This window comes from Hesperophylax consimilis, chromosome 25 (assembly GCF_061612785.1).
Source record: "Hesperophylax consimilis isolate HC1 chromosome 25, BYU_Hcon_1.0, whole genome shotgun sequence".
Lineage (NCBI taxonomy): Eukaryota > Metazoa > Arthropoda > Insecta > Trichoptera > Limnephilidae > Hesperophylax > Hesperophylax consimilis.
Genome location: NC_142860.1, coordinates 21,381,531 through 21,453,619, shown reverse-complemented (window position 1 = coordinate 21,453,619; position 72,089 = coordinate 21,381,531). Strand labels below are relative to the sequence as shown.

The window sequence follows — 72,089 nt, the reverse complement described above, 5'->3', positions numbered from 1 at the left end:
TGTGTGAACACGCTCTTAATCACCTTACAAAAGCTATAATAAATAAATAAATCAGAGATTATAAAATAATACAATAATAAGATGTTATTTATGCCAATTATGAACTTTCCACTGATGATAGTGAATAATAAAGTGTAATTAAAATAGAAAATAAAACATTTTTTAACTTATTTCCACTTTTTTATTTTACAACTACCGGTTTCATCCTATTATGGACATCTTCAGGCTGGCAATTGAAATTCTTTTGTTACAGAATTTATACAAAATTAGGTACACAATGTAATAATATATAATTCCACCAAGTATAACAGTATAATAAATAAAGTAATAAAGTGTAACATTATAAAAGTATTTTCTTTAAAAAATAAATATATATCTATATATTTTTAGTTAAAATCTATGAAAAAGGAGGGGGGGGGGGGGGTGGATGAACGTAGGAATAGGATTAAGAGGCAGAGGATTTTTATTTATTTTTAGCATTGTTCTAAAGTAGCCTACGGAGTTCGGATTTGTGACATCTATGGTCAAAATAGATAAAGCATTGCAATTTGCAATAGCTCCGTGTTAAAATAAACGGCTGGCCAATAAAATGTTTTAAATAATTCTTCTGGGTCTTTTTAAGGAAGGGAAGGATAGGAAGTTCTGAAAAGGAAAATGTATGAGGGGTGGGTAGGAATCTGGGGATTAGTGTGTCCAGGAGTGACATACGTATGAATACATCCCTCCAACTGCGGTGCAAAGCGATGGGTCAAGATAGTCCGGCTGGAAAGGTCAAAAGGCCTCCCTCACCCAGTCTCTCTCGATCCGGCCCGCCACGCAGCAGGTGGGCAGACGTATCCGCCGCCAAGACCTGGACAAATCTCACCCCATGAACCATGAATGATATTGGCAGGAAAATTAAAACGGTTTTGACCCTAGGAACTTACTGAAGAGTTTGGATACTCCTGGTCAATATGATGGGTACTGAGAAAGGGGCGGCTACATGGTCTGGAGCCTAGGGCGGCCAAGACTGCAAATCCGCCTCTGAGGCTAGGTGATATATAGTACGGAATATAGATGAGTATATAAAATAAAGGCAGAAAATACTTTTTTTTTGTCTGAAAACACTCAAATAGTGAGCTCTGGCGTCATAAAATTTGCGCAGCTGAAATGAAAATGAAAGCTTGAAAACAATTTCTGGCCCAGTATTTTCATATTTCAACGTCGTCATTTAGATAAATAATAATAATAAAATAGTTTGTATAGCGCTGTTTGTGTGAGAAATCAACCACAAGGGAGGATAGATTAGATCTAATTTTTAATAGTTTACCAGAAAAAAAGATCAATATAATTTCGGCGAAACCGGTTCGTAATTATCTACAACTACACATGTTTCTATTATAAAACACACCCTTTTTATGCATGTATTCTTATTTTCAATGAATGTGTTATTTAAATAGGGTTAGACGGGGTGAGTTCGAGCAGGAGACCTACCTTTAAAAATCATCATTCAAATAACGCCTTAAATTTCGGCTGCGTTTAACCCCCTCCGCCCGATTAGCCCCGACTTAACCCCTTTTAATGTTAAGGGATGCTCAATTGTAAAATGGGTAGGCGGTACTTACAATTTCCACCCCATTGAGGTCTTTATTCGTGGATGGGGTCAGTTTAAAAATATATATTTTTTTAATTTCTTTTTTTTAATAACTATTTACCCATTGAGGTCTTCATTCGTGGATGGGGTCAGTTAAAAAGTAGTTTTTTTTAAATTTATTTATTTGCAATAACTATTTATTTCATAAGTAATATGTTAAGTATTCATTGATTTGATCGGATAGCAGAGATATTGTTATTCTACCGGTATTTTCGAGTCTGAATGACCAGTGTCATTGATAATAACAATAACATTTGTATTGAGCAATTTTGTGTTATTTCCCTTCTAATACATTTAATAAATTTAACTAATTTTTTCGCAGCAGATAGATTTTGGGAGACACACATATGTAACTTCCTAACATTTGTACTCTACTCTCTATTCGCAGTTCTTTATCGAACTCCTGTGAAGTTCTTTATCAAACCCCCGCTCTCAGTGAAGTAGCAGAAAATATAGCTGAACTCCCGGCTTGAGTGGAGTCGATATCGTGCCTTGAATGAGCTAGGCCGTCGATTGATGTAAATTGACTGGTACTCGAACCCACATCCTGCATTATATGGCACTACCACCCTTTGTGTACTGCACGAAACACGTGGACTTTTAATTTAGCACCATCGCCAACCACTGCGTTTTCATTTATATAGCAATATATATCACACATAGAAATGATTGAGAAAGTGCAACATTGTTTTCTACGATACCTAAATTTTCGGGACTATCGTCCTCATCTGAGTCATAAGGAGTCAGCTGCGTTATTCAGGATTTCACAGACGTACTATTTTTACAAAAGAATAGCTTCTATAATAGAATGCCCGGAACCACTTCAGAGAACCCATCAGACAAACCAGAAAAAACCAAACACTAAACATGACTCAAAACAAAACGCATTCATTCATCGCGCTTCACACATTTTTAACACTTCATACAGTGAATTCGACTTAGTTAACACAGTACCTCATCATTTTCAAGCCTAAAATCAATAATAACTTTCACACAATTAAACAAAATCGCTTTATCTTGAGTGTTATTTTTGATGTCTACATAAATTTTTAAATGTAAACCTAGGTGGTATTTCAGAAATGTTTTAGAATATCGCCTTTTCATCTTTTTATTTTTATTTTATTTTATCCTACCGGCTGCGCCAGTTTTTATATCTGCGTTACTATGCAGAATTCGGTACTGGGAACTCTTTTTTAAAAGTAAAAGGTTCTTTATTTTAATTGTATTTATTTACGTTACAATAAATTGGTCTGGATTTAGCTACACTGTTCATTACCCGAGGGTTGGTAATTCTTTGGTTCGAGAAGCTTGTTCCCTGTCAATATCTTCTGACAAGTACTTGTTACACTCTAGCGACATCTGACGGACTCTGGAGTAAGCTTTATGACTAGCGCCATCTATTGCTTAAATACTCAATCTTATCAAAGTTTTTAATTCATCAAAGTTTTTAATTTTAAATGCTGTTTAAAATTTTATTGGTCAATGACCATCTGTCAATAATAATAATAATAATATTGGACAATTTGTATGGCGCCGCTTTTGTGAGATATCACCTCAGGGGCGCTTTCTTAAATATGTTATATTTATTCGTGATAATAGTTATTTTTTTTTCATTTTGTCCATTTGAAATCCATGTCTTGTTTTAATTTTTTGTTATTTCACGAGGATTTAACTTTTTATAAATAATGATGCTCAAGTCATCCATTGTCCTTCCAACATCCACTTTATAACCCTTTCACTAGCGGTGTGGGCGATTATTCTAAGGCCGGAGTAATTTGTAATCAGCGGTCATTTATTTTACGCGTTTGAAGGGGTTAGAACAATATTATGAATTTGGGGAAATGCGTTTATAATGAGACTAGTCATTTTTCATGTCATGGGGCGTATTTGAACAGCAGTCCATTATATTGTTTATGTGTTTAATTTTTGTGTTTTGATGATGGCCTTACATACTTAGGTATGTATTGTATATGACCGGTCAGTGGCTAAGTTGACATCGCGTCTGGATCTCACCCAGACAATTTGGGAGGCGGGTATGGGTACCGCCGCCCAGGAAACCATTTATTGGATAACCAACACCCCTGCCATAGGTAACCCCAAGTGGTTCGGTACCTTTGGCGGTGACTTAGCAGGGGTGCCCGGGTTCATGGGTTGAGGTTTGTTTAGGTTTTGGCGGCGGATGCGTTTGCCTATCTTTTGAGAGACTGGTTAAGGGAGACCTTATGACCTTTCCTTTCCCTAAAAATACCCTCCACGTAGCGTTCCCAAAGATGACAAAGGCCCTGAGGTAAATGTTATTCTTTAGGACCTCCTGTGTGGAGCTAATCCAACAGAGCAGAGTCATTACAGAGATCAATCACATTATCGAGCAGAGTGGGATTCCTCCATCATTGCACAAGAAAAATTTTCCGCTTACCGTGATGGTAAAAGTTAATTCAAATTACATACTTATTTCTCCACGGAGGAAAATGATCCCGTTAAAAAAGTGAAATCATGCTAACTTCCTGATAAAATATTAGTCATTCAGAATATATATCGAAAACACGTGCTCTTTTCCGAATATATAACATTACGGAATGCAACAAAATCAGCATATCAATATCAGTATTTGTATATGACCCCAAAATCCGCCTTCCTCAATAAACATTCGCTTTTGACTGATACTTTGTTAGGAACTCTTCCATTCATTCGTTATAAGCCTGCAGTCCCATTTTTAACAGAAAAACGAATAATCTGACCAGATTTTTAATAAATGAGACAAGGAAATTTTTTTTGAATCACAATATATTATACTGTACAATATATATTTTGCCCTGAGGAAGTAACGTTTTTTCCGAAACCGGTCGGCTTTTATTAAAAAGATAAATATTATATTGGTTCAAAAAAAGATCCGTTGTTTCATTTATTTATAATGGATAACCACAAAGTTATATCCAATTTAAAAAGTATAGATTTTTATTGAATTAAAAGTGTTTCATATGAGTAAGTTTTTTTCCGTGTACAATTTCTTTTAACTTTGATTGAACCTGTTTTTATTTAGTTAAAAAAAATACTTTTTTATATCTATTATAAACCTTTTAACAACTTATTTCTATGACATTAAGGACACCTTAAAATATATCTAAAACTTATTCTTTATCGTATTTAGGCATAACCCAGGAAAATCAGCAAAGCTTTTAGCTTCTTTAACATCTGTCGGTAATTCATTAAAAATCTTAAATCCTTTAAAATAGAGATTATTTTAGGTTCCCGAAAAATTTGTTTTTGGAAGTCTAAAATTTCCACAGTTTCTCACTCATCAGATCATATTCATCGCAAAATCTCTTTTCGGTAAGTAAGAAATTGTGATGAAATAATTTTTTCATTACAAAGAAATATTATTTTGTGAATGCATCATAAGCTACAATAATTATTATGACCGTTATCGCAATCTTCTAAAGCAATTTGGCTATTGCGTCATCGCTTAAAAATTATTATTTGAAAATAACTCACCGTAAGATGTGTAGGTACCTACTTGTTTTCTTGGTGGAAAATGCATAATTGTCGATTCTGTTTTTCAATTTTGGATCATTTAATATTGTCTATCCATTTGTTTATCTCAATCTCTCCTAACACTTTTCTTCTTTTTATTGTTGTGTTAATTATAATTATTGATTAATTATTAATATTAATGCTAATTATGAGATAAAAAAGAATTTGGCATTCTCAGACTATAAAAATATTACCATTCGTTATTTCGGCTACTGGCATTATACCTAGCTCTCTCATTAAAAATGTAGGCGTATTAGATATATATCAAAAAAATTATATATAAAGATGCAAAAATCAGTCATTTTGAATACATGTAGGATAACGAAATATTTTTTAAATATTTATGTTGAGGGATCAGTAGGATTTATAGGTCCAATTAGAAGTTCTACCGAGCCGAACCCTCTGATATGAAAATATCTGGAGTCGGTGAATTAATTCCCCATTTGATCTCTGGTGATTTGACGTGTTGTTCTTGTATTGTTTTGTATTTATTATGCTTATATAATGCACTTGCATAATGTTGATTGACTAGATGATCATTTGTGGAAAAGTGTGTGGAAGGGTTTAGTTTTTCCTATGGGGAAGATATAACCCGGACATAAAATCGGAAAATGTTTTATTACTTTTTTTGTAACAAATAGAGATAGTGGGTCAAATTTATTAGAATGAATAATATATTTATTTCTAATTTCACGCCCGGCTGGGCTTTTACATGTTATTTTTTTAAAATTACAAATAGCATCTAAATAAGCAAAAGAAAATAACAAAACAAAATCAAAACAAGACCAAAAAAATAAATAAAAGCAAAATCAAAAAACTAAATCAAAAAGAAAATAGAAGACACAGTAAAAAACAACCACTAAAACAAAAACAAAGTAGAAAACGAAATGAAATCGAAATTCCACCATACAAGATGGAAAAAAATATCACTAGGAATACGCTGAGGATAGAGAGGCTTTTCAACAATAACTCTTGGGTTTTCCGAGCCCCAGATGCAACAATTTTGCTTGTTGACGAAGCCACCGAGGTGGAAATGGGCCTCATCACTCAAGATGATTTGCATTTGATTCACTCAAGTGAATTTTAATAATTTAAATGCGTTGTTGAAGCATGTATCGTTCCATTTTTATTAATCGCGTAGTTTCTACTTGTCAAATGTCAAAAAATGACAGCTTCAAAACTGACATCTACCGAAATAGCGGGCTATTCAAAATAACAAATCTTATTGGAAAACCCTGTATTACCATAAACTACAAATTAAAACACCGTATGTGCACCATCATCCCTTTTCTATATCTACTAAAGTGTATCAGCATAAATCTATTTAACAAAGAATCCATCAATCATATCATTAAAAAAAGACTGAGATAGCACTTTGGACATACTGAATCAAAACTTAATAAATAAATACAAAATCATTGGCTACGTCTCGCGCATGATGGCAATAAATAAAAAAAATGTAAGGCGGTTAACACATTAAGTACCCGCGTAGCAAAAGTTGGGGTATACGAGTTGATCACGTGATGCGGTCATTATTGCCCCGGACGACGATTGGCCGCCCGTAATGGGTTATTGCTCGGACGTCAAGGGGTCATTATGGCTGCATTATTCTATCTATTATATAAAAGTATGTAATGTAATAATGACTCGTATATTATTTATTTCATATTATATACCTGCACAAGGATGGTTTGTCATGGGTTTGGTAATGAATGCTTCGTCTGTTGGAATTCGTAATTTTTTTAACCCATTCTCAGTCTATTTCGATGTGAATAACGTTTATGTTTCTAGAAGCCCTTACAATATTTATAAGTGTCTGGAAACTCGTAGTACAAGCGGGAAATTGATGAATCTCCATCACATTTGTAATAGTTTTTGTGGTATAACTTTTTTTTTTAATTTGAGCATTCGTTTTCGATTAATCGATGTCAGGTCAATGTTAAATCCATTTTTTTTTACATTAACTCCACATAGGAGGTCCTGGGCCTATTCCATCTCTGGGGATGCTGTGTGGAGGGTCTTCTTGAGGATAGGAAGGTGTGAACATGGGTCTTGAAGAGACCCATGTTGTAGGAGGGTGGTTTTTTTACCGATTTAGGTCAAATTTTAAAAATATCGGTCGCTGGGGCCATATTATCAGTAGATTAATGTGTCGTGTTTGTTAGTGTTGCAGAATTACGATGACTAAGGTCATTAACATTAAAATGTTTATGATAGCCAACCTCCAATAAGAAAGGGTGCGAGAATAAGATGATGATATTGAAAAGAGCCCCTATTCTTAAGTCTTTTCCAGTTAGGCAAGTTAGTCAATATGGTCACCACGTCTTGACCAAGATACCACATGGCAGAACAGATGTTCAAGCACAGCATGACAAGAGGGATGGTGACAGTGAATGAAAATTTTTAAAACAGTGGATGTATTTGATCATTCTATAAATAACCTTAATTTTAACATTCTGAACATTTTGAGCATTCTATAAATAACCTTAATTTTAACATTCTCAACATTTTGATCATTCTATAAATAACCTTAATTTTAACATTCTCAACATTTGGATCATCCTATAAATAACCTTAATTTAAACATTCTCAACATTTTGATCATTCTATAAATAACCTTAATTTTAACATTCTCAACATTTGGATCATTCTATAAATAACCTTAATTTTAAAATTCTCAACATTTTGATCATTCTATAAATAATCTTAATTTTTACCTACCATCCAAAATGTTAAGAATGTTAAAATAATAAATCGTGTACTCTGTTTAATTTGTCCTACAATAATTTAAATGAAAATATGTCTTCCAGGGTTCTACCAGCGTTTTTGTAGGTTCACATTCCAATCTCCACTCAAACCACAAAATAAAAATAAACCCAAAGTAATCAATAGATTGTTTTTATCGATCAAAATATGATTGAAGGTTATTTGGCCAGTTACATTAAGAAACATAACAATTTGTGACCAGTACAATGAAACAATTACCTATTAACTTTAACAAATCACGTTAGACATTAAGGAACATCAAAAAAGCAATGACTTTTAAAGAAAAACGTTTTATGAAAAATGTCAAATGCGACAATTTTTGCCTGTAAATTTGCTGCGGTAGTTATTAGTCAACTCTGGCAACTAAAAGTGTGTATTTAACATAAAGATACTGCATACTAATATCGCGTCGAAACTTGTTTCCACTATTAGAACGCGATAAGCGGTGCACAAAGACTGGAATCGGTAGTTTTAGTTGGAGGTCAGTTGGAGGTCAAAAAGTGGAACCTATTTTATCACGTCATGTACCGAGGTACTCCGAGGGCTTAAATAATGGGGAGAGATTTAGGTGATTCACTCCCCCTCCCATCGAACCCAGTACCGCGTAGGAAAGAAGAGAATATGGTACTCGTAGATTACATTCCTGAAAAATACAACAATATTATTTGCATCATCTCCCATGGTAGGAAGAAATCCCAAAAAACTTTCTCTTATATTTCCCTCTAGTTCTATTTACAATTTATTAATTAAAAAAATAATATTTAGTATACTTGCGGCACGTTCCAGAGTCGAAGATACTCTCAGTATCGCCCTGGTGCAAGACCACCATTCAGAATTGAAAAGTTCCTCGAAATAGCTCCAACCATGTTTAGTGACCAGATCTGAATCGCCAGGAACTTCCCCATATCCTTCCCCTCTCCACTACCTTAAGCTTCACAACTTACCCCAATCGGGGATGCCATAGACTCACTGGTTCCAGACGATTAGAAGCAGTTGGGAAAAAGAGAAGAAAATAACATTTAATATTTAAAGATATTTAAAAAAAACTTATTTCTAAATGATAAATACCCACGCAAGAAATAACTTATAAAATGGAGGTACTCTTGTGTTTGTACAAGATTTTCCAATAAGATGTGTTATTTTGATATTCAATCGTAAAAGATCAATGGTTTCGTTGCTTGTGTGGCACGTAGCGCCGTCTTGTTAAAAATAAACGTTGTCCAGATTAATACCATCCAATACCGGCCATAAAAAATCATTAATCATCTCTCGACAGCGATCCATTCACCGTAACTGTTGCTCCAGCCTCATTTTCGAAAAAGTAATGTCCGATGACTCCGCCAGACCATAAACCGCACCAAACAGTTACACGTTGAGAATAGAGAAGCTTTTCAACAATCATTCTTGGGTTTTCCGAGCCCCAGATGCGACAATTTTGCTTGTTGACGAAGCCACCGAGGTGGAAATGGGCTTTATCACTCAAGATGATTTGCATTTGATTCACTCAAGTGAATTTTAATAATTCCAATGCGCTGTTGAAGCGTGTATCGTTCCATTTTTATTAATGACGTAGTTTCTACCTACTTGTCAAATGTAAAAAAATGACAGCTTCAAAAGTAACATCTACCGAAATAGCGGGCTATTCAAAATAACACCTCTTATTGGAAAACCCTGTATTTTATTCGGTTGAAAATTCCCATTGTAATTGGGTTTTTTAATAAACCAATTGCCGCCATTTTGGCCGTGGGACTCCATTACTCCATAATGGCTTCCGCTCAATAATGAATATATAAAGATGATTGCCCCATTGGCTGGCAGACAATGGCCACGCGTTATTATACGAAACCATAAAGAAAATCTAATTAAATGATAAGAATTATAATATGGCCACAGTGCCTACGCGTATATTCGGCGGCCATTTTGTTAAATTTGAAATTTTACAGGGACGGACTCAAAATGGCGCTTGGCGGCTGCTTAAAAACTTTTGGGAATATTTTTTTTATTTATTTGAAATAATATATATTGAAAAGTTGAAAAACCCAAGTTTCAAATTTCCACGATGGAAATGGTGTTGCGTGTTTCAAGTTGAAACTAGTTGCATTGACCTAGAAAGCCTGTATGAAAAGCTTTGCAATTTTCAGAACATTTATTTATTTATTTTGTAAGAAACAAACAGCTTTTACATAATTTTTTCCTTTCGATCAACATCAGCGTAACCAGTGTTGGTAGACTCTTACAAGGATGCACGGAGAAAACCGATTGTGTTAATAAAGTGGATAAAATATTAGTCATTCAGAATATATCGAGAACAAATGTTTTTCTTAATAAATATCATTACCGAATGCGACAATATCAGTATGTCAATATCAATATCAGTATTTGTATGAACACGTGTTCCGACGTCCTCATGAAACACTCGCTTTTACCTGATACTTAGAAACTCTGTCAATTCATTCGTTAAAGGCCTGTAGTCCCGTTTTTAACTGAAAACGAATAATTTGACCAGATTTTTAATAAATTAACAGTATTTTATTTCAGTAAGTTTTGTTTGTGCGACAGTGAAAGGTATCGTTCGTCATGAATCTTAGTGAATATTTTTTGAGGGAATAGGGAGAAAGAGATAGGTAAGAGGAAGGTTGGGTAGAACCATGTTATTCCAACACTATAATCGAACACGAATCTAAATAAATATTGAGAATTTATAAAAATCTCTCCAAATTATTGATAATCTGGTTAAAAACGTGATTGCAGATCGTTTCCTGATAAACTTTTTGTAAATTCCTCATATATCGGAACACATGTGTTCATGCACCTACTTTTGACTTGATATTATATAATGACAAAAAGCGAATATATTATGATGTTTACGAACACGTATTCCGACAAAGTGGTAATACAATCGTATTTTACTATAAGTTTATTAGGAAACCTATCAATTCATTCGTTAAGGACCTTCAATCTCGTTGATTTGAAATTTGAAGCGATTCTTAATATGCCTATATTAGAAATTCAATATCAGTGTTTTTTTCCGTGTGAAGAATCTTAAAAACTAAAAAATTTAAGAAAATAACTTTAAATAAAGTTTATCTATTAATACAGGATTTTCCAATAAGAGATGTTATTTTGATATTCAATTGTAAAAGATCAATGGTTTCGTTACTTGTGTGGCACGTAGCGCCATCTTGTTGAAAGTAAACGTTGTCCAGATCAATAACATCCAATTTAGGTCATGAAAAATCATTAATCATCTCTCGATAGCGATCCATTCACCGTAACTGTTGCTGCAGCCTCATTTTCGAAGAAGTAAGGTCCAATGACTCCGCCGGACCATAAACTGCACCAAACAGTCACACGTTGAAGATAAAGAGGCTTTTCAACAATAATTCTTGGGTTTTCCGATCCCCAGATGCGACAATTTTGCTTGTTGACGAAGCCACCGAGGTGGAAATGGGCCTCATCACTCAAGATGATTTGCATTTGATTCACTCCAGTGAATTTTAATAATTTCAATGCGTTGTTGAAGCGTGTATCGTTTCATTTTTATTAATGGCGTAGTTTCTACTTGACAAATGTCAAAAATGACAGCTTCGAAAGAAACATCTACCGAAATAGCGGGCTATTCAAAATAACACCTCTTATTGGAAAACCCTGTACAACGCAGGATGCAAATCATTTTTACTCAGCGTACTTACAGTATCTATCAGATAATAATATGAATAAGTATCTCCATTATTATTTTTCTCATCAACTATCAAGCTCCCTGTACGTAGGTATATAATTATAGGTATCTACTAACTCACATGCGAATAAAAAATAATTACAAATTAACTTTGCTGAGTACATCTCTGAGCGAGCCCATTATTTATGAGCTTCATTTAAATTACAAGCCATTTTACATTCCGTGTCCATTTTACATGAGTTTTTATCGGATCGCATTTCGGATAATGGTAGGTAATGCTCGCACAACGATTTATTTTCATCAGTTGAGGCCATTTAGTATGTAATTTCAGATTGTATCCTGTGATAACGTGGGATTGACACTTAATTCGATTAAAAATAATATTTTATTATACCAATTTCAGGAATATTTTATTACTTTATTTTTTTATTTTTTTTATTTTATTTATTTGGGAAAATCAACAGATTATTTACATATATAAGAATAAACTAAATAATAAAGATAAAATCCAATAACAGATTTTCACTTAAAATTATAATAATAATAAAAAATATTAAAACAAGAAACTAAGGGTTCTGTACCCGTGGCCTGAGAAATTTACAAAAAATACAAAATTGTAAATAATAAATAAAAAATAATAACAGATCTAGGAACACAAATAAATTAAAATTTAAAGTTAACTGATATACTAATATACTAATAACCAGCTAAATTTCAAAAATTTAAATTTAACTGATATACTAATAACCAACTAAAATTCAAAACAAAATGTATTGTAAAATTTCAACACAGCAGCAATCAATAAAAGCACTACACAATAGCAATAATTACAATATAATAAATGTATACCTACAACTAAATTGAACACATGAGTATAAATTGGAAGGTAAGTAACTGGAAAGGATTCAAAGCAATAACATGATAACTTCAAGTAGAATATTTAAAATTATTTAATGTTAGTTATTACATATCTTTTAAAGGTTCCTAAATTACTTGAGAATATGTCCATATCATTAAAATTCTTATTAAATATACTACAGGCTCTGTATATAAACGCATTTTGTCTTATATTAGTAGAACATTTATGGAGATGAAAAAGTGATTTTTCTCTAGTTCTAACGCTCGGGACTCTAAAATTAATTTCAGACAGAAGGGGAGAACAATCAATAAAGCCATTGATAATTTTATGGAGATATATTATATCTGCGGAGTCTCTTCTAGTTTTTAATGGCTTAAGTCCATAAAGGTCCATCGAGCTGTTTACGTCAAGGTTTGAATTTAGTTTGAAATTTAAATGATGGACAAATTTTCTTTGGATGGCTTCAATGCGATTTATGTAAATATTATATTGAGGATTCCATATGGGAGAAGCGAATTCAAGATGACTGCGAACATAAGAAAAATACAATATTTTAAGTGTTATGATATTATTAAATTCTTTTCCAATACGGAATAAGAATCCTAGCATTCTAAGGGCTTTCTTAACAATCATATCAATATGAGCCTCAAATGTAAGTTTACTGTCAAGTATAACACCTAGATCACGGATTTGTGTAACTTTTTTGAGTAGTTGGCCAGCTATATGATAATTATGGTCAAACTTAATTTTATTTCTAGTGAAGGTAATTACATAACATTTAGAAGTGTTCATGTTGAGACGATTGCGGATACAATAATCATTAAGCCTTTACAGATCTTCTTGTAGTTTAAAGCAGTCAATTATAGAATTAATAGGCAGGAATATTTTCATATCATCAGCGAAAAGTAGAACATTTGCATAATTAAAGCATTTTATAATGTCGTTGATGAAAATTGTAAACAGTAACGGTCCCAGGTGAGATCCTTGGGGCACACCTGAGGGTATATTTACAATATCAGAGATGAAGCCATTTATTGTTACTCCCTGAGTGCGCCCATTAAGATAGGAGACCAACCATCTATATAAATCCCCATGAATTCCCAAAGCTAGTAATTTGGACAAAAGAAGACTGTGGTCAATTTTATCAAACGCTTTTGAGAAGTCTGTATAGATTACGTCAACTTGGATTTGATCATCCATTGATTTAGTAATATTTTCAATGAAAATGGCAAGATTAGATACAACCGATCTTTTTTTCATAAAACCATGTTGGTTCACGAGTATTACAGACTCGATGCAGTTATATAGTTGTTCATGAACAATTTTTTCAAAAATTTTACTAAAGATTGGTAATTTAGATATTGGTCGATAGTTCTGGACATCATTTTTAGCCCCAGACTTAAAAACAGGTGTGATGAGAGCACTCTTCCAACGATCAGGAAAGATAACTTCTTTCAATGAGGATTGAAAGAGCAATAATAGGGGCTTCGAGATTACCTTGCTACACATTTTGATAAAGAAAGCCGGAATTTTATCACTACCCGCACCCAGTGAGCTAGAAATAGTATCGATTATTTTTTCTATTTTTTGTTTTGAAACTGATACCGAGGAGATATTAACTTGATTGTCAAAATGATAGTTGGTAGAGTGTACATCGAAAATAGTGTTGTAATTAAAGGTGGAGACGAAATGCTGTGAGAACAGGTTACATATTGCGAAAGGATTTTCAGCAGTCACTTCGCCCAGTTTCATAACATGAGGCAAACCAGAATTATTTCTTTTTCCTTTAACATAAGACCAAAAGTTTTTAGGGTCACGAGATATATTAAGTTCAGCGTTTGTTATAAATTGTTTAAGACATTCTCTAGACAATTTCTTTTGCCTTGATCGAAGGATACAGAATTCATGGTAGTCTAAAGGATTGGACCACCTTTTCCACATTTTAAACACTTTATATTTTTCCTTAGTCAGTTTTAGTAGGGCTGGACTAAACCAATAGGGATAAGAATTATTAATATGAACTTCCTTTGATGGGACGTTTAATCGAATGATTTCATATAAAATTGTATAAAAGCGGTCAATAGCAGTATTGGTTGATAGGTTTAAAAATTCTGCATCCCAATCAATACTACTAAGGACGTTATTTATTGTTTCATAGTTAGCTTTCCTAAAAAGATTGATTGTTCGTTTGTTGTCCACCATAGGAGTTTCCAGAGATATGTTAATGTCAACAAGAATGCTTCTATGATGTTTACATTCAGGGATGAGATACTGGTCAGTATTTGATACAATTACAGGGATCGAGCTAAAACAAGGTCTAGGTATGTATGATTATTATTTGGAAAGGTGCAGTACTGTGATAGATCAGTAAATGAAAGGGTGTCAGATAGTTTGGAAATAATTTCAGATTTAAAGCCATTCGTAATTTGCATACTATTACCATTACTTAAAGACCAGTTAATTTGAGGTAAGTTGAAATCACCCGATATGACAAAATGATCATCGTGATGTAGTCCTCGAAGTTCACATAATTTATCCATGAATTCATTTATATTTTGTGAGTGATTGACTCCTGGAGGTATGTAAACACAGCATAAATGAATTTTTATGAAATTATTAATCGTAACAGTCACCCAGATGTCTTCAGCATTCGTGTTAAAATCCTAAAACCTAAGCATCTTGCTACTTACCATTATTGGAATTAATTTAATTTCACGGGCGTTCTGTGACTTTTTTTAAAGCACATCTATTTTAATTTCGCTTCTATGGTTGAATATAAAAATGAATTAATCAATGAAATGGAATCTTGGATGTGGAAGTTAACCCACTTCACGACATCCGATCTTGCTGAAACTCGACAAATACACTCGTTGTAAATGACAATGCATTATATCAAATCACTGGCACTCACGCACACACAAATTACTCTGAAATTGGATTACATTATACATATATAATACAGTTGATTACGAAATATGCCTTAGTACCATCCAATTAGGATTTGGCTTAAGGCCCCGTAGTAAGCGTTCAAAAATTGTTTGAAAGGGATATATGTAAATACAAATGTTAGAGAGAGCGCTGATATAAAAAAAACGATAACAGTTAAGGCGATGCCATACGTAGTAATGCAAAATCATGTGTTTTTAGTTTGAAAATTTGGTCGTCTAGAAATATTTCAGATACCTTAATTAAATACTGCGAGTAGAATACATCTTGTCCTTTCAAATAATCGAGTATTTTTTAGATAAGTCTTTTTATAAGCCCAGAAAAAAATAATGTATAAGGCCTATGAATTTCCTACTTACGAACCCATTTTCAGTTATAATTTTATTGCTTTATGTGGCAAATTAAGTTATTTATAAAATGATCGAAAAAAAAATATTTATGCCTGAACATCCACAAAATAAAATAAAAGGCACTTTTTGGCAATGTTTTTTTCTTGCATAAATCAAAACAGGCGGATGGTGTTAAGCGTGAATTTAAACCTTATCGCCATCTACGTAAGGGTTATTATTGATAGCGGCTCAATTTAAAATATTACACGACGTAGTGCATCGCCTTAAGCGAAAATGGTGAAAATATTTAATAAAACACGATACACTGTGAATTCTTTTGTCTGTAACATATTAGATAACAGAAGAAAACGTGTTTTTAATGATTTTCGGAGCTTACTTTGCGATTTTTTTATATCCAGGGAATTTCATCTCATTAACGTTTCGGCATAACAATTGTATAGATATTATCTTCAAAAATAACTTTTTTTAAGTTTAAGGGAAACTTGATATATTTTATTTTATTTTAATTTTTTTAAAATTTTTATTCCAGATCTATTATATAAATATTATATATTATATAAATCGATAGAAATCGGGAATGCGGGGACTTAAGTACTAGCGGTGTTCACTCATTTTACTCAGTCTCTAGGGAGGAAGGCTCAATCCTCAGTAAAACTGAAGTAAAAAAATAATTATGTTCTTACACGTTAATAAAAATAGATGTTATATCCTCTTAATATTACCCTGAATGAAACAATCAAACGAAAAATGTAATCAGAAAAAGATTGAAATTTCATCCTAGACTTGTACCAAAGTCAATAGATGTCGCATATTAACAATTTAAAAAAATATATTTACCCAATACACTATCTAGATTGTAAGTTTTTTCAAATAGATCACGTTTAAAAATAGCAGCCAAAAAATATCGAATTTGATAGGGTCCAATTAGCTCAGTGGTAAGAACAAAGCCCCGACAAGGCGTAGGTCCTGCGCTCGGTTACTGTATACGATTTGTTTATATTATCTTCAATTATTTAATGTTACAATTAGAGGTTTTACTCAATTTATAATATTATTCATTTTCAATCACGAGTACACGAAAAGTGGATTACAAAAAGAACACTTAATCAGTCTGAATTGATTCACTTGAATAAAAAAAGTATAGGTAATTTGATTATACCAAAGATAGGTAATTTGGTCTTAAAAAAGTACAAATGATGAGGTTACTCTAATTTCGTCACAATTGTATCTCTTTAAAAGAAAATAAAATGTTTCGAACTCTCAATAAATTTAAGTTTTTGGGCTACCAATCATGGTAGATGGAGATGGGTTATTATTGAATTTTACAGTTAGACGGAGTTGGTTATTTACAAAACAAAAAATGATTACTTTAAAAAGTCCATCAGTCGTAACATTAGTAATCATCCGACAAATTGGCTCTAAAACGGAGGTAATAATCCGTTTAAAGGCTGGAAAATAGCACAAGAAGTTCCTAAGTAATGGCTAATGTTGTTCGTAAGGTTGCTACAGTAGGCTGTGTAGATATTGGAACATTAAAGCGTTTCTGTCTTTAAAATAAATTGTAAGAAAAACAAAATATATTAAAGACCTTGAAGATTTTGACCTAACCTAACCAAAAAAATATATTTTTTAACTAAATAGTCCAATAATCAGTGGTGGTTCGTAGATTTTTCACCCGGGGTTCAGAAATTAAAGGGATAATATTGTATATATATATATACCTAGTTCATCAAATACAAGCCCCTTTTTATGCGATATTTAATGTAAACTACACTATATTTCCACATTGTAAAATATCAGGAATACCTAACAAGAATACTGTGACAAATCTATAAATGCGTCTGCTTTTTAAATGAAAGCCGAAATCAAACTACAGAAAGTGCAATACAATATACTGCATAACTAGCGCCTTAAGACAATACGGCGTTTGCCGAAACCTTCGCAACTAAGGAATATAATGCTTTATCTGAAATTAAGATTTATTCTGAAAAGGGTTTGAATTTTGAATACGAAAACAAATTAAAAATATATTAAAATCTGATTTACTTGTAAATTTACAATTGCCGTTAAAAGCAAACAGTTGGAGAAATCCAGGAACAAGATAACAAAAAGATACCAACACTTACTGCTACCTACTGTAAAGTAAAATAACATTTAACTTCCATTTACTTTAAGGCGTGGAAGTTGGGCTCGGCCAATCTTGGCGAAACTACTTCGTCAAATTCCGGTGGAATCAAACATTCTCCTATCGCGGCGCACAAAGATTGTCTTATTTTAGCGTAGGTTATTGGAATTAACTGTCAGGGGGATTGTGTTGTGTTTTACGAAGTATTTTGTGCTGATTCTATAACGCACAATATGGGAATATCGGTATTTTTCGGACGTGTGGATTTTAAAGGGAGATTTTTAATGGCGTGGTATTTATAATGTGGTCATATTATTATTTTATCGCCTTTTTGATGAAGGTTCACTGCACAATCGCACTTTAGAGAAAACAGCCACTGCCAACAATTGAATTAGGGAGCTTCCTCTGGGCTGGGGTCCCTAAATACCCGGAGAGCCTACTTGATTCTGTGCAAAGGAGACCGGTCCGTCTGATCACAGGCGACGCAATGTTGACATGCTGAGTCTGTTCTACATGTATTTCAATGGAGCCTGATCGAAGGAGCAAGCAGCATTGCTCTCCTCCTGTGCACCGGTGTACGTACGTGATACTCGACGAATACGAGAGTAACTCCCCTTCACAGTTGACGTCAGCTTCAAGAGAACGGGTCGTTTCTCCGATTCGGCATCTGTTTTACCGACTTCATATAATCCGGCCCTCTTCAAACCCCGCATTACTTAATCCCTTCATATAGCCCCTACCTTAATCCATCTCACAATAAAGCCCAACCGGGTTTCGATATAGGTAGTACCTACCGCTATCTTTAAACCACACAGACAGAGGCATGAGGTGTAAGACAATTTAATAATAAATAAATAACCAACCGTTACTATGTTCCGTTTTTTTTTAAATGGAGTGACTATAAACATGTTAAATGTTTAGATACTAACAGTACCTATGTTTATAGATAAGTCCTTAGTTATATGAACCTAGAAACAAAGCTACGTAGATATACAAAATAACAGCGATAAATAAGTAACAATATTTTCATTTTAGTTTAGTTCTCCGTTACTCAGCCGCTTGAAGAACTGGAGTTTTTGACGTTCATCAAATAATCTATCTGACTGTACTGAGTAACTGAGAAGGTAGGTACTAGCTAGAAGTTGAAATGTGATGACGTGATTCCTTCTTACTTACTCCAGTGGCTTAGCGATAAACTTGCCGGTCCCCGCCCCGTACTCATGTATCATGATTGTATTAACCGCTATTGGTATCGTCGCTTTTTTAACGATTGTTTTTTTTAAGCCGATCCCCGTATGGAAACTAAATCAGGACCCGTATCGGGAAAAAACTAATGCATTAATTACGTCATTATTATTTTCAAACTTACGATTTCGTACAAATAGTTGCCATTAGAGAAGAAATAATATATTGGGACGATACTAAATTGTCAAAAATGGCAACAACTTGAACGTTATCGTAAATTACATGAAATCTTCTGTTATGCGCATTTGTCGTTGCCATCAACAAATCATTAAAAAATCACGCGAAAATCACAATACCAAACAGTAATACACGTTCACAATCAATAATAAATATGAGTTATAGTATTTTTTCAATATTTTAAAAATAAATTGAAATAAACATCAACATTTCCATCATAAACTGAAAAAATCTGTAAAAAAAATCCCTCAGGTCTACTTTGGAGATGCTGTGAAGAAGGTACAGGGGTCTTTTTTCACATTGTAATGAAAAAAAAGATGAAATTAATTAATGAATTATTAAGAACAACTAAAAACTTTAATTCTTTACAAGCCATTACACTATTATACGTAGGTATCTCTAGTAAGAAGTCTAATTGAATATAACTCAGTAGTTTGGTCTCCATCTTACAAAATTCACATTAGCAACATTGAGCGAATACAAAAAACATTTCTACGTTTTATAAATTTTAAATTAAATATCCCTGTCGAAGACTTAAAATACAATTTCTTTTTAAATACTCTAAAAATACATACATTAGAAGATAGACATAAAATAAACGATTTAACGTTCTTATTCAAAATACTTAACTCTAAATTCGACTGTTGTGAACTCCTGCAACTTATAAACATACATACACCCACAGTAACAACACGACAAAATACAATATTCTACAGCAGCACACATAAGCGTAAATACATTGCCCACTCTCCGATACAACGACTTCACACCATGGGAAATCATTACTTGGGTGATGTTGACATATTCAATACCAACTTGGCAAGTTTTGTGGATCATTTAAAACATTTATTTCAACAATACTCCTAAACACATCATGTAAACCTACAAATAGCTGTAATTTTCTGTTTTTGTTTCTTGTGTTTGTATGACTTGTTGCATAGCTTTTATCAAATGTAATTTTATTATTATTTTTATGTTTCAAAGTATCTGTCAAATTAAATATTACTACCAACCATGTAAAAGCCCTCTGGGCGTTAAATAAATAAAAACAAACGGAAAATGCAAGCCTTATTCTAGCAACGGGAAAACATAGAACCTCAGGTTTTTGACGATGTTTTTAAATGTATTGAAACATGGGTAGAATGTGTTTGTTCTCGCCGCCCAGCTTACAGTTACGCCAATGTATCATACCCAAAACTGTTAACACCTGCCGTAGTCATCTGAAAACCGCAAGTTGTCGTCCCGTTTAGATGAACCCAACTAGCACTTATTTTACATCGGCACAAGGTGGTTCGCCACTCTGTTATACCGACATACATAATGAGTTCATACTTAAGGCGATGCACTACGTAGCAATGCAAAATTATGTGTTTTTGGTTTCGAAAATTTGGTCGCCTAGAAATATTTCAGATGCTTTAATTAAATACTGCGTGTAGAATACATCTTGGCCTTTTTTAATAAGCCCAGAAAAAAATAATTTATAAGGCCTTTGAAAACTGCTTTAAAGTTCAAAATTTCCTACTTACGAACCCATTTTCTGTTACGTTTTTATTGTACAATGTGGAAAATTAAGTTATTTATAAAATGATTGGAAAACATTTAAATATTTATGCCTGAACATCCACAAAATAAAATAAAAGGCACTTTTTGATGTTTTTTTCTCGCCTAAATTAAAACAGCTGGATGGTGTTAAGCGGGAATTTAAGCCTTATCGCCATCTAAGTAAGGAGTGTTATTGATGGCGGCTCGATTCAAAATATCAAACGACGTAGTGCATCGCCTTAAAAATAATTTGGTAGGTGGTACCTACCACAATATTATTTTTGAAGAGACAAAATTGTGGGTCTGCGGAGGGTGGGATAGCAGGAAAATGGAATGTAAATTCACTGACAGGTAGAATTTAATTAACAATCAACCTAGCACCTACACGGAGAAAAATTATCCTGGAGAAAATAGTGACAGCATGCCAACTTTCTTATAAAATATTAGTCATTCAGAATATATAGAGAAAAGTATTATTTTCCTAATATCAGTATGTAAATATCAATATTTGTATGAACACGTGTTCCGCCGTCCTCATAAAACATTCGATTTTGACTGATACTTTGTAAGGAACTCTTTCAATTCATTCGTTCGTCTTCTTTGTGCATGTACTGGGTTTTTCAATTTTCTAAGTTATTTTGAGATTATTCCATAAGTTTCTATCTCTTTACACATTTCGCCAGCTATAAGTAGTAAATTACTGGCGCTATAAATAGCATATAATTTAAAATATATTATTTCTTTTTGAAAATACATATAAATGGTTTCCTCGTTATGTGACTTTTAACAACTACTGTCACTGAGCAATAAATGTTTATATTATAAATAACAAAACGTAAATACCCAGCCATAGTTCTGCGCTCCTGGTATTCTGTTCTTGTCGGCAGGTTCCTGTTTTATCATTTGTTTTCTTTAATATGTATAATTGTGACATTAGCTTCACCGCGGAAATAAACACAAAATGACCCTATGAATATTTCTGCGCTCCTGGGTATCTATTCCAGAGTCTCTACCACGAATTACTCGCTATGCGCCATCTACGAACTAAAATCTCTACGACTTTTGTCATAAGTTCTATATTTATACATTCTTGAGTGTCGCACGGTTGAAGAGATGACTGTGTTGGTAACCCTGTGAATATTGTCTATGTTTCTGATGTGTTTCTGGTTTCTATGGAGTTAATTTGAAATGTCAAAAACAAATCGTTGCCGCGTCGTTCTGTCAACGCTTTTATTTGCTACCGCACTTTTTCTGAAATAAATGGCGGTGGTGGATACATATCGAAATGCCAGAAAAATGGTTAAAACAACTTTGCAGAACTAAACGAATCCGATACCAACTTCGAAAAGCGCGCGGGAAACGATCTTTTTTTGTATAAGGCAATTCACCAGGATGCAATGAGATTTTGACAGTTTTGCCGATCTCTACTGCTTCGACCCACTCGTTGTTTAAGTGGAATGAATTTTGACGTATGGCGTGTAGGATGTACTTTCAGTGAGACTCAAGAATAACAAACTCTACCAGTGTATGTACTTTCGGCGGAAATTGCGAGCGATCGAGACTGGGGAATAGATACCCTGGTACTTTTTCCCTGTCGACAGGTTCAAGTTTTGACATTATTTATGTCTATATACGCAGACCCTTAAAAATTAGAGATAGTCTAAATTCTCTACAAATCAGTTCCGATTTTGAAAATTGCTGTTCAAATAATTTTCTGTTTATATCATAGGTAGGAACTTTATCACTTGTTTGAATTCTCCAAATTCGAGTTCTAGAATTCAATGAACAGTAGTTACAGACAGACTGAACAGACCAACAACCAAATAAGTATGTTAGTTACCAATTGAGTATATATAAAGAAATATATTACAAATTAAAAATTCATCATCATTTAGTATATATCCAATGCCAATTTTAGTGAGAGTAGCAGAAGTTGGGGACGTCCGAGGAAGACATGGCACGATCGAGTGAATCAGAAACTTGATTCGGGCCATGTAAAAGTCAGAATAATAGAAGAGTATGTAGGAATTCGAGTTCTAGAATTCAATGAACAGTAGTTACAGACAGACTGAACAGACCAACAACCAAATAAGTATGTTAGTTACCAATTGAGTATATATAAAGAAATATATTACAAATTAAAAATTCATCATCATTTAGTATATATCCAATGCCAATTTTAGTGAGAGTAGCAGAAGTTGGGGACGTCCGAGGAAGACATGGCACGATCGAGTGAATCAGAAACTTGATTCGGGCCATGTAAAAGTCAGAATAATAGAAGAGTATGTAGGAATTTGAATTAGGCAAGTGTGTACCAAGACCGAGTTGTTTAGCGGTCCATCCTCTCTGCATACACCTGCGGGAAACGGCATGATGGTTAGTTAGTTGGTTAGTTAATAGAAGCAAATATTCCGCACAGAGTTTTGGCCGCCGGGCGAAAAGTGCCGACGAGTTACATGGCTGGCCGAAGAATCAATCCTAGCAAAACGTCGAGTCGTTTCCGTGCAAGAGTGTCATCCCGTATTGCCATACTTGATTCGCAAGTAATAATATAGCTTTTTAACAATAGAAAATAATGTAGCTTTGTATAGTGCCCTCTATTTGATATCGTCAAAATAAAGCTTTAAACATTTTTGTCCAGCATTATTGTTACAAAATCAACATCCCCGAAGGATATTTTGCTATTTTCGAGCGTTTGAACTGCGTTGTATTAAAATTTAACTAATATTTCACTTTTAACCACACTGTATTATAATACATCACAGTTAAGTTAGTCACGATCATCATTGAGGCTAGAGATGTTATGTCACAGTTAGATCAGTGTTATTATTACCCAACTTGCCGATGTTACAAGTTACAGGTGATTACGCGGATGTTTGATGTTTTATCGCGCCGCGCTGTACTTAAGTGGATATTGCAGGCTTTATACCCCTCGTGGAAGAATTCAATGAGATGTTATAATATTGATGGCGGGTTCCAGATTGAAGATTATCTATATATTGCGCAAACTTTCATTTATTGTAAGATGATTCAAGAATCATAAACTAAAATGTATATCACAGGAAAAACTAAGATCTGTACCATGGTTAGCAAAGGTTAATGGAGCAAGCAACAAAAATATTGACTTACCGTGATTGTTTGTTCTAAAACAAAGCTTCTACTGGCCTTGAAAAGTCCAGAAAACCTGACTAATTTAGTCATTCAACAGAAATAATAAAGCGAGTTTTTAGATAAAAATGCTTATGATTTTGGGTGAATGACAAATTTGTTCAATTTTAAAAAGTAAGGGTTTACTTTGAGATGAAAAATTCCTTCTGTAAAATCTAAGAATTAGAATGTTTTTGTAAAGTTTTCTGCATATCCACAACATATTTTACCCATGTACTAATATTTGCTGCATTTGCTAGGTTTCCTGTATTAACACACTGTATGGGTTTATTTTTCCAACCAGCCCCTTGTATTGACATTCAGTGGGTTTGTTATTCCAGCCGCGCCCTTGTATTATATAGTGGGTTTGTTCTTGCGGCCAGTTCCTTGTATTAAAATGGAGTGGGTTTGTTCTTCCAGCCACCCCCTGTGTTATATAATGTCTTAGTTCTTTCAGCACTGTATGAACATCTTATGAGTTTGTTCTTCCAGCCAGCCCCTGCATTATATAATGACTTTGTTCTTCCAGCCCTGTATTAACATCCTATGAGTTTGTTCTTCCAGCTGGCCTCTAATGTTAACATTCAGTGTCTTCATTCTTCCAGCCCCATCAACACTGAGTTATTATTACTTTTTCAGCATGATTCCCTTGTACTAACAGTCAGAGAGTTTATTCTTCCAGCTTTCAACTTTCATCGTATTAACAATCAGTGTATATGACCTCATTAGTGATTAAAACACCTTAACGACTTTCTTCCATTGTTTTATTAATGACCGGGCCAGTTCGACCTTATGACGACAGAACAGACGGGAATTTTCAGACAGAACCACAACCACCATGATTCGGGTATGGTAGTCGAGTGAAAAAAAATTGTAATAATGTAAAAAAGTTCAATAAATTTAAAAAAAATGGGAATTAAAGTTTTAAAAATTAGAAATAAAATTGAGTGTCGTTGACCTTCGTCGACGTCTTTGGATTAATATTCTGTGTCCTTGTTCTTTGTTCCGTGCTTACCAGTAATTACATTCAGTGTCCTTGTTCTTCTAGCCAGTTCCCTACATTAAAATATTTGGAGTTTCTCTTGAAAATTCATTGAGTTTGTTCTTCCAGTCACTTGTCATGTACTAACATTAAGTGCGTATGTTATTCCAGCCAGTTTTCCAATGACGTGGCACATCAGCCACCCTTACCTACCAGTAATTACACATTGAGTGTCATCTTCCCTTGAACATTCAGTGGGTTTGTTCTTCCAGTTAGTTGTCTTTGTACTAACATTCAGTGTGTATATGTTCTTCCAGCCAGCTTTCCGTTGACGCGGCACATCTGCCACCCTTACCTACCAGTAATTACACTGAGTGTCATGTTCTCTTGAACATTTAATGGGTTTGTTCTTTCAGTCAGTTTTCTCTGTACTAACCTTGAGTGTATATGTTCTTCCAGCAAGTTTCCCAATGACGCGGCGTATCGGCCACCCCTACCAGAACCGCACCCCTCCCAAGAGGAAGAAGCCGCGAACGTCGTTCACGCGGCTTCAGATCGCGGAGCTGGAGAAACGCTTCCACAAGCAGAAGTACCTTGCCTCGGCGGAGCGCGCAGCCCTCGCCAAGACGCTCAAGATGACGGACGCGCAGGTCAAGACGTGGTTCCAGAATAGGCGGACCAAGTGGAGGTGAGACAACCAAACATAATTTATATTATATCTGTCTCTAGACGTCCGCTGATCGCCGAGCTATAAAACCATAATTAATAATGTATTTACTTCAAACAATTTGTAGATACTTTCATAAATTATTGAAGGTACCAGCATAAGGTTATCGCGCATGACTGCAGATCGCCAACGAACAAACAAGGTTTCAAAGTGCTTTGAATGTTTTAAGTCGTGTCGGGAACAATGTCAAAGTTATCTAGATGCTCAGAGTTGAAGATACTCTCAGTATCGCCCTGGTGTAAGACCACCATGCAGAATTGAAACGTTGGTTGAAATGGCTTTGCCCGTGTTTGGTGACCAGATATGAATAACCAGGTACTTCCAGACCTTACTCTTCCACATCTCCTTCCCTTCCCCCTACCTTCAGCCTCACAACATACCCCAATTGGAGATGCCATACTCTCACTGGCTCCAGCCGGTTGGGAGCAGTTGGTACTCTTGTTTGGTTTAACATATTAACGTAAATACACAAAGACCAAGAACACCCTCGAATGATGAAATCTAAAAATATTGTAAAAATACAATGTATTTCAGTTTCCGGACTGTAGTTAATGTTGGTCAGTATAAACATTTTTAGAATCGACCATATTTTTACAGGAAACGTATTATTTTTCGTTTATTGATTTGACTTCCTACCTACGAACTACGTGCTTTAATTTATTATTTTAATAAAACAAAAAAAAAGTCCCAATTCAATTTGGTATTCGATTAATTCCATTAATATCGCGCACGTGACTATATTCAACATCTATTATTTCGTAAGTCGATAAACATTATTAATAGTATGGTTTCCTTCTGAAACATGTTTTTAAAAGTATAGGGAAAATTCAAGATCCAATAAATACAATAATTTTGTAATACCTACTGTACAGGGTTTTCCAATAAGAGGTGTTATTTTGAATAGCCCGCTATTTCGGTAGATATTACTTTTGAAGCTGTTATTTTTTGACATTTGACAAGTAGAAACTACGCCATTAATAAAAATGGAACAATACACGCTTCAACAACGCATTGAAATTGTTAAAATTCACTTGAGTGAAACAAATGCAAATCATCTTGAGTGATGAGGCCCATTTCTACCTCGGTGGCTTCGTCAACAAGCAAAATTGTCGCATCTGGGGCTCGGAAAACCCAAGAGTTATTGTTGAAAAGCCTCTCTATCTTCAACGTGTGACTGTGTGGTGCGGTTTATGGTCCGGCGGAGTCATTAGACCTTACTTTTTCGAAAATGAGGCTGGAGCAACAGTTACGGTGAATAGATCGGTATCGAGAGATGATTAATAATTTTTATGGCCAGAATAGGATAATATTGATTTGGAAAAAGTTTACTTTCAACAAGACGGCGCTACGTGCCACACGAGCAACGAAACATTTGATCTTTTACGATTGAATATCAAAATAACACCTCTTATTGGAAAACTCTGTATTACCTAATAAATTGTATAACCTAAAAATTGTATTACCTAATAAATTGTATTACGTAATAAATTTTATTGTCTAATAAATTGTAATACCTAATAAATATTTGTATTACCTAATAGTTGTATAATAATAATAATATTTGTAACATTGATTAATTGACATTTTTTCGGATTCACTGCCCAAATTCCAACGTGGCATCATGTCAATAATTTAAACTATTCAATGCGCATACATACAGACACACACAAACACTCACACATACATTACATACGTCAAACACACACCTATAAACTACACGTCACCTGGTAATTAAGGAATAAACATATTACTTAGAAGACATTACAAGGAAACATATCATTGGTACCCAACATGAAATATCTTATTCCTGTATATTGTTTCATCTCTGTAAATCATGTACTGTTTGTTTCTATAATATAAAATAAAATAAAAAAAACCTAAATAATAATATTATGTAGGAAATGTAGGATAACGAAAGAATGTAGGATAAAGAAAGATTTTTTTAAATATTTATGTTGAGGGCTCAGTAGGATTTATAGGCCCTGTTAGAAGTTCTACCGAGCCGAACACTCTGATATGAAAATATCTGGAGTCGGTGAATTATTTTCCCATTTGATCTCTGGTGATTTGACGAGTTGTTCTTGTATTTTTTTGTATTTATTTTGCTTATATAATGCACTTTCATAATGTTGATTGACTAGATGATCATTTTTGGAAAAGTGTGTGGAAGGGTTGAGTTTTTCCTATGGGGAAGATTTAACCCGGACATAAACTCGGAAGAAAAATTTAATAATTCGTATTACCTATGTTATATTTACCTAATAAATATTTAAATATTTTTGTGGCAAGGTTTAAGAATCATTATTCAATGTCTGTGTTCAAATTGCTTTAAGAATTTGTGAAATTGTTGAGATGCTATTTATTTATGCCTTACAATTTAAATGTGTCACATAAAGGCAGTCGATTGAAGATAAGTTAACAATAGAAATCCAGTGGTAGAACCACTGCCGTTAGACTACTTATTTCTTTACTCTGTAGGTATGACTTTAAAAATGATGGCTTATTTAGGTATCGGTACGTTTTTTTATTTTGGTTTCCTCCCTCCTACAACATGTGTCTCTTCAAGACCAATGTTCACCCCTTCTCAATTGAGGGAAATTGCTTTCTTCAGCGCCTCCTACGTGGGGTTGATTTTTTAATTTTAATTTTTTTTAAAAGAAAGACAAACATTCCCGGGTTACGAATAACCTGACAATAGAGAGGACTTAGCCAGCCGAAGAATTAATCACATTAGGCCTGGGACACAAACACAGGTCCAACTCAGCCACTGACCGGTCGTACTTTTAAAAACGTATTTTTTTAAACAGAGCAGTTTTGATGTAATATACGATGTGTGCATGAGAATGAATCAAGGGGTGTCTATCAAAAAAGGGAGTTGTGTTCCGTCTTTCAGCTGCCACAAATTTTTGAGCAGTATTGCCACAAACTTTCGTCCTTCTTCTTTTAAATGATACTAAGATGACGGCGCTATGACTATTTTTAACCGAGTTATTAAAGTTGGAAATTACCAAGACAGAAACTGTCGCTCGTTTGGGCACGATTGCCTCCCCACTCCCGGCATCAATTTTGAAGAAGTCGAAATTGTGATCGCGTAAAATACAAATGTAAAAAGCATGACTTATTTAAAATAGAGCAAAAATCTCTCTACATATCTACGGCGGAAAGGCAAAGGGCATAAGCGATAATTTTAGCAGTTAAAATTAATAAAATACTTCAAAAATTCTAATGAAAATTGTAGGATTAACTCATTTTTCAGTAAATTGTCGCTTAAGCCTTATTGCCTTTCCAGCGTCGATATTTAGAGAGATATATTCGTTTTTTAAATATTTACATATTCTAACATTCGTATTTACATATATTGCTTTTAAACCATCTTCTTCTTCTTTTCGAACGCTTACTACGAAATCTTGCAGTTCACCGTTCGTTATTTAGTTATTGAGTTAAGCAGGTAAGTACCTGTGTAGGTAGGCAGTGTAAAAATCGATAAACAAATCGGTTTGCTATAGGGTAATGAATAGCGAGATACGCCCCTGGACGGGTTTGACAATGTTTTGGAATGCAGCGTGCTTTAGATAAGAAAGCTTTATGGTTTGGGACTAGTTTTAAAGCAACAGGGGTGTATCTGGATATAATATGATTAAATAATACTTTGATAAAAATGAATATATATAATGATAAAATAAATCAACTCTAGAGGGATTCCTGCGGATGCAAGATATTTATATTTAAGATTAAAATTAAACGGATTGAAATTCTGTAAAACGTTTTTCAACTATAAAATTAGAAGTTAGTACCACATTTTATTTTTCTAGATGGTGAATTAGTAACTTCCCGAGGAATCCCTCTAGAAAAATTTGAGAATTTAGTAATACGTTCATCAGAAATAATTAAAATAAACCCATATAAATTTCTAGGCCTGCTAAGGCAAAGTCGATCTTTGGTTCATCTATTACGACGGGCAGCGCACTGAAAAATGTTTTACACGACTTCATCACTTATGTCCCTTATATCAAGATTGCCTCTTTATTTATGAGATTTGATAGGGCAGATTCAGGACCGCGAGTCGCATATTTTTGTGCATGGCTTTTACACTTTTCCACGTCTTTAGGATTACGACTTTCTTTTAGGGTATTGTCTCGTCTTAACTTTCTATAATAATTGAGATCAGCTTAAGCATATCTAGGAGTGGTGAGCTAATTATATTATTTGTTCATTTGTGGAACTAGCTTTAGGATTTTTACTAATTTCAAACTTCTCTAAAATATTGGGTTTACGGCCTTTATTTTGTATATACAACGAATTTGGCTTATTATTATCATTGTGTGATTTTATCTAGGAAATGTTTAGCAAATCGTGACTGTATTTTTTGTTTTTAAACGATCACAAGTGTTCTTTGAATAAAGGACCGGCCAGTTTCCAGCGTTTTTGCTTTTATGTACAGCGTTCCATTTGTCACACCGGAGTTTAATAAACTGTTTTTTTAATATATAAAATAATTTACTTAAATAAAATTGAATTTTTTACTTTAAAGTTGACGTACCTATAGCGTACATCGAAGAATTGTTACATCATAACCACACACCAAAAAGTGTTAAAAGTTAACCAATTTGCTCATTAAATTTTTTCAAAGATGGTTTGAAAGGGAGATATATAGGTACCTAAATACGAATGTTAGAGGGAGCGCGCTAATATTAAATAAACGATAATAATTATGAGAAAATGGTGAAAATATTTAATAAAACACGACTCGTTTGAAGTAGAGAAAACATTTCTCCACAAATGCTTTAGTTGCATTTAAAGATACACTGGGAACTTTTTCATACCTATTACATATTAAATAACACAACAAAACATCTTTTTAATAATTTTCGCATCTTACTCTGCGATTTTCTTTTATCGAGGGAATTTCATATAATTACCGTTTCGGCGTTATAATTTGTTAGTTAAAAACTTTTAAAGAGTCAAAGAGAAATTTGTTATAAATCGTTAGAAATTGGGAAAGTGGGGGATAAATGTGTTTTTCTGTTTAATTCATTTGTTTTATTCAGTTTATTCAACATAACTTTAATGAACTCTTCCAAGTTTAAAAATAAAAGCAAATAATTTCGGGGTATCGTTAAAATTGTTAAAAGTAAATTTCGGTTTCGGCCGAAATTAAAACAGAAACCGAAATTCGGTTTAGGTTTCGGTTTCGGCTGAAGACCTATTTTCCGTCAGTCACTAACTACATAGCGTAGGTTAACCTTCTTTAAAAAATATTTCATTGTTGCTCAGAAAAAGTTTCATTTAAAAATTTCCTGTGAATGAAATGAGAGCTTTTCAATCGGCTACAATAACAATGTTTGTTTTTTTTTTAAATTCACGCTCAGTTAGGCATTTGCTTGTTTCTTGTATAGTTGCAAAACTACTTTATGGCGTCATTTTAATAGTATGAAAATGAAATGTTTTGTGTAAACAACCTTTGTCAATAATAATCTACATGTCTTCTTCGTCAAGATAATAAAAAAAAAAGTGGGTGTGTCAAGCCTACGCAAGACAGAAGTGAAACTTCTAGTTTCAGCTGATGCTTGGCGTGGCGCAGTTCGCTGGTGTCTGAGAGAGAGGAAAGAAGAGAAGAGAGAGAACGTTCGTGAGCGGCTCCCCCACCTCAACAAGGTTTCACTTCAAAAATGCCACAGCCGAGAATCGAACCTCGCTTAACTGATTGAAAGCCAACCACGCTGAGCACCAACTGTAAGCAAAGCCGCATAAATTGATTATATTATGTAGGTTCTGAAAATATGAGAGCTTGTTATGTTTTATAATGTTACCTACATCACACCCAAAATATAATATATTTTTAAAAATAATGTACAATGTACAGAAATAGAATCCCACACAAGATCGCGTAGTGCGCTCTAGCGAACGGATATTTTATCAGAGGGAGATAGTTTTAATTTTTTTTTCTGTAAATTATTACATATTATCAAAATAAATAAATTAATTAAATAAATGTAATACAATTATCATAATAGGTATACGGATTAGATAATAATTTTAATCCAACACAATAACGCAAAGCGCGCTCTAGCGGAGTAATGTTTTATCACAGTGAGATAAGTGTTTTTATTATTTTGCAATATTATTTTCTTTTAAAAAATGTTCTGACCTACTAAAAAATAAGATATTGAATGAAAAAGGCGTTAAAAACAAAAAAATAATGTGCGATGGCCGAGAATCGAACTCGGATCAACTGCTTGGAAGGCAACTATGCTGACCATTACACCACCAACGCCAGTTGTCGGGATGAGCTAAGAAGCATTTATATGTTACTTCAAAACTTTGACTAGATCAAATGAACTTTAATCGGTGGTGGGGGTACCCGCATTTTCGTTTCGGTCATGAGTCGGTTTTACTCCGGTCCTCGAAATTGCATGACGCGCGTAAAGAAGTTTCACTTCAAAAATCCTTTAATTAATGATTAAAAGTGGTGTACGTAAACCCAAAGAAATCTAAATAAACACCACAAAAATTAAATACTCTTTAATGCAAGATGAAAAAATAGTAGATTAGGAATAGAAAAATAAATTAAAAGCTGGGCAGATTTGTTGTTCTGCTTGCGGATTTAAATTCTACTAAGACCTGTTTATAGTGATCGATGCGTTCGATATGTAAATCAAATCCTTATAATCACTAATCACTACCAAAATTCTGCACACAGCGAACGGGAGTATACAATTGAATCCGTGTTGGAGTTGTTGCAATAATACGCTAGATATTGTCTCAATGTTGGTTTTGCGAGGTATATTCACATCAGTAGTAGGTAATAATATCTTTCACCCACAGGTCCAAGGGCCAGAGACAGTAGTATTCTCGGTATGCTTCTGTTCGCTTTACCTCCTTATCTTGAACTTAAAGGGACAGGACAGTTAATGGACAATCGCTGTAAGCAGATAAGAGATGGCGCCACTCATGTACACAGTCCACAATCCTGTGTTGATGTTGCTACCATTATAATATTATCATATCTGTATGTTTGGAGATTTAGATACATTATTCATTAATCTCGGGTTAAGCTCGTTTTAAGATGCTGTCAGAACTACATTTGAATTGTATTTTCAATATAATTTGACACTTATATTGTCCCTCTCAGTTAGATTTCAAATTTATTAGACTTAATCCCACGGGTCTAGACAACATTATAATAGTTACAAAATCTGTCATAGTGAAGATTTATTGACTGAGCGAATTCCTATCTTAACTCGACCGTCTGTCTGTAAATTTGTTTATACGTTCCGTTTCCGGTTCCAGATGGTGACCGTTTTAATGGTTCAGTATAGATTATTTTACAAATGTGAAATCTTAGTCTTTATTTAGAATTACCTTTTCGAATTTTTCAATTTTATGGTACTTACCTAACTGCCTGAAGAAAGTTTGTAAACAAAAATTATAGTGTTTTTTTGGGTAGGTATCATGCTGTGTTACGCTACCTCATTCTTTAGACAACGTTTCACATTACGGTGTGAAAGTCATCTGCCCTGATGATCGACACTATAATGCTGTCCGAAACGTTGTCGAAAGAAGGAGGTACTGCAAGTGCTGGTATCATATATTTTTTTTATTTCTGACCATAATAGAAACGAAAATAAAATGAGTTTTGTGAGGACGTCTTGAAATTTAATTTAATTTTTCTGTCTGGAATTTTATTGTCCGCATAATTGTTTTCAATTGGCAGTTTAATTGAGCCATCATGAGCTACGGAGCTTTGACATATTTTTAACTGCAATCAATATCCATCTCACTGCCAACAAATAAGATATTAGCCATTTTTAACTTTTTTACATTATCTCAACATAGGCCCTGAGGAAAATCATTCCCCTCAGTGCCAATGTCATCTTTGGGGATGCTGTGTGGAAGGTTTTTTAAGGAAAGGAAGAATGGGTCTCCCTTAACCAGTCTCTCCTGATCCAGAACGCCACGCAGTTGGTGGACAGACGTATTCGCCGCCAAGATGCTGATAAACCTCACCCGATGAACCCGGGCACCACTGCTAAATCACCAAACGTAGCGAACTACTTGGAGTGATCTATTGCAGAGGTGTTGGTTATCAAATAAATGTTTCCCCAGGCGACGGTACCAATACCCGCCTCTCAAATTGTGAATTGTATTAAAAAAATAATATTAGATAATAGAGCGTTGAAACCTGGGCAAAGCTTGGTAGCAGTGGCGGTTTGTGACTTTTGGGTTACTAGAGTGCTAATATTACAAAAAATGGCATTATTGATGTTGTTGTAGCTGAAAACGATTTAATTTTTTTTTTTTTAAATGATTTTTTGTATGAAGATTTTCAGGAATTCCGTGCGGCGCACGGCTAGACTGAAATTTCCTGAAAATCTTCATACAAAAAATCGATTTTCGAAAAAAAATAAAAAATCTTTTCAGCTATAACAACATCAGAAATGCCATTTTTTTAAATATTATCACTCTAGTACACCCAAAAGTCACGAGCCGCCACTGCTTGGTAGTAGGTAACTACATACCAGGCGCGGTCCGTCCATACATGCTGAGGATGCTCCGCATCCCTTGCATTTTAGAGTAAAAAGAATTGGACTTCTAGCCGTAAACAGCAATAATACAATTTAAATATTTTAATATTTCTACAGTTAAAAATCATACAAATATTATTATTATAAGACATCGTACATATTATCGTCCCGTTTCTGTGTATGCAAAACGAACCAAACGATACAAAGAGCGCTGGCGAGTCTAAATGCACATACACTTTCAAATACTGTGAAATTCGTAAAACACACTGCGGTGTGAAAGCGAATTGTAAACCGTATCCAAGAATGATAGAATGTACAGTCTTTCCGCGCATGCGCACTGAGACCCGCAAGCCAATATCTTCGTCAACTTTATACGATATTAATGACAGCATCCAACGTACGAAAACCGTCTTTGATGCTCATATGTATAAAGCACAGAATCGCATACTCTATTACTAATCCATTGGATTGTATGCGCGCGCTGCTTTGACAGTTTGCTTTGAGCTTGAATTTGAGTCGAATTCTTATTGAATATTATTAACCTGCGATTTAATTTTTAATCATGACTTAAATAAATAAAAATGAATACCCAAAATATGATGGATATTTTGCCAACGTGTTCTAAATGATAATGGTGAATTGTGTGGATGTATAATTGAATAATTAATGCGTAAAAAGTTTTGTGTCTCGGCCATTTGCGGAAAAAAAACTTATTCTGGATAATGGAAATATTGAGTTATGGAGCTTAAGAAGAAGCTACAAGCCAAAAATGTGTATATTCTTGGTATGCCTTATTGTAGCTAATAGGCATTAAAATCGCTTGATAAACGGAGTCTAGAAACGTTCGATTTCAAGCAAAAAATTGGTTTTTGTTTATTTTGTAAATAATTTTATAAGAAAGCAAAAAAGTTAATCAAATGAAACTGTCACAGATAATCTTACCTATAATAGTGATTTTTTTAAAAGTTGTTTCCTTTACGCGTTCATACATTTCTATTGAAAAAATTTTTTTTTTAGTAGTTTACATTTATATTTTTTATTAAGTAATCAATTTTTTATTTGTATTCTACTCAAGCAAAACGATAGGAAAACTTTCAATTTATCTAAAGCATAATTTTCGGTATTCATAATGTACACCAATTCATTATAAAGATTAACTAAAATAGTTATTTAGCATTAAGTTTCGCCAAGGCGATGCACTATGTAGTAATGCGAAATCATGTGTTTTTGGTTTGAAAATTTGGTCGCCTAGAAATGTTTCAAATGCTTTAATTACCTAAATGCTGCGAGTAGAATACATCTTGGCCTTTGAAATAATCAAGTATTTTTAGCTAAGTCTTTTTATAAGCCTAGAAAAAAATAATGTTTAAGGCCTATGAAAACTGCTTTAAAGTTCAAAATCTCCTACTTACGAACCCATTTTCGGTTATGATTTTATTGTATAATGTGGCAAATTAAGTTATTTATAAAATGATCGGAAAAAAATTAAATATTTATGCCTGAAAATCCACAAAATAAAATAAAAGGCACTTTTTGGTCATGTTTTTTTCATGCATAAATCAAAACAGGCGGTTGGTGTTAAGCGGGAAATTAAACCTTATCGCCATCTACGTAAGGGTTGTTATTGATAGCGTCTCGATTTAAAATATTACACGACGGATTTATGGAGATAATTTTAGATGATACCTAATTTTATCTTGTTCGTGGGCTAACGTCTAGATGTGCATATTTGATATCAAGTACGTAGTAAGTACGGGTATAAACATTTGATGTCCAGCATCCCTTCTACAAAAAGTCACCGACCGCCACTGCTACATACCTCCTAGTATGTATTATGTAAAATTGTCCAAATTTGTGAGAAGAGAAATTTGACTTTTTTTCATTATTTCCAAATGTCAAAGTAAAATCGCTTTCATTTTGTATTCTCATTGCAATTTAAAACGACATTTATGTTTTATGATCTGTGAACACGACATCGTTTACTGATGCAATAAAAATATTTTCGATTTATTTTCATACAATAAAGAAAGTAGTTACCAGGCCGTGACTAAAATCAACTAAAACCTCTTTTAAATTTCAATAAATTATGTATAACTATTTGGTTTACAATTTTCTTTACGAAACGAGGAGAGTAACTACCCATCTATATAAATAAAAATGTAAATGATCGTTTGTTCAAAATCTCAAAACTTTGAAAGTTCTTCACTGGTTGCTTTGAAATTTTGACACAACTTTGCATTCAAATACGCGTGTGTTTTTATATACCTATATTATATAGATGTCACCTGTAAAAGGTAAGAACATGTTTTTTGAAAAACAGCGCCATCTGTTGGACTAACATGTTTCTATGTCTACACAGACATACTGAGTGACAGACACGTGTGGCGGCTAGTAATAATGTTAAATAATTCGTACTTTGGCGAACTCCGTGCAGTGGCTTGCAGCACATAAAAACTGAAAACATAGAATAATACTAGAAGTGCCTTCCAATGCAAATTTGAATGAAAACAAAATTTGCATTTAGCCCTATAACCCAGCGCTCCGTCTCACATCTTTATAAAAGTGTAAATGTTTCTTTGTTCAAAATCTTAAATCTCAGAAAGGCCTTCACCGATTTCTCTGTAATTTTGACACAAATTGTGATAGGTATAAATAAAAATACTTTTTTGAAAAACGTTTTCACTGTAGACATTATATCCTACCAGTTAGTCTAAAGATTTTAACTGAAGACATTTTATCCTACCAGTTAGTCTGAAGGTTTTCACTTGTAGACATTATATCCTACCAGTTAGTCTAAAGAGTTTCATTTGTAGACATTATATCCTACCAGCTGGTCTAAAAATTTTCACTTGTAGACATTATATCTTACCAGTTAGTCTAAAGATTTTCACTTGTAGACATTATATCCTACCAGTTAGTCTAAAGAGTTTCATTTGTAAACATTATATCCTACCAGCTAGTCTAAAGATTTTCACTTGTAGACATTATATCCTACCAGTTAGTCTAAAGGTTTTCACTTGTAGATATTATATCCTACCAGTTAGTCTAAAGGTTTTCACTTGTAGATATTATATCCTACCAGTTAGTCTAAAGATTTTCACTTGTAGACATTATATCCTACCAGTTAGTCTAAAGGTTTTCACTTGTAGACATTATATCCTACCAGCTAGTCTAAAGATTTTCACTTGTAGACATTATATCCTACCAGTTTAAAAAATATTATTGATGTTTATTTTAATAATTTCGAGCTTTAAAATATCAATTTCAACTGTAAAAAAAATTAGAAAAGGCGCCATATTGTTCTTTATAAAATAATTTAAATTAAAAAAAGATGCATAGTACCAAAAAGATGTATAGTACTAAAAAGATGTATAATACTAAAAAGATGCATAATACTAAAAAGATGTATAATACTAAAAAGATGTATAATACTAAAAAAGATGTATAATACTAAAAAGATGTAGGTATAACACTAAAAAGATGTATACTACTAAAAACATGTATGATACTAAAAAGATGTATGAGATTAAAAGAATTTGACATTATATCCTACCAGCTGGTCTAAAAATTTTCACTTGTAGACATTATATCTTACCAGTTAGTCTAAAGATTTTCACTTGTAGACATTATATCCTACCAGTTAGTCTAAAGAGTTTCATTTGTAAACATTATATCCTACCAGCTAGTCTAAAGATTTTCACTTGTAGACATTATATCCTACCAGTTAGTCTAAAGGTTTTCACTTGTAGATATTATATCCTACCAGTTAGTCTAAAGATTTTCACTTGTAGACATTATATCCTACCAGTTAGTCTAAAGGTTTTCACTTGTAGATATTATATCCTACCAGTTAGTCTAAAGATTTTCACTTGTAGACATTATATCCTACCAGTTAGTCTAAAGGTTTTCACTTGTAGACATTATATCCTACCAGCTAGTCTAAAGATTTTCACTTGTAGACATTATATCCTACCAGTTAGTCTAAAGGTTTTCACTTGTAGATATTATATCCTACCAGTTAGTCTAAAGGTTTTCACTTGTAGATATTATATCCTACCAGTTAGTCTAAAGATTTTCACTTGTAGACATTATATCCTACCAGTTAGTCTAAAGATTTTCACTGTAGACATTATATCCTACCAGTTAGTCTAAAGATTTTCACTTGTAGACATTATATCTTACCATTTAGTCTAAAGATTTTCACTTGTAGACATTATATCCTACCAGTTAGTCTAAAGAGTTTCATTTGTAGACATTATATCCTACCAGCTAGTCTAAAGATTTTCACTTGTAGACATTATATCCTACCAGTTAGTCTAAAGGTTTTTACTTGTAGACATTATATCCTACCAGCTAATCTAAAGATTTTCACTTGTAGACATTATATCCTACCAGTTAGTCTAAAGGTTTTCACTTGTAGATATTATATCCTACCAGTTAGTCTAAAGATTTTCACTTGTAGACATTATATCCTACCAGTTTTTCACTGTATTTGCTAAGTAAATTGTCAAGTAACATTCTGGCAGCCCCTTCAGAGCGTAAAATAGATGCATCATTTTTATCTTAACCATTAATAAAAGTCATCGTCACTTTGAATTTCAATTTATATAGAATGCTTAGAGACAACGTCTTATTATTATTATTATTGTTTGTCAAAATATGTTGTTATATAAATTTATGTTTGGAAATCTATAAACTATGTAACACGGAGCTCTAATATTGTGGAGGTTGTCAGTACATAAAAAAAAAAATATTAAAATACTTAATTAAAACATTTTCATCAATTTCCCCAGAAGTAAGGAAAAATTTATCTAAATATTATTAAGAATCTCTTCCAACTATTGGTAATCCGATTAAAAACGGGATTGCAGGCCGTTTGCTTATAAATTTTAATTATGTTCGTGTACCTGCATTTGCCTTAATAGTATATAAGAATTAAATGCGAAAATATTGTGATTTTTGTGATCACGTGTTCCAACATCGTGATAATACATTCGTATTTTAATAAAAGTTTCTCACTAAACCTATCAATTCATTCATTAATGGTCTGCAATCACGTTTTTAAATGGATTACGAATAAGTCAATTAGTATATCTCATTTATCAAAATTCTTAGGATGGTTTGTTTCATAGAATTTGAATATTTGAACAATTCATCAAATTTCAATGTGCATTTTCGGGTTCTATGAATGTATTATTCAAGTTCTGTTTTTATATCATTATAGGCCAGTTACTTGACATAACTGAAATAATGACAGATATTCCACATAACTTGAAAATTAACTTTGAAATTTGAAGAATTGTTCAAATTCTCTGAAACAACACGTTCTTAATAAATTAGCAATATTACGCCACTGTTTGATTTATGACTGAATGGAATCCATTATTGTTCAAACATACACACACAAAATATATGAATGTTATACGATTTTGGACCAAGTTGTATTCTTGAAGGTTAAGTGCGTTATTGTGTCAATGTTATTCATAAATTGAATACCATTGATATATAATACAATAATAATTCTTTTAAATAAACTACCTAGCAACAATGATGCATAGCTGGCTTTTGGATATCTGTCATTCAATTGATAATTTTAATACGCGCACCTGTGTTGAAAGAATCCTGATGAGATTGCTTAATGATTAACTGTCTTGTGATTTGAAGCTTCACAAATGAAAAGTAGCTAACTCCTCATTTTTTTAGATTTTTCTTTATCGTTCAAAAGGGGTGACTGAGTCAGAAGTGTGGTGCTTAACGAAATTTAATTGAAAGATAATGCGTTCACACATCCAATTAAGTTAGCCAAAAATAACATAAATATTCAGTAACTATCGTAAATCAATAAAATTATTAGTATCGTAGTAAATTAAATGGGGTCAGGTGATTAGTTCTCGTATGTATTGCACTAATGTAAGAACTAAGATCGAGTAAAGAGAATATTCTTAACAATTATCGATATGATAAAGAGAGATTCGTTCACAATAGTCTTAACAATTATCGAGATGGTAAAGAGGCCGTAAAGGAACATGATGTTTGAGGCAAGTAATGTCAATAATATTCAATGCCCAGAGTTGCTAAACAAGATTCCATTCAATGTACCTGCGCGTTCAACACGCTCTTGTGTCCTGTTCAGGGTTGATCAAAGCAAACTGAACTCTAATTAGAATTCTTGCCTGAACAGACTACGCAATAATTATAACAGCGTATTATCCAAGGTTGATATTTTCAGTTGCGAACTTCCCAAATACAAGAGGTCTATAAAATAATATTTCTCTGACAGTTTGTGAATATTTTTTATGTCTCTATTATGATTTTATTTATATCTACAACCTCTTTCCATGGCTATAAATGTATTGTTTTGTAAATTTTTCGTTTTAAATTAATTTTTTAATTCATATTCCTTTCTCACAAATTTAATTTACGTCACAAGGAGGAAATCCATAATTGGTTTTATTTTACTATATAATACTTATGTACAAACTTCAACTTATGTTGATTTGCCAAAAATGAATAAATAATAATTTAGACATAAAAATGCAAGCAATGTTCAAATAATGCACCCATTAAAAATGTACCGATTTTATTTTCCGCAAAAGCGTCACAAAGAAAGTTGGCAGTTGAAAGATAGGTTCACCTGTCACTGCCCTTCACAAATCGTCCGCGGGTCCTCGTTAAATATTCAACTCGTCAATTTTAAAATACAAAGTGGGACTGATGGTTTACTGACGGTTAAAAATATGAGGAGAATTCAACGGGTAGTGTGAACCAAGGCTGTTCAATTTCATCCCCAAATAACAAAAAAAAAACCCTTTGGAATATCATGGATTTATTATTTCTGTAGGTATTTACATTTTAATTACAAAATTATTATAGTAAATACTAGTTTAAGTAGCTTTAAACAATGTCTTGTTGATGTTTGTCTGATTATTTAATATAGCCAGAGATGTGCTTTATTTCATGGGTATGGGTATTTTCCATTTTGCATTTTAAATGTTTTCTAAAAACCATTTTTAATTTTGCATTTTAAATGCTTTTCTCAATGCATTTTCCATTTTAAATGCTTTTTTGCAACATTTTTCCTACTATCTCCACTCATCTTTTTTTCATAAGCCCCAAATATCAGTCGGTCCTCAACCTCGCTATGAGAGATAATTTACATTTGTCAAGTTGCTCCCTGGTAGGAGCCCTGGCAATTGAGTGATACCATTACAAAAAATACTGATTCAAATACTAAACATGGGGCCATGACGCTGTAATATTAAATGTTAGATAGCAGTTTCTATGTTTTTACGTTGGCAACATTAGTCCCGCGCAAATTTTTTGTAGTTTCATAATCTGTAATCGTGGTGTTTTTGGATTTACCATCATGTAATATGTTTGTTCTACATTGATGTCCATTATTAAATGACAAAATTGTTTAAAAATTCTATAATTATTTTAATTGTTTGACCTGAGAAACCTTTTTGCATTTTCAATGCATTTTGAAAATAGGTATTTTGCATTTTGCATTTGAAATGCTTTTCTAAAAACCATTTTGCATTTTGCATTTTCAAATGGAAAAGTTTTGACCCATTTCCATTTTGCATTTCAAATGGTTTTGGGTACCCATTTTACACATCTCTGAATATAGCCCAGTCAATATATGTTTTTAACTGTTTAATTAAAGTACTAAATTACCGAGAAATTCAATAGATGTAAAAAAGTATTAAAAAATATTATTGATGTTTAATTTAATAATTTCGAGCTTTAAAATATCAATTTCAACTGTTAAAAAATAAGAGAAGGCGCCATATTGTTCTTTATAAAATAATTTATATTAAAAATGATGCATAATACTAAAAATATGTATAATACTAAAAAGATGTATAGTACCTACTAAAAAGATGTATAATACTAAAAAGATGCATAATACAAAAAAGATGTATATTACTAAAAAGATGCATAATACTAAAAAGATGTATAATACTAAAAAGATGTTTTTTTTTATAGTGAATACCTCACAAGAGTCCCAACTGCTCCCGTCTGGAGCCAGTGAGACTATGGCATCCCCAATTGGGGGATGTTGTGAGGCTGAAGGTAAGTGGGGAAGGGAAAGAGGAAGGTGGGGAAGTACCTGGCTATTCAGATCTAGTCACTAAACACGGCTAAAGCCATTTGGAGCAACGTTTCAATTCTGAATGGTGGTCTTACACCAGGGCGATACTGGTAGTATCTTCCACTCTGGAACGTGCCGCAAATATACTATATATTATTTTAATTAATTAATTGTGAAATAACACAAATTAATCAAATACAATTTATTTGCGCACGCCGGGTTCGAACCCGCGACCTTCGAAATGGCAGTCCAATGCGTTACCACTGGACTATGCCGGCCGAATATAACACAAAAAAGATGTATAATACTAAAACGATGTATAACACTAAAAAGATGTATAATACTAAAAACATGTATGATACTAAAAAGATGTATGAGATTAAAAGAATTTGGCATTCTTAGACTATAAAAATATTACCATTTGTTATTTCGGCTACTGGCATTATACTTAGCTCTCTCATTCAAAATTTAGGCGTATTAGATCTGTCAAAGAATCTATTTATATAAAAATGCAAAAATCCGTCATTTTAAATACATGTAGGATTACGAAAGATTTTTAAAATATTTATATTGAGGGATTAGCAGGATTTATAGGTCCAATTAGGAGTTCTACCGAGCCGAACCCTCTGATATGAAAATATCTGGAGTCAGTGAATTATTTTCCCATTTGATCTCTGGTGATTTGACGTGTTGTTCTTGTATTATTTTGTATTTACTATGCATATATAATTCACTTTCATAATGTGGATTGACTAGATGATCATTTGTGGGAAAGTTTGTGAAAGGGTTTAGTTTTTCCTGTGGGGAAGATTTAACCCGGACATAAAGTTGGAAAATATTCTAAAACGATGTATAATACTAAAAAGATGTATAATACTAAAAACACGAACTTTGGTAATTCTATTTAACAACCCTTAAAGAATTTCACAAAGTATAAATTTGTCCTCTACCTTCTGCTTCAATCCGCTTAAAGCTTATTTTCCGGAGTGGCTAATTCCCCGCCCTACCCTAAACATATATAGACACAATTTACCCGATGCGGAAACGTCATGTCCCGTAGGGGGATATCCAACATCCCACCTCACCCGGTACTTCACTGACTTCACTGCTACCTGCATACCCTCACTGGTACACCACCAGTCCGTTTGGCGCCTTAAATATTTAAAGATGGCTATCCACTGGCGACACCGACATTGGTTCCCCAATGGTTTATTGACGAAGTTGTTAGCCAACAGTGTACAAGGGACGATTTTAAAATAGAACAGATCTCCAAAGCTTTTATCACTGTTGTTGGAATTTTACATTTTTTGGACTTGGCGCGTTGCGGAGCTGATTGATTGAAATCAATTAAGTTTTTGAGCAGATGTAAATGATTTTTGTCGATTTCTTAGATGTATTCGATTATTTTTAAATATGTAAATTTATTCTTCCACATTGTTTATGATTTAATTCTACCATTTTTGATAGGTATTTTTAGAGTAGATTATTGAAAATCGACGGCTTAAAAAAATTGAATACCACACTAAAATCCCAAATGCCCGGAGCCAGTGAGACTATAACCTTAATATATATATATAAACTAAATTTAAAAAAAAATACTCTAACTTCCCTAATTGGGCTTGTACCAACAGATTTGTACAAGGGTTTTGACTATTATACCTACACGGAGAAAAATGAGTAAATCTCTTCGAATTATTGTTAATCTGGTTAAAAACGGTATTGCAGGCCTTAATTAATGAATTAACAGGTTTCCTGATAAACTTTTAGTAAGTTACGAACATAATATCACGATGTCGGAACACGCGTTCATGAAAATCATATGCAATTCGTCATGGTGTATCACTTGCATTTGCCTTATGTACTTATCATGACGAATTGTGAAAAGTTTCAGATTTTAATGACCACGTGTTCCGACATCGTGATAATATGTTCGTAATTTACTAAAAGTTTATAAAAAAAACCTGTTAATTCATTCGTTGAAGGCCTGCAATCTAGTTTTTAATCGGATTTCAAAATCATTTGAAAAGATTCTTACTAAATTAGCAATTTTTCCTTTATTTACGTGTAGTAATGAAGGTAATATAGAATAAGATTTAGATAATTTTCGATTGTTTGGTCATGGAGAGATGATGAAGAAACGAGTGTAAGAAGGATATATAACGTGAAAGTGAATGATAGAATAAGTCGCGGATGTCCAATGAATACATGGCATGATCAAGTGAATCAAATACTTCAGTCGGATAGTGTCAAGAGTCAGAATAACAGAAGAATTTAACATGTATTATTGAGACTGTATATCTACGACTGTGATCGACAGAATTGTGTTTCATTCCATCCTTTCTGCCAACCCCTGTGGAGAAATGGGTACTGGTAATAGGTACCGAATTGTAAGATTTTGTGGAAACTTTGATTAAAAATATTTATCTTGATTAAAATGTATCTAATATTTATTGTGTTTGGACTTGGGTTCAGTTTGAAAATAAACTCTTTTCCGTATTAAAGGAAATGATTTATTTATGATATTCTTCTGCGAAAGGATAAGGCATTCCGTGTTCAGAAAACTTTTCAAATAATCTTGAAAAAACCTCAGCCGTGGAGCTCAGAGTAACGCGGAGGTTGCTATCAGAATCCACCTTGCAAGCCACAAACCTTTACTAACATTGTATGCAAACATCGATAAATGATTGGTCAATATGTGCAAACATTTGCACGTGTTACGAACATTGTTGCATGGCGTGAAAATATTCAAATTATAAACATAATCTTTTCAAATCCAAACAAGCGGTAAACTACTTACTCTTATATATTTTAGAAGACAATTATTCTTTTCTTTTCGTATTTGAAAGATGTATTGATATTTTTTGATTTTGTAAATATTAAATCGCTCAGTTTTCGTCTTGGCAAATTAAGTTACATTCCACGATGTTTTCAAATATTAAGACCGTAAGTGCGATAAACAAGTTCCTTCATTATTTAGTTCCTCTTTTAACTGTATCATTAATTATTTAGTTCCCCTTTTAACTGTGTCGTTAATTCTTAAGTTCCTGGTTTTAACGTGTAGTTAATTCTTTAGTTCATTTTTTAACTGAATTGTTAATTCTTTAGTTCCTCTTTTAACTGTGAAGTTAATTCTTTAGTTCCTCTTTTAACTGTGTCGTTAATTCTTTAGTTTTTTCCAAATTGTTTATTATTTTGTTCCTCCGCTTTGAACTGTATAATTCATTTTTAAGTTACTCTTCGAACTGTATCGTTCACTTTTAAGTTACTCTTTGAACTGTATTGTTCATTCTTAAGTTCCTCTTCCTCTTTAGTACCGCTGACCTGGATCGTTGATTCTTTAGTTCCTTTTGAATTCTATTGTTCATTCTTTAGTTACCTACTCTTTGAACTGTATTGTTCATTCTTAAGTTACTCTTTGAACTGTATCGTTAATACCTACTTAAGTTCCTCTTTGCACTGTATCGTTCATTCTTTAGTTCCTCTTTGAAATGTATCATTCATTCTTTAAATCATCTTTGAACTGTATCATTCGTTCTTTAGTTACTATTTGAATTAAATTGTTCATTCTTTAACTGAATCACTCATTTTCTGATCGCTTGCGTGTTATATATGTTTGTAAATCTTTACCGTAAATTATTTTTCCTTGGTCCTTCTCAAACCGAATAGTTTAGTCGAACGACCACTCCGAAGTTTGCGGCCCTGAGATTTCGCAATAAATAAATAAGCAGACACCACAGTGTCTATCACCGTCTCCCTTGTGCGGGGGAAGAAAAAATGTCTTCAGACGTCAGCGGCTCTAAAGTGGGAGGGGGATGGGGGATTCCCTCCCCCCCACCCCATCTCTTCACTTAAGGGCTGACATAAACCAACTGGGAAGGAATAATATTTATTGAAGTTGAATGTAATGCTAAGATATTATAAAAAAACGACTTAGTCAGACTTTGGTCGTGGCTTCATACTTTTCTGAAGAATTGTGCTGACATCAGAAGCCGGCTGGCTTCCGCATCAGCCTTTTTGAGGCATAGAGAAATGACAGTTAGGGGGTATTTCACTATCTCTGATTATGTTCTGACTAAGCACTAATCCGCGGATTAGTCATTTTTTCGTTTTCACTATATCTGAATAACGCTAACGCTCGGGTTAAAGTTCGATTTGACTAATCAGTGCTCGAACTTCACGTTAGGCGCTATTCCTCGAATCAAAGATGGCGTCAAAACATTCCGAGTTTGACAGCGGAGAAGTGAGTCGAATTTTGTTGAATGAATTTGAATGCTTGTATGATCCATCCTGAATTATTTGATTGTGTTCAAAATAAGAAACAATGTATTAATTCGACACGAATCTATCTAAAATGACCTGATAATCAACATAACATAACCAAAAAAATGCACACTTCGCGGTGTGCGGACTGTGACGCATGACAGCCGTGGTAGTAGATGGAGTAACTGCAAACATTTTGCGATGTTGCCAGACTATTTCGAGTGTTATCTATCCGGAAGCTCGAAACAATGGTGAAACGGTCGCCGTTGAATAACGAAGTTATTCTGATCTTTAAAGCCAGCCAACGGATAGCTAGTCAGATATTTAGCCCGACATAGTGAAATACCCCCTTAGTCGATTACGCAGAGTGTGTTTATTATTTGAACAAAATCAACTACTGAATTACATTAGCTATAATTACGCCTAATATTAGTAAAAATACCTTCATCCCACTTCAACAACTGACGAGTTTTGTCTTCCGTAGAAATTTAATGTTGTGTCATAAAATTTAGTCCAACCTCCATCTCCCTCTGTTGAACTCGACCGCTTCGTTAGTGATCTTGGGAAATTCTACCATCCAGGTCTTAGGCAGCTGCCGTTCGTCACCAAGTGAATTCATGAAATCAGAATATTGGTGGACATTGGCTTTTTGAGTTACATTAATTCGGTACAACTCCTCGTAAATGTAGCAATAGTGCTTGTACACCGATACTCGTTAGTTAACCTCCTCATATTTATTATTTGGTGTGGGAATTGACCTCTATTATGTACGATCCCTAGTTATTTATTTTCAGGCTTTTCCATTCTGCACCAATCCTCTTCCACGAAATCTATCCATTTCTTTCTCGATATGCCTTTAGGTTATTTCCACAGAAGCAACCCTTTGCTCATGACATGTGTATTTGATACGGTTATTTTTACCTGAAAGACGGAAATATTGACATTCCGAGTAACTTAATTTTAAAGAAAATACCCCATTTTGCTAGTAGTTTGGGTAGACTCGTCATGAAAATGGGATTGTTATTAATAGTTATCAAATTCTTGGTAAGGTATTTACAGATACTGGTCTCTTGCATCGTAAAGCAGTCATTTTTTGAAACACGGAGAAAAATGAGTAATGCTGATTTATTAAAAATCTCTTAAAATTATTGGAAATCTTGTTAAAAACGGGACTGCAACTTGCTTCCTGATAAAGTTTTAGTAAATTCATAATAATGTCGGAACATTTGTTTACGCACCTTCGTTTTTCTTAATAATATATCATACGAAATGCAAAAATTATAAAATTTTTGCTTTATTCACATAATAACCGTTTGTTTTTATAAATTTTCAGACTTAATTGTATTTCGAAAAAAATCGTTTTATTCACTTATCTATTGTACAAATAATGTGTACAACTCTATGGAACGTGTGGGATTGCACTAACCTCCCCACATCCTGGAATAAAAAATATTATTATTATTTATGAACACGTGTTCGGACATTGTGACAAAATATTGGTATTTTACTCAACAGGTATACGAATAATATGAAGAGATTCTTAAAATATTTGCAGTATTTTCTCCGTGTTGTCAATCGATAAGGACAGAATATTTTTCTTCCCTCGAACGACAAACAGTCTTTATTTTCTCTAGTCAATCCGTAAGCACGCGTTATAATTCTCTAGTCAACCCATAAGCAGACATTATTTTCCCCTAGTTAATCCATAAGCAGACATTATTCTTCTCCTGTCAATCGAAAAGCAGACATTACTTTTGTCTAGTTAATCCATAAGCAGACATTGTTCTTCTCTAGTCAATCGATAAGCAGACATTATTTCCCCCTAGTTAATCCATAAGCAGAGATTATTCTTGTCCTGTCAATCGATAAACAGACGTTATTTTCTTCTAGTTAATCCATAAGCAGACATCAATTTCTTTCCTGTCAATCGATAAATAGACGTTATTTTCTTCTAGTTAATCCATAAGCAGACATCAATTTCTTTCCTGTCAATCGATAAGCAGACATTATATTCATCTAGTCAATCCATAAGCAGATATTAATTTTGTATAATCAATCGATTATGAGACAAAATATTTCTTATAAATTTGAACTCTTTCAAGATGACTGATGGTTCATCATTCAATTGAGATCTAACCACAACACTTAGATATACACACCTAAAGGTATATATGGGAGGTTCCATCAATCCTTCCACGGCCTGAATTATTAACGCTTTCGGCCCGGATCCTTCTGGGGAAGCATGAAGTGGGGGTGGGGGTAGGAGGTGTTTGGGGATGAAACTGCTTGAGGGATGAGAGACTGTGTAGGTATATTGCCACCACTTGCATGCTGAAAGGATTAACCTGTCAACGCGACTGTTGACTGAAAGATCACACTGAAATTTTTATTTGACAAGTTGATTGAATGTGTTGGAAATGTTTTCGAAGAAATTTAGTTAGGTACCAACCAGTTAAGTTTAAACAATAAAATAATTCTATTGAATACACTAGAATTATAAAAAAAAATGTGCCTGTAAATAATTGTAAGTGTAATAATATTACCTACCTATCTAAACTGAGAAAAAATTGTATTGCTAATTTCTTAAGAATATCTACAAATTATGTAAACCGGGTAAAATCGGGATTGCAGGACGTTTCCTGATAAACATTTACTAAATTCCTAATATGTCGGTACGCGTGTTCATGCACCTGCGTTTGTCTTGATAATATTCAATGACGAAATGCGAAAATGTTAGGATTTTTATGAAAGTGTTTTTTTATGAATACATCGGTATTTTATTAAAAGTTTATAAGGAAACCTATCTATTCATTCGATAAGGGTCTGCAATCCCGTTTTTAACCGGATTGCAAATAATTTGAAGAGATTCTTAATTAAAGAGCAATACCCATTTTTATCTTTTGAGGTTAGAAGTTATTGAAACCCAAGACCAAACCTACACATATTTTCATATAATGTAGACAACCTCTAAGATCAACTTGGTCTATTGATTATATGAATCCAAATACAAGTGCAACAATTGCGATTAGGCAGATATTATAAAGGTTTACGTAATGAACGAATATTTATGTTGTCTTAGTATTTCTGTTTTATTTTGTCATTCTGATTTAGTTGTGTCTTTAAAAAAGGAAGTAAATTTTCAATTAAAATATCTATTTTACACCTTGTAAAAAAATGCCATAAATGATAGGTAGGTATATCTGTAAATTCTATACGGGTAGTTAGAAAAATGAATAAGGTTCTCTGTGTAACAGTCTTTAAATTGTAATTTTAAGTTCTTTTGTATTTTTCGTGTTCTTTCGGAAGCAGTACTAGAGTTTAAAAAGAGAATTAGCGTAACAAACCCGTGCGTGTTTCAAGGTAGTACTGAAGAGTGCCTCTTGAATACGGAAAAGTGTGGCCGCCGATGCATAATTTTTATATTTATAGATTATAAAATATTTTATGTTCTTTTATTGCATAAAATTGTTAGTTCAAGATTGGACTGCCCTGACGCTATAAATTTGTTGTCATTATGCGTACCTCCGAAACATACTAGATGGAACATATTATTTCACAATAATAACTTTTTGTTCAATTCTGCCATAGAGAGAATTCACAGACTTGGCAATTATTTTTGATATATGTATATACATATTCTTCAGTTGTGATAATTGTGTATCATGCTTTATTTTTTTAACCTTTTTATTTATGTTTTACTGTTGTTTTGAACTGAATTCAAAATCGTAATGCAAAATCATGTTTTTTGGTTTGAAAATTTGGTCGCCTAGAAATGTTTCAGATGCTTTAATTAAATATTGCGAGTAGAATACATCTTGACCTTTGAAATAATCGAGTATTTTTTAGTCTTTTTATAAGCCCAGAAAACAATTGTGTAAATCCTATGAAAACTGCTTAAAAGTTCATAATCTCGTACTTACGAACCCATTTTCGGTTATGATTTTATTGTATAATGTGAAAAATTAAGTTATTTATAAAATGATCGAGAAAAAAATAAATATTTATGCCTGAACATCCACAAAATAAAATAAAAGGCACTTTTTGGCCATGTTTTTTTCTTGCATAAATCAAAACAGGCGGATGGTGTTAAGCGGGAATTTAAACCTTATCGCCATCCACGTAAGGTTTGTTATTGATAGTGGCTCAATTTAAAATGTTACACGACGTAGTGCATCGCCTTAATGGAAATCCTCCAATATATTAATAAATAAATGATGGATAATTATCAAGAGGATTGTAAAATCATTTCGAATACAAATGTTTACCGAAATGTTCAAAACACATCAGTTATTAATTTAACAACATCCAGTTAATGCCCCAAACCATCCAAATAATAAAGTTCATAAATTAATCAACCCCAGAAGCCCGAAAGCCTTCTTCCCCCGCCCCGGCGAATCCGTGACTTTGTTCCAAACCAGAGAAAACGGGTGTTTCCGGTATATTTGATTAGATAAGGCAGTCCGGGAACTAATACAACCTCCCAGCCCACCCCTAATAGGGCCTCCCACCCCTAATACAAAAACCCCTCCCACACAACTATCAGAGGGAAGGGGACTGGAAATGGGTTAACCTAACTGAGAACATAAAAAGAGGCGGTTAGAAATATTAGTCATTGTTTTTTCTTTTGAAATTATTACATTATCACTAAAAGTTACACAGAGAAAAGCAAGCACGACTTTTTAAAATCAAACATAATGTAAAAAATTTGACTGCATGACCATTTTCTAGTAAAATATTAGTCATTCAGATTATATCTGAATACGTGTTCACGGAGGTGGCTTTGTCCGAATAAATATAGTGGTCATTTTAAGAACACGTGTCCTAACTTACTATTCATACATAACATATTTATGTGTTACTGAATTTGTTATGACATTTGTCAATTATTTCTTTCTGGCTTGTTGGAGAGGTATAAAGGTATCCCTCATCCAGTCTCTCCCATTTTACCGCCAAACTCCACCCCTTGAAACCGGGCATCCCTGCTATGTCGCCAAACGTAGCAAACCACTTTAGGTGACCTATGGCAGGGGTGTTGGTTATTCAAAAAAAGGTTCTCGTGGCCGCGGTACCAATTATCAAACAATTATAAAATATTTCATAATAATGCCGTGTTTGAAGTACAAAATAATACATAGATTAGAGAGATGCTGGCGAAAAATATTCTAACCTAAAAGCACAATACGCATCGCCCCTTAAAAATCGCTCGGCGAAACAATTAATCGAATGGAAGATGAGAAATAGAGGAGAGCTACCAAATAATGAATTTGAGTTCTTTTGATTTGAATACTTTTAATTTGAGTATTTTAAAATTGATTACTTTAAATTTGAGTACTTTTGATTTGTGTACTTTTTATTTGAATACTTTTAATTTGAGTATTTTTTATTTGAATACTTTTAAATTGAGTATTTTAAAATTGAGTGCTTTAAATTTGAGTACTTTTAATATGAGTAATTTTATTTGAAAACTTTTAATTTGAGTATTTCAAAATTGTGTACTTTAAATTTGATTACTTTCGATTTGAGTACTTTTAATTTGAATACTTTTAATTTGAGTATTTTAAATTTGAGTACTTTATATTTGAGTACTTTTAATATGAGTATTTTTAATTGAATACTTTTAATTTGAGTACTTATGAATCAATAGATTCAAAGAAGCCCGGAAATTCGGAGTTCAAAACTGGATTTCTTCCTTTCGATCCTGACTCATTAAGTTCACTAGATCGTGCCAAATCTTCCTCAGGCATCCCGGACTTCTCCTACCATTCATGTTTGCATCCTATTTTCTCCTTGCACTCCATAATTAGTTCATTAACTCTACATGCCCAAACCCATTACAGCATTCAGTCTCGTAAAACTAATAAAACATAAATATATATCTACTAGCTAATACGAAGATATTTTAATACTTTTATTTAAATGATTTTATAATCTTTCATAGTTCTAACCACCTTACATCTCCGCTGTTATTTAGTAGTAAGTAAAGGGTGACAGTCCCGGTTAACGCACTTAGCCAAACTCGATTTGCACCCCCTCGGGGCGGCCACCCTGGGGGGGGGCACGCACACCGGCACGCGTGCTCGATGCGGTACCCGGTGCGTGCGAGCACGCGTGACGCGGGGCAATCGGAAAGCCAGTGGCAAATTGTGTTAACATGCTGTTTTATGGGAGAGAAGGAACCCTCAAACTTTGGTGCACAATTTACTACATAAATAAATAACTTTTATATATTTATTCAGATCGACTGCTGAAGATTTTGGTTTTGATCTGAAATCGAGTGGTTTTTTCATTACTATGTCCGCGTTTATTTCTCGAATATTATTACCATTGTCAATCCATTCTGCCCTGTATTTGTTCTAAAATAATAAGATTGCATTATTATAATTATTTTCAAATTCCTTACCACGAACTCTGTAATAAAAGTATAAAAAAGAAAATTATCTAACAATTACCATAAAAGCAAATATGTAATATGAAAAAACTCGCCAAAGTTGTGCCTAACATTATAAATTCTCAATTTATTATTAATATTTTTTGAAATATCAAACATTTGCATATCGTGCTGCCTACACGCATGAGAATGTGGCTCGGCTCGCATTTTCTCATGTGTATACGCAGTCTGTTTAATATTGTGGAATGAATATTTCTCATGAGAAATAGCTTTAAACGTAAATTAACACTATGCGTACGTACTGTCCTAAAAAGTAACATAAAATATGTATTTTAATATAATGTAAGGAAAAGTAACATGAAAAATGTATACAGCAATATAATATTTTCAAAAGTGATACGAACAATGTATATAGCAATATTATGTATTTAAAAGTAACATGAAAAATGTTTATAGCAATATTATATATTTAAAAGTAACATGAAAAATGTTTATAGCAATATTATATATTTAAAAGTAACATGAAAAATATGTATGCCAACATAATATGTTGAAAATAAACACGAAAAATGCGTATCCTGTTCACAATTCATATTGGCTTCATGATAACGGGCCAATTCTTCGTACAGACCCTACCTTAACCCGCCTAATACCTCTGCCCAACCGGGTAGCGACATATCTCCCCTGACTTAGGTACTTACACTGTACAGACAGGGGCGCTCTTGTGAGATGTCACATGAAAAACGTATAGTAATATTATGTTTTGAAATGTTATTTGAAAGATTTGTATGGCAATAGGATATATTCAAATGTAACATGAAAAATCTACAAAAAACCTAAACATAATTTTAGGACTTAGTAAAAAAAAAATGATCTACTAAAAGACTTAGGTACCAATAATTAGTATTATTACCAATGTTTTTTTGTAGACAACGTTGAAGTAAGGTTGATATAAGGTCATATTAAATGTAACCAAAAAGTTGAAAAGTAACATGAAAAATTAAAAAAATTAATTAAATCGGAACATAAAAATATTTGAATACGTATGTTGAAATGAATCAATCAATACAACATTGAAAAGTTACATGAAAAAATATTTGAAAAGAAACGTAATTTCATGCATTATTTTGTGTCGTCCCACACTTTAAGGACCCCAAGGCATCGCAACGTATCCAGTCCTGGGTAGTAATTGGTGATGTCCTTTGGTAATATAAAGAAGGGACACGCACCACTAATCTAATGTTCTCCGCTACTTCGGAACCCAATCTGTCCTATTCGGTACCTCGTTTACCGAACTGTTTTGTACCGTACCACCGAGTCACCTGACGTCATCAGATTAGGGGCAGTAAAACGAATTCAACGGAACATTTCACTTATTGGGGACACAATAAAAATACTGTTAACTTAATATGATATTTTATTTGTATTGTTTTATTAACTAATAAATGTGTTTAGAAGAACTTATGCTGCGTATAAATTTGCGAACCGAAACGCAAGTCGAGCCTCGAATTATTGGAATGGAACTAAGTAACCGGTGTTTCGCGCCATTTGCTGTTACTTCGTAACTTTCGAATAATTCGTGGCTCGGCTCGCGTTTTGGTTCGGAAATGTATTCGTACCTTTAAACGTCGCTTTTGATACGAAATACACCAGATATCTTTCAGCTAACAATAACTATCCCACCAACCTATTGAAAGGCACAATCTGATACGAGATACGATCAACGGGCATAGAAAAATGAAAATTAAGAATTATGTTAGATAATAAATGTGTCAGTAATCTTTCTACCATTTACAAAGCAGATTATAATCAGGTTAAATATGTGTGTAGTAAAAATTGGTAGGCTATAGTGATTTATTTTGGGGTATTATGCCGTGTTGCGCTACCTCCCCCTTTAGCCTAAAGGCTAAATGCTTATATAAGGTAGCACAACACGGCATAATACCCCAAAATAAATCACTATAACATTAATGTATCACATTAAAAAAAATCTGTTTTTATCTCTGGAAATTATTATAATATTTTTTAATAATTTTTCATTGCATAAACGAGATAAAAACTGAAGTGACAGTTTTTTTGAAAGATTCCCTAAATAAAAAATTTCATTTCAAAATTTTGCACTCTACAATTTTTTGACAAATGGAGTAAAAATTGTGCGATTTTTTCATCTAATTTCAATATTTGAATTTGAAATATTCCAACTTGTTAATAATCGAAGTAAATTTCAAATACAATAATCTAAAAGGTAATTTTATCTAGTTTCTTAAAATGCTACTCGTGTTTGCGACATCTTTAAAAAGAAGAATTTTAAAGCACATTTACATTACCTTGGAAATTTTCCAAAATTCGATGAGGTATTTCAAGTTTATACAACAGATAAACAACCCTCTTTTGTTGTGTAGACAATGTATATTTATCTTTCCGTGGACTATTTTATGTCAGTCTCCATACTAGTAATGTTTTCATATGAGATTGACCAAAGATATTAGAAGAACGAGATATGCTATGTTGGCCGCCGGACCGTAGCCGGAGTACTACCTAATTAGGGTACTTTGAACGGTATCGGGACGTGTACGCACAGAAATCTGTTCTATGTATTAGTGCGGATAACTTAGCGCAAGCGAAGGTGTGCAGTAGTATTGGTGAACAAAACCGGCGACACTCGGCAAAACAATTCCACTCAGTACGAACTGCGCATAGCACATCTCGTTCTTCTAATATCTTTGAGATTGACTGTACTGAACTTCTGTCTCTTATTAACTTCAATATACCTTTGAGACGTACACGACATACAGTGCTATTCCACACGCTTAATTATAAAACAAATGCAGCATCTAATTCGACAATTAACCGAGCTCTTCATACTCTAAATAATATTTGTCTTAACTCAAACACTCACACATACATAACACACGTCACACACACACCTATAAACTACACAAGTCATCTGGTAATTAAGGAATAAACATACCACTTAGCAGACATTACAAGGAAATATATCATAGGTACACAACATGAAGTATCTTATTCCTGTATATTGTTTCATCTCTGTAAATCATGTACTGTTTGTTTCTATAATATAAAATAAAATTAAAAAATATATATATTCACGGTTGTTTATCAATTGAATAAAATTTTCACCATGTCTTTTAGTAAAATCCAGTTAGTTCAACATTTTAAGTACCAATTTTAACTTCTTATTTGCCTACTAATTTGTCAAATTCACCCCTTTCCGTTCCATAATAATGATAAAAATTATGCTCAGGTCTGTTTATCGCAGCATTAATTATCTTCATAACATGAATTATATAACGATAAGATAACTTTCACGGCAGGTATCTTCTACCTTGCTAAACCGGTTAACTAAAGATACGTGGTTCATTAGGCTCAGATAAATGGCGTATGAAGTTACCTGATGAGATTCAAACGGCTTAGTAAATTAGGGAGGTGTTTTACTTGTCTCGTTAACAGCTAATAACTCACTTGTACTCATGAAAAATGAATATTTAATTAATTGAGATTGATTATTTTTTTTTAAAAGAAATATAAAATTTCCAAGTTAACCAATAATCTTACAACAGTTTAAAATCTCCTACTACCATCAGAGTAAGCGAATTTTTTTTGCCTGTTTCTTGACGGAGTACTTAGCCAGCTGAGAAATTGAACTAACGACGCCTGGGTGAGAAACAAACGCAATGCCATATCAGCCACTGAGCGGTCAATATTGACCATCCAAGCTATGTAAAATAGAAATAAACACAAAAGAAGAAAAAAGATAAGGTTTTGCACTTGAACTAATTAGGAAGGACGCATTTTCCAGTTGTGCCGTTTAACAACTGACATGTTTATCAATCTCATATTTCTTAAAAATTGATAACATTTTTTTCCGTGCAACATCCATCTTTATGATCATAATCAGATAATCTAACAGAACTAATCTGAAAACGTTGTGTTCCATTCCCTCTGACTTCACCTGTAGATAAACTGCGAGTTGGTCCATTAATGAAGTTATTTACTTTCTTTTCATATTATATAAGACACAATATAATAGTGTCAAACGATTAAATGACAACGCTCACGAATTTTTTAATTACAGAATAAGCAGCTGAATTACCGTAGTCTTTCGATGCTTGTGGTTAAAATAACAGTGGACCTAGATCGGTACTTTGTGGGATGCCGTAAAACCATAGAATTGTAGACATTTAGATATATACTTCACGCCAGAAGCGTTGTTGAATAATTAATCATCGCAGAATTCGGCTACATTAATTTCCTCCGTGAAATTAATGACATAACGAGTTAAAAGGAGGCGGCAAGCTAATTGCGTTAAAATCCATTTAAATTTTGTTATAAATTAACCGTAAGCCGGGGAGAACGTTCATTATTCTCCCGCGTCAGACGGTATTATGCTTCTGCAAGACGGGAATTTATTAGCCCGCAGTTTGCCGTAATTGATATTCATTGTTAAGAAGCTTCAGAAAGTTATTTTGTTTCTATCGCTGAATGTTGTTCTAACACAATTATTTAATGACGGGATAGAAGCTACTTACTGTCTTCTTGTGAAGCGGAAAAACGGGATATAGTAAAGATGGAAGATAATATGAGACAAAGATCCAATAAAGGATATAGTATGGATGGAGAGACTTTTTAAACGAAAAATTTTGTTCCTTTTTAAGATTATTAGTATTCCAACTTTGGATAGTCTTCTCATTGTAACAATGTCGAACATCTGTTTACGGTTATATCTTTATGGTTGACTCGTTTTTTTGAAAGGAGCTACCAATGAGAGTAATCTCACCCTCATTTTATCTGACCTCTTCAGGTATAAATCTTCAAGAACGAAGCAATACAAATTCTTTATAGTGGTTTATTTTTGATGTAGCTTAACACAGCATTGTGTTGCACTACATCCTTCTTTAGTCAACTTTTTAAATAGCGTAAAAGCGTCCATCTTCAGAGCAGATGTGTAAAAATCTTTTTACACATCTGAGCAGCAAAAATTTCCGTCCTCTGCCTCACAACCCAACTGCCCTACTCCAACTCTGCCCAACCGGGTAGCGAATAGTTCCATCGATTATACATACACATTGGAGAAAGGGGAGCCCTTGTGAGGTGTCACTTAAAGAAACAAGTAAAATATGTACAACTTTTTTATTTTCAACCAAACTGCGAAAACTACGCCTGTCTAGATAAAATAAAAATAAAAACACTCAAATAGAAATAAAATAAAACTTTCCGTTTAAAACGCGATTTTCATTGGACTGTCAAACTTTCCAATCGAAATCCCAACAAGTCAACTTGGCCGAACTCATAAATAATTTTCCACGAGCGTTCTCAATCCCCCTAAAGAAAATTCGTTCGAAAGTGAAACGCGTCAAAGTTACCCCCGCCTTTTTCCCTTAATTTGTTCGTACAGCTAAAAACGTTAAAACAAAATCCTTCGTAATTTTCATTACGGCGAACGCGTTTTAACCCTTTTAGTGCCTGCATTAATCATTAGCCGCTTACCAACCAACGGCCGGGCGAATGTTTACCTAGTTAAAATTTCACCCTTACTTAATTAGAACGGTTTGTGTTGGGAAGTAGATTGTCGAGCGCCGCTTTTTGGGCGGAGTTTAACCATTTTAGTCATTTTTAGATTGGGAAAGAAAATGGCGAACGGTTTATTGAATGATTAATGACTGTTTTAGATATTTCGTTTTTTGGGAAATGGATTTTTGTTGTTGTCATGACTTTTTATACCTATATTAGTATCTTGATTTAAAAAGCCCGAGAAGTGCAGTACTCACGTTTAAAATATGTACCTATATATTTATATATTAGTTTGTCACTTGAAATCATTTTTTCAACACAGTAAAGGGTATAATTTGTCACTTGAAATCATTTTCTCAACACAATAAAAGGTGTAGTTTGTCACTTGAAATCATTTTTTCAATACAGTAAAGGGTATAATTTGTCACTTGAAATCATTTTCCCAACACAATAAAAGGTGTAGTTTGTCACTTGAAATCATTTTTCCAACAGATTAAAAGGTATAGTTTGTCACTTTAAATCATTTTCAAAATCAGAGTAAAAGGTATAGTTTTGTCACTTGAAATCATTTTTCCAATACAGTAGAAGGTATAGTTTATCACTTGAAATCATTTTTCCAACACGGTAAAGGTAGTATGTCACTTGAAATCATTTTTCCAACACAGTAAAAGGTATAGTTTGTCACTTGAAATCTTTTTTCCAACACAGTAAAATGTATAGTTTGTCACTTGAAATCATTTTTCCAACACAGTAAAAGGTATAGTTTGTCACTTGAAATCTTTTTTAATAAGCTTAAATTGTCATAATTACTGAATTTTAGGCAAAGTGCGAGAGACATAAACCTCCCATTAGAGAAACTTTGTATACTTTTATTTCACACACCGTATGTGAGTACCTACCGCACTCTTCTGGACTATTCGAAGTGCTGGAAAAAACACAGTAAAATGTTTATTTTAAAGTAATTAGGTAATGTTTACCGATTCCAAATTTAAAATTTATTACGAATAAATATTATTCCATTGGTCACCCTCACAGTTTTAAGTCCCACTTAACTAGGGGGCTAAACAGGAGTAGGTCCTTATGGAGGATATGCTTTATGAAAGTCATTAAGTATTTTATACCTCCTTGCCTTTACTGGCTTCCAGCTCGCCGCTTACTTAAACTTTGCATTTTTAATGGCTTTGTCACGCTTTCCAGGAGTACTTAAAATTTTTCGTCCTGTGCAATTTTGAAAATTATATATTGCGTCATCTCAATCCAAAAAAGAATGCTAATACCTACCAAAGTATAGAAAAATTAATGTACAATATTATATGGAGAGAATACACAGACCGGGCAATGAGCCTTACACAGGGTTTTCCAATAAGAGGTGTTATTTTAAATAGCCCGCTATTTCGGTAGATGTTGCTTTTGTAGCTGTCATTTTTTAACATTTGACAAGTAAAAACTACGTCATTAATAAAAATGGAACGATACACGCTTCAACAACGCATTGAAATTATTAAAATTCACTTGAGTGAATCGAATGCAAATCATCTTGAGTGATGAGGCTTATTTCCACCTCGGTGGCTTCGTCAACAAGCAAAACTGTCGCATCTGGGTCTCGGAAAACCCAAGAGTTATTGTTGAAAAGCCTCTTTATTCTCAACGTGTGACTGTTTGGTGCGATTTATGGTCCGGCGGGGTCATAGGACCTTAATTTTTCGAAAATTAGGCTCGAGCAACAGTTACGGTGAATGGGTTGCGCTATAGAGAGATGATTAATGATTTTTCATGGCCAAAATTAGATGGTATTGATTTGGACAACGTTTACTTTCAACAAAATGGCGCTACGTGTCAAACAAGCAACGGAACCATTGATCTTTTACGATTGAATATCGAAATAACACCTCTTATTGGAAAACCCTGTAGATGTCGTTGATATTTTCGATTTAAATCTTGACACATTCATAGTAATTTAATTTATCAGATTAATCATAATTTTTTATTATGTTTAACCCCTCAGGCTTCTGGCATATTCTGTCAGATGGTCAGATTAATTCCGCTTTGCAATAAATCCAAATAAATGGAATATTTCTGAACATATTCGAAAAATAAAAATGGTTTATAAAAGGTGATGAAATTCACTTTCTAATTTTATCGTTAGAAATAACATTTTTTTAAATATAGATACTTTTAATGCAAACATAAAAAAAGTTTTAAAATGGCTCATGTTTCTTTTCCTGATACACATAATATTAGAATATTTATGAACACGTGTTCCGCCGTATTACATACTCGTCGATCAATCTTAACACTTCGTCATACTATTTTGTCACCAATCTCCTCACATTTAATGCTGATTGAGCTACTCGTTTCGGTTGCATATTTAATGGACTGATGGACGCTGCAGCCTAACAATCCTCCCCCATCAGGCTGCACCCTCCAACACACCTACCCATAGCGGTACAGCCTACAGCCAAGGCTCTTGTACTACAACAGGCTATAGCCATGGGGTACGCAGAACATTGCGCAGCCCACCCTGCATTAAGTGCTACCCTTAACTTATTAACGATTACAGAGATAAACACGGGGGACACTTAGGAACGGATTTTCAATGCGGTTGTTTATTTTGTGTCTTTAGTTTACTTAGACTTGACTTCTAGTTGAAAAGTACTTTTCAACCCTTCAATGATTTATTTTATTTTTACTAAACTCACAAGTTTATATAAATTTTCTTGCAATATTAATAATATATGTCTCACAGCTTCCCCCGCTAGAGTACAGTGGTACCTCGACATACGAGTGCCCCAACATACGTTTTTTTCGAGATACGAGCCGGCGAGCGAGTGATTTTTTGCCTTGAGTTACGAGCGAAATTCGAGATACGAGTTCGGTGGCTGACTGACGACTGAGGAGATACAAGAGTTCCAGTCACAGCAGCATACGGATGTTATGCAAGAAATTGGTTTCGAGGAGTCAGAGGAGGAGGAGGTTATTTCTACAAGTGAGATAAAGGAGATCTTAGGAATGTGGGAGAGAGTTTCACAGTTCGTTCAAAAGAAACACCCAGAAAAAGTTGCAACAGGTCGTGCATCTGATCTTTTTAATGACACTTGCCTAACTCATTTCCAGAACATTCTGAGAGGGAGGAAGAAACAAACCTCCTTGGACATGTTTTTTTCTAAACGGCCTACGGGTGAAAGCGAGAAAAATGTAGCGAAAAAGGCAAAGACCAGTAAGGATATCTAATTTATTTATTTACATTCTCTTTTTTGTTTTTGTACAATAAATATTTGTCATTTATAAATACGTTTTTATTATTCAAAACCACGTAACAAAAATAATTGGGGTGACATTTTGGGGGTTGGAACGGATTAATGGTAGTCTAATTGTTTTGTATGGGGAAATCTGCATCGATATACGAGTAATTCAAGATACGAACAAGGTTGCGGAACGAATTAAACTCGTATGTCGAGGTACCACTGTAGTTGTATTTAGTTATGGTGTTGAGGTTAGGAATTTATTCAATCTGTTAGCACTTGTTTTATAATCTGGTTTTCAAAATAAAATAAATATGATATCTTTATGTGTGCATTATTGATAGGGATTGTAAAATTTCTAATTTCAGTTGTCTGTGATGCGCGTTATTCCCATGTGAAACTATACGCGTTCAGTGTAATTAAAATTCATTTGAAATTACGTGTCGTTTTCAAAATTGGATATGCCTGTGTGAAGAATGATTCAGTCCGTTTTTAATTTCTAATTTTTGTTGAGAAACTCTTATATCGTCTTCAATGAGTAATATTACCATTGAAATTTAACGCATTAAGTTATTCCAAAAATAAAAATATTCATACTAGACTGGCAGATAAGTTAATAGATGTCGCACATTAAAAAAACGGATATATTTATCCAAGACACTTTCTAGATTCCATTTAGATCGTGATGAAAAAATGGGTTAGGAAAATTAAGATAATGTTGGTAGTTCTTAGTCGAAGTATGACACAGTAATATGACCGATGGAAATAGGTTGGATTAGCTCAGTGGTAGATCAGCACTCCGGCTGGGCTAATATCCTGGATTCAATTCCTCTAAATTTTTCAGATTTTTCCGTTTCAAAATTTCGTACGAAAATCGCTAATATTGCCTTCAATGATTAAATATTAAAATTTGAGGTTTTATTTATTAAATTATTCCAAAAATAAAAATAAAATAAATTAATGAATTTGCGTTAACGTACATATTATTTTTGGTAATATGTGATTCTACACACTGAATACAAAACGTTCATTGAAAAGAATACTAGAATATCAATTAAAAATGTAAATAAATTACCACATAATTTAATGACTAGAAAATCTTGTGTTTATGCCTAATTTTTGTATTCAGAATCCTGCCTCTGTTATCTAACGTTACTGTCACACGAGACGAGGAGACGAAGAACGCGCACTTTAAACTGGAGTGTTGATATTGGTCGTAATTTCAAAGTGAAAAATATCCACTCTAAATCAACGAGATTATCCCAAGTATTGATAAATCAATTAGTAGCCAATAAAAACAATCTTTTGTGTCTGAGTCATAAAATTATACTTAAAAAACATCGTACGACTCCGAAGCGGATATAAACTTGTTAATTGCTTCGATAGTAATACTTGATAATAGCCGACATTCCTTCACCATCATAATATGTGACGAATCGTAAAAAAAACTATATACATTAAATAGATATGAAATATTTAAAGACAGCGTGCCAAAATCAATAATCGTAAAGTTTATGACTTTTAAATCATAGACAGTAAAAATTGTTCTTTTTGTATCTTTTAAGTATTGCTAATTGTTTAGCTGTTAACCTAGAAAGTTTTGTCAATTTCAGGTATTTCACGTTACAAATTCAAAAATTGTGCTTATAAAAAGTTGTCTCTATGACCCACATATACCACAAAAAATGACCTTATTGAGAAATATTTAGGTGTCCCTCAAGAGGTCTAAAGTTTATAATTAAAAGAAATCATTTTTCCAACACAGTAAAAGGTATAGTTTGTCACTTAAATTATTTTTTCAACACATTAAAAGGTATATTTTGTCAATTGAAATCCTTTTTCCAACACAGTAAAAGGTATAGTTTGTCACTTTAAATCCTTTTTCCAACAAAGTAAAAGATGTAGTTTGTCACCTGAAATCATTTTCCCAACACAGTAAAAGGTATAGTTTGTCACTTTAAATCCTTTTTCCAACAAATTAAAAGATGTAGATTGTCACCTGAAATCATTTTCCCAACACAGTAAAAGGTATAGTTTGTCACTTTAAATCCTTTTTCCAACAAAGTAAAAGATATATTTTGTCTCCTGAAATCATCTTTCCAACACAGTAAAAGCTATAGTTTGTCACTTGAAATTCTTTTTCCAACAAAGTAAAAGATGTAGATTGTCTCCTGAAATCATTTTTCCAACACAGTAAAAGGTATAGTTTGTCACTTTAAATCTTTTTTCCAACAAAGTAAAAGATATATTTTGTCACCTGAAATCATCATTCCAACACAGTGAAAGCTATAGTTTGTCACTTGAAATCCTTTTTCCAACAAAGTAAAAGATATAGTTTGTCACCTGAAATCATTTTTCCAACACAGTAAAAGGTATTGTTTGTAACTTAAAATCATTTTTTAGATATTTCTGTAATTGTCGTTCCCAACACCATTAAATTTTTTTTTTAACGAAATAAGCTTAAATTGTTGTAATTACTGAATACTAGGCAAAGTGCGAGAGACCCATACCTTCCATTAGAGTATTTTGTATACTTATATTTTCCTCCCTATTGTATACATTTATAAACTCGCTCAGTAAAATTTAGACAATATGACACGGACAAAAAGAAAATTATAAACTTTGGGCCTTTTGCAAAATACCTAAATTATTTGTGCCTTGAACATTGAATTAAAATTTTGGATTTAAAAGATATACAGTACGGCTTTTGCTTTTGCTGTGTTAAAACTACCAGTTTGGCTCTACACATCTTCAGCGGTATTCACGGTCATGTTTTCCTTCTGTTGTCAAGTTGGATTATAACTTTAAAGTTTTTTCTGCTGCTTGGTCTACCCATTTCCATTTCGATTCTGCTATTCTATTCCGATTATCTACAACGTGGGATTGGTCTCGTAAGCTATATTACAATATGGTATGATTTGAGATTTTCACGGCCAAAAGTATTAGAGTGATTTGTTTTTAGGGTATTATGCCGTGTTGCGCTACCTCCTTCTTTAGTCAACGTTTCGGACAGCATTGCAGTATCCATCATCAGGACAAATGTGTAATTACGATTAGATGTGTGATTACACATCTGCCCTGATCTATCCCTTGTCCATAATCAAAGAGGGAGGTAGCACAACACGGCATAATACTCCAAAAGTTCTAAAACAAGTGCCAAAACGAGAGGAGGTGGTGTAGCCATTGCTATCTCAAAAAATCTCAGTTCTTCAAAAATATCCACAAAAAACACATCCATCGAGCAACTATTTGTCAATGTGAACACTTCTAGAGGTAAAATAATAGTGGGATGTGCATACTTACCTCCGAATTCTGATGTCCAAAGCTACAGCAATCACTGCGACGAGGTTGAATCAATTTGTGCTAAATATCCTAATACTAAACTACTTCTAGTTGGTGATTACAATCTGCCACATTATGATTGGTGTAATATGAATTCTGTCAATTCTTGTTCTAATGTTAATATTCGTGTTATTAGAGATATGGCACTGTTCTTAGGTCTAACACAGTGTAATAATGTTCATAATATAGGAGGTCGTACGTTGGATTTGGCACTGTCAAATGTGTCTGACATCTGTGTTGTGAGAAGTACCGAAATTCTATTACCTGTCGATGTTTACCATCCACCACTAGAAATATGCATGTCTAATCTTAAACCAATTCCTATCGTAAAAAAGGTAGTAGAAACTCGAAATTTCAAAAAAGCTGACTATGTTAAAATTTCAAATTTCCTTAAACAGACTGACTGGTCATTCTTTGATAGCGACGATGATATTAATGTACACCTTAAAAATTTTTACTTCATCGTTAATTCTGCAATTGAACAATTTGTTCCTTTAACGACTTACAGAGAAACTCTATACCCTAAATGGTTCTCAAAAGACCTGATAGACTTAATTTACCTCAAAAAATTATCTCATAAGAGATTCAAACAAAGTCGCCTGGCCATCGATTATACTGCGTTTCAAAAATTGAGGGCAGAGTGCAATAAGCTCTCCGCAAAATGTTACAAAAATTACATTAGTGATGTCGAAGGCTCTATCATGGACGACTCAAATTTCTTTTGGAAATATGTTAAATCCCAAAAAGAAAATGGTACTTACATACCTAGTAGTGTGTCATTCGATTCTAAATTATCCCAAAATCTTCAGGAAACTGTTAATCTTTTTGCTGATTTTTTTAGCGGCGTTTACATTAATGCAAGTGAAGACAGCAATATTTCGTGCTTTGATTTGGTTGAAACTCTTGATATATCTGACTGTAATGTAACCATAGACGATATTATATCTAAGCTGAAGAGTCTTGATTCCCGAAAATCCGCAGGACCTGATAATGTTCCGCCCAGGTTTTTAGTAAATTGTATGCATACATTGTCATATCCTATTCATAAGTTATTTACAAAGTCACTCTCATCAGGTGTATTCCCGGACCTTTGGAAGTTTAGTCTTTTAACGCCCATTTTCAAAAAAGGTAATAAGAGCGAAGTAACAAATTATAGGCCAATATGTATAATGTCTACTTTACCCAAACTTTTTGAAAGCCTAGTACTAGATAAGTTGATATCCCGAATCAATCGAACCATCTCTCCCCTTCAACATGGATTCATTAAAGGTAGATCTACTCTTACCAATTTGATATTGTACACGAATGATATTGTTAATGCCCTTAATGCATCACATCAAACTGATTCCATATATACTGACTTCAGTAAGGCATTTGATAAAGTAAACCACAAAATATTATTACGTAAACTAAAATTGTTGGGAATAAGAGGGAGTATGTTGGAATGGTTTAAGAGTTATCTATTAGGAAGGTACTTAGCAGTCAAGATTGATTCGTTTACTTCTTATACATTTGCTGCCTCGAGCGGAGTACCACAGGGATCTCACTTGGGCCCAATATTATTTTGTTTGTTTATCAATGATATTGTTAATATTTTTACTAATGTTAAAGTCCTGTTATTTGCCGACGATCTGAAGATATACAGAATAATCAAAGACGATGACGATCGCGCAATTTTGCAGTTGAACCTTAATAAACTATGTGCGTGGTGTTCTGTCAATGATTTGCAACTAAATTTAGGTAAATGCCAGATTATCAGTTTTTACAAAGGCAAAAATCCACTTAATTTTTCCTATTTTATGAATGGTGCTAATCTTCTTCGTGTATCACAGATTCGTGATCTTGGTGTTATATTCCACGAGAGTCTACAGTTTAACGAACACATCGATGAAATAACAAGCGATGCGATGAGAATACTAGGTTTTATTTTGAGAATGGGAGCAAATTTTAAAAGTATGTCAACATTAAAACATCTGTATTGCTCGTTAGTACGAAGCAAATTAGAATACAATTCCACCGTATGGTCACCGTACTACAAGGTCCATTCTCAATCATTAGAAAAGGTACAAAATAAATTCCTTCGGTACATTAATTTTAAAATGAAAATTCCAATCGAATTTATAAATTACAATAACTTGCTTGCTGAAACTAAACTTCTTAAATTATCTGATAGAAGAGTGTTAATTGATTTGCTATTTTTATTCAAAATTATTAAATCTTTAATTGACAGCCCTAATTTGTTGGAACTTATTTGCATTAATGTTCCTGCTAGGCAAACTCGCAGTAAAGATACTTTTAAATTTAACAAGAACCTCAACACTAATTATTCTATTTTTTCACCAATTCCTAGAATTCACAACCTTGCGAATAAATACTGTGAACTTATAGATATATTTGGTTTTGACAATTTTGTGAGCTTTAAAAGGCAACTTATTTCGATTCTATCGGCTAATAATTAACTTTTATAGCTTTAATAATTTTATTACATCTTCTCCCATTCGAAACCTTTCAAGTAAATTATATCCATATTTGTTTGTTTTTTATTTGCTCTACTATACACTTATAATTGTATGCATATACCTACTAACTACTTTTTATACATAACACTATGTTCCATCTCAGATCTTATTATTTCTTATTCATGTCGATATTGCTAAATTCTATTAGTTTTTGCTTTTTACAGGTGCAACTCTTATTTTGTTATTTTTTTTTAAATCTCTGTTATAATGTTCTTTACCTCACGAGTAAGTTACACTCTAATTTATATTGGTTTATCGATTTGTTAAACACACAATTAATACTGGGTTTAAACACACCCACTTACTTACTTTTTATGTTGAACTTTCTTTTACTTACTATTTCATGCTTGGGTATATTTTATATTGAATCCATCTTATTAGTGTTTTGCTAATTTGCACAAAATTTTATTATATGTGTTGCTTTCTTACAATTAACTCCATTTATCTTCTTATGTTCAATTATTGTAATCAATGTAAATGTATATTTTCATGTAAAAGCCCATTAGGGCGTAAATAAAATAATAAATAAAATAAATAAATAAATAAAAAACAAATCACTATAATATATTACAATAAGTTTTTTGTTGTTAAAAATGGCAATTAAATATTTTTCACAATGCAAACAAAGCCTAGTATCAGAGCCTTCCATCATCAGGGCAGATGTGACTGACGATGGATGAACTATAATGCTTTCCGAAACGTTGGCTAAATAAGGAGATAGTACCTTATCGTTATTTAAAAAAACACTATGAAATTTTCATCTATTATAATATGATTGCTACTCTATCCTAGCTGGGGGCAAATAAAAATTAATTCTTATCTGAATTCTTCTTTTGGTTCAGCATTAATTTAATTAACTTGGACTTTCTCAATTTGGTTGATTGCATCATCTCAATAAATTCTCTCTAATCTATTTGGAATTGAAATCAACTGTGAAAAAGCCATTGATGTGTCAGTGTTACTAGCGTTAAAAGGTTAAATTTTATAGTTTATTGATCTAAGACGAATCAATCACATTAATATTCGAAAAGGCAATTCAAACTCGAGTCTAATGTCTCAATAATCGTTAAAGTGGCTATTAAATGTGTTGGATTGACTTTTTATTGAACTGTTAGTACAACACTTTACAGAAATATAAAAATCTGTATCAAGCCATTAACATTTAGATTTTATTACCAAAGGAAATTTTTATTTTTCAACGTTTTATGACTACGTTTGATAATGTTTGCTATTAAATTTTTATTGATTGTTTCACAAAGTGTGTTGGAGAGGAGCTTTGACAGTTGCTTTCTAAAAGCTTTCATTGTTCTATGAGTGGCAGGTTGTTGATTAGCAGATCTGTTACAGTAAATAGTTTTATTTGCGATACTTTTATTTTTATTTTTTATTAATACCCCAAACTAGGCAAATGCCCGTATTATGGTGGTAATAAATAAGAAAATATAAAAATAAATCATAAGAAAATATAAAAAACATATAAAATAAAATATAAACACAATTATACAATGTTGTCCATATATCGTTATACAAATGGTAAAACAAAACAAAAATAATAAATATATATGCAATAATATGGATAAAGTCGGAATGAATTCACTTAATGGTCTTTCTTCAGTCAGACAATAATTTCTTTCAGGAAGCTTTCCGATTTAATTCTGCCCAGATATTTGACTAATTGCACCTTTTCAAGGTCTTGAGATGCGCATGGGTGAGATATTTGTGTTCCTGGGGTACAGGTGTCATTTAAATGTACTTTTATATTTATGTCACTGTTAGGTTAGGTTCTTTTGTTCATAGAAAAAAACATTGAATTTGTTTTTTTGGCATTTAATGTCAAGAGGTTGCATTCTAGCCGTTTTGATACTTTTACTAGACCTGTTTCCGATTTTGATTTTATCGCCTTCCATGTCTCTCATTTGAAAAGTAAAACTGTATCATCGGCAAATGATATTATTTTCCCATTTTCTAGGTCTATTTTGCATAGTTCGTTTATATACGCAAGAAAAAGTATTGGCCCTGGGGTACTCCGAATAATTTTTTTCCGTGTTACTTAATTTTCCATCGTTCTATAATTTCACAACCTGCAACTGTCACAAAAATCTCTGGATGATATTTGTTCTCTTTCACAAGAATTCACTACCAGTTTCTGTACCTAGCATTCTTCTTCTTCTATTCTACTTTAATCGTCTTCCACATAGCCTTTCCATCTCTTCCTTAACCTTCATTGGCCATGAATGTTGTTTTTTCATCTGAGATCAATTCTGATCGCAGTCTTTGATACCTATTTGGTAATATGATTGTTAGGTACATTCTGCAATGTATTTTACGTAGTACCCACCTAATATTAAATTTAATAGCTGTTTTTTTTTCTTTTAAGGTATATGACAGACTGCGTCTTTTTACAATAACATATAAACAGTCACAAAAATACAATAATGCGTTATTTCAATATAAAAACCTAAGTTGTAAGTAGGTACATTACTTGCATGTCTCTTAAAACCTTCAAGGTTTATGTTTAGCAGCTCCACTGTGTTATGCTGTGCTGAACCAATACGTCAGTTCTGCCATGTGGAATATGCAGACCCTGGCAGTAGTTGTTTGGTATAAACAAGTTTTGTCTCCCCGTAGTGTTTGTATTGGTAGTGTTTGGCGAGCGATATGCTGAAATAGGCCAAGCCACGATGCGTGTAGCGTAATGTTCGCCTACCTTACACGGGTTAATTTATATTCATGTATATTTAGTACATATCTTATACTAAACATATGTAATTTTGTCTTTCCAGACGCCAGACAGCCGAGGAGCGAGAAGCTGAGCGGCAAGCCGCCTCCCGTCTCATGTTGTCTCTGCAAGCAGAAGCCATGTCCAAAGGATACCCCGGACAGGGTAGGCCTGCGCCCCCGCAGCCCTGGCCCGGTCAGTCCCCCTACATGCCGGGCCCCCCCGTGGCTGAACCCATATGCTAGAGCTAGACATAGCAAAGCGTGTTCAATCGACCTCTGTTTATTGTTGTGAATGGTTCTTAATATAAATAACGCCTTCTTCACAACAAAATAGTATTTCTTTAGATTAGAAACTCTAATAATTGACAACGAGTTTGTAGGATGGCCTGGAAGCCAACGTCCTCTCTCCTGGTATAAATCTAACTGCTACTTCAACTTGGTTCCGAATTGAAGGGTTGAACCTATACACTAGAGACATCTCTTGGATAACTTTACAAACTGTATGAGCTACTAGCACTAGTGACATCTATGTTACGTGGCTCAAACAATCATAGTTATCAATGGCACTAAATAGGTTCTCGCAATTTTGGTGGTTTTTGTAGCTAAGCGAACAAATATAATAACTTAAGTATATAATATTTCGAAACATTTTCCCACTGTACCCACAGATGAATGAGATTATCCAAGAGAAATGTGTTGTAGGCATTTCTGGTCGCACGAAATGTATTAAAATTATCCAAATATCATATTTTTTCTTCAATAGATAATCAATTTCATTCGCTTATTCGAGGCCTAGGAGTCAATGTGTTCTTTCAAATCAGTGAATGTCATTCTTCCATCCTTTTAAGGGAATACTTAATTCATAATTATTTGCTCTTTCATTGATGGTACTAATTTATTTTTTTTAAGCAAAAATAACACTTAAAAAACGATCAGAAACCGTACATTCATAAACGTTTCCAACTGGCTACAACGTCATTATGAAGTAGAAAACGCTACTGACTGGTGAGACTGCTGTCTCCGACTTTGTCACATGAACATGTCGTTTTGGCGGCAAATCAAAAATGGCACATTTTAAATCAGTTACAGGAATTTTTTTCGTTGGCAAAAAACTTAGTTAAAATATCAATGATTTTCGTTTTTTTTGCTTAATTTCTTTTTACCCCATTGAAACACTTTCAATATGTAATTTTAATTACAGAAACCACTGAAATATATACAGGCAGAAAGTCACCCAGGTTTTACAGAATTTTGTAGGACGTTAATTATTTGTTGAATTTAAGACCAGATTGATAATAATAATTATATTATGTTTGTAAAATATAACTACATGTATTATGTTTTTATTGTTTTTCAATTGAATATGTGATTTTAGATATGTGATTATATTTATAAATAATGGATTTGTATATAATATTATTAATTTTTTGGTTTGTTTTAATGAATATAATGTTGAAATAAATTATAATTAGAACTTAAATGGCAGTCTAAGTCTAAAATCACTCCTAGAAAACTACTTAATGCTTCAAAATCACAAATCAAAAAAATGCTTTGATGAGTAGAAAATTGGTTTGCAAAATACAGTTAAAAAGTGTTACAGGTAATGATTTTTGTAAATATTGCTGATATTTAGTAGTTACAATGTTTTAAAATATATTATCTAAAAATAATAAATAAAAATATAGTTTTAGAACTTAAAAGTAATTTTGTATTTTATAAGTGTAAATAAAATTTAATTGGATTACTTAATGACGTT

The 72,089-nt window shown here is 33.2% G+C and overlaps 1 protein-coding gene across 1 annotated transcript; it reads left to right on the top strand.

The window, feature by feature from the left end:
• The first annotated feature begins 24,792 nt into the window (after nt 1-24,792).
• On the top strand, nt 24,793-70,801 carry LOC149411665 (T-cell leukemia homeobox protein 3-like). Its single transcript, XM_089646716.1, has 3 exons — nt 24,793-24,847; nt 25,442-25,670; nt 70,396-70,801. The coding sequence occupies exons 1-3, from the start codon at nt 24,793-24,795 to the stop codon at nt 70,574-70,576; spliced, it is 465 nt and encodes a 154-aa protein (XP_089502842.1). The 3' UTR covers nt 70,577-70,801.
• The last annotated feature ends 1,288 nt before the right edge of the window (nt 70,802-72,089 follow it).

Coding starts and splice junctions, on each gene's coding strand:
- LOC149411665 (XM_089646716.1), top strand. CDS start 24,793: ATGACGACAGAACAGACGGGAATTTTCAGACAGAACCACAACCACCAT. Junction 24,848..25,441: donor CCACAACCACCATGATTCGG/GTATGGTAGTCG, acceptor ATGTTCTTCCAG/CAAGTTTCCCAATGACGCGG. Junction 25,671..70,395: donor AATAGGCGGACCAAGTGGAG/GTGAGACAACCA, acceptor TTGTCTTTCCAG/ACGCCAGACAGCCGAGGAGC.